The sequence below is a fragment of the Zea mays genome, chromosome 8 (genome assembly GCF_902167145.1).
Source record: "Zea mays cultivar B73 chromosome 8, Zm-B73-REFERENCE-NAM-5.0, whole genome shotgun sequence".
In the NCBI taxonomy this organism is placed as follows: Eukaryota; Viridiplantae; Streptophyta; class Magnoliopsida; order Poales; family Poaceae; genus Zea; species Zea mays.
In genome coordinates this window covers 52406016-52478104 of record NC_050103.1, presented here as the reverse complement: position 1 = coordinate 52478104, position 72089 = coordinate 52406016, and the positions used below count along the sequence as shown (strand labels likewise).

The 72089-nt window shown below is 45.9% G+C and overlaps 1 pseudogene; it reads left to right on the top strand.

Annotated features, from left to right (window-relative positions):
• Window positions 1-52251: 52251 nt before the first annotated feature.
• Window positions 52252-54343, top strand: LOC109939210 (9-cis-epoxycarotenoid dioxygenase 1, chloroplastic-like; annotated as a pseudogene).
• Window positions 54344-72089: the final 17746 nt, after the last annotated feature.

The following is a 72089-nucleotide window of genomic DNA, read 5'->3' as shown; positions in this document are numbered from 1 at the left end:
CCTCGATCTGATACGATCTTCTTCGGTACTCCATGCAGACAAACAATCCTCGACATGTCTAATTTTGCTAATTGGGCTCCCGAGTAAGTTGTCTTCACAGGTATAAAGTGTGCCACTTTAGTCAACCTGCCTACTATGACCCATATTGAATCATAGCCATCCCAAGTACGGGGTAGTCCAACTATGAAATCCATACCGATTTCTTCTCATTTCCTTTCCGGTACCTTGAGAGGTTGTAGTAATCCTGCTGGCCTTTGGTGTTCGGCTTTAACTCGCTGACACACGTCACACAATGCAACATGAGTAGCAACATCTCTTTTCAAACTGTACCACCAATACTTTTCCTTTAGATCCTGGTACATCTTTGTACTTCTAGGGTTAATAGAGTAAGCCGAATCAGGTGGCGTAGGTGTTCGATTCTATTCTCTTTTTAAACCATATTGTGCCTTGATCATCTTCTGTGAAATCTAGGGCTTTACCCAACCCAATCAAAGTTTTAGTTTCCTTAATTTTCTCATCAGATTCCTGTTCTTTATGAATCTCTTGTTCCAACGTAGATTCAACTTCCATAACTGTTGCTTCCATATTATTGAGCATACCAAGGTTGAGTTGCTCCATTTCCTAGCACAATTCTTGTGACATCAAATGAGTAGTGATGTTGTTCACTTGACCTTTACAGCTCAAAGCATCAGCCACTACATTTGCTTTTCCCAGGTGATATTGCCAAATCATAGTCTTTGATCAACTTAAGCCATCTTCTCTGTCTTAGGTTGAGTTTTTTCTGAGTGAATATATATTTCAAGCTTTTGTGATCCGTGAAGATTTTGCACTTGTTTCCAATCATATAGTGTCTCCAAATCTTCAAAGCATGTACTACAGCATCTAGTTCCAAATCATGCGTAGGATAATTCTTCTCATGCTTCCTCAACTGTCTTGAAGCATAGGCTATTACTTTTCCTTCTTGCATTAGCACACATCCAAGTCCAAGGCGTGATGCATCGCAATACACATCAAGTCCCGTGTGAATGTCTGGCATTACCAATATTGGTGCAGTGGTTAACCTTTTCTTGAGTTCCTCAAAACAATTCTGGCATGCTTCATCCCACTTGAACTCTTTACCTTTCTCCAGTAGTGAGGTAAGAGGTTTCACTAACTTGGAAAAACCTTCAATTAATCTTCTGTAGTATCCTACCAATCCAAGAAAACTTCTGATCTTGGACGCATCCTTTGGTTGCTTCCAATTTAGTATCTCACTTATCTTTCCTAGGTCTACTTTAATTCCACCATCAGTAACAATATGTCCGAAGAAAGCAACTTCCTTCAACCAAAAATCACACTTCGAGAACTTTGCATATAATTGGTTGTCACGAAGCTTTTGTAGGACTAGCCTTAGATGATCTTCATGTGTTTCTTCATTCGGAGAGTATATCAATATGTCGTCAATGAATACGACCACAAACTGATCCAGATATTCCATGAATACTTTATTCATCAAGTTCATAAAATATGTCGGTGCATTAGTCAGTCCAAACGACATGACCAAAAACTCATATAATCCATATCTCGTAGTGAAGGCTGTCTTGGGTACATCTTCTGCTCGAATCTTTAACTGATGATATCCCGACCTTAGATCTACCTTCGAGAATATCTTAGCTCCCTTCATCTGATCGAATAAATCTTCAATCTGAGGTAATGGGTAGTTATTCTTGATGGTTACTTCATTCAAACTTCTATAATCAACACACATTCTCCTCGAACCATCTTTCTTCCTCACAAATAGAACTAGGGCTCCCCAAGGGGATGAACTTGGGCGAATGAAACCTTTTTCTAGTAATTCTTATATTTGTTTCTTCAGTTCAACTAAATCTTTAACATCCATTCTATAAGGTATTTTTGAGATAGGTGCAGTTCTAGGTAATAATTCAATAGAAAACTCTATATCGCGGTCAGGTGGCATACCTGGTAATTCATCCAAAAATATGTCTGGGTATTCACACACTACCTTGATATTTTCTAGGGGCTTTTCTTCCAAATGATTCACCATTATCTTTCCTTTTGTATCTGTTGACATGTCTTTGCTAACTTGGATTCTATCACCTTGTGGACTTGTCAACATAATTGTTCCTTTGGCACATTGTATCACTCCATCACAACTTTTCAACCAGTCGCATCCAAGAATCACATCAATACCGTTGGATCCTAAGACCACTAGGTTGACTGGAAACTCTATTCCTTGAATCTTGAGATTAACATGGAGGCATTAGTGTGTGGCCTTCATGTCACCTCCTGGTGAACTAATGTGTAACATCTTCTTAAGAGGGTGCTTTGGTATGTTATGTTTTTCCATGAATGACTCAGTTATAAATTAATGCGATGCTCTAGAGTCAAACAAAACTGATGCAGATATGGAGTTAATAAGAAACATACCATACACTACGTCGGCATCCTCAGGCACTGATTCAGCTGTGACGTGATTGACCCTTCCTCTGTTCTAGTTCTGTGGCGTCCTGTTCTGCGTAGATCCACGAGCGGGGGTGTTCTAGTCATTCCTCTGATTGTTGCTCTTCTGAGGGGTCTGCTGGTTGCGCCTTGGGCAGTTGTTAGCATAATGGCCAAGCTCACCACACTTGAAACAGCTATTGGGTTGGACTGGTGCGTTGTTGCTTCTGGCCTGCGTCTTCATGGCGCCACCATGACGAGTCTGTGAACTCCCACCAGACCTTTGGTTGGTCTGAGAGCTGTTCCTCTACTGGTTCTGACTTTGATTGCTTCTCTGGCCTTGTTGTCCAGAGCATTGCACTTGATAATTATTTCCACCCTGATTTCCAGAGCGGAACTGAGAACCTTGAGCGTTGTTCGGGCGGGTGTTCCTGCTATACTGACCTTGGAATTTCCTTTTGTGGTCAGACGGTTCCCTTCTTTTGCTTTCAAGGCCAATTGCCTTGTTCAACAGAGTCTGGAAGTTAGGGAAGATATGACTCTGTAGTTGATAATTCAGGGGTCCAATCAGTCCTTCCAAGAAACGCTCTTGGCGCTTCTCATCTGTATCCACCTCTTCTGGTGTGTAGAACGAAAGCTGGGTGAAGCGATCACGGTACTCACTGACAACAATATTCCCTTGAGTAAGGGAAAGGAACTCCTTCTTCAGTTTCATAATTCCCGAGGGAATATGATGAGCGTGGAAGTTCACTTGGAACTCCTACCAGGTTATGGTATTTGCATTGGGGTGTGCCGCTGTGAAGGCATCCCACCAATCGGATGTGGAACCCTCGAGTCTTCCCAAGGCGTACAAGACCTTCTCTTGGTCATTGCACTGGGTGATATCCAACTTCTTTCCAATGACCTTGAGCCATTCATCGGCATCCAAAGGATCAACCGCGTGAGAGAAAGTTGGTGGGTGATGGTTCATAAAATCCCGGTGCTTATCTCCAGCCGAGGGTGCATACTACTGTTGCTGCTGGTGTTGTTGATTCTGCTGGTTTTGCTGAATATGCTGCACAGATGCAGTGAGACCCTGCAGAAGCTGCATCTGAGCGGCGATGAACTGTTCCATGTTAGGGTTCGGTGGTGGTGGTATTTATTGAACATGCTGGTTCCTGTTGTTGTTGGGTCCTGAATGAGCGTTCACCATCTGATTGGTTAAAAAGTGAAATTCTTTAGAGGAGTGAGGAGTAATAAAGATTCCAGAGGGGAATAGCTTAAGTTTATGTTTTTTATATGCTCTTATGGCCATCAGACCATTGCACCCAGACAAAAATCCAACTCAAACATAGCAACCAACACCATCACATGGTTGTTATTATTATAAAGGTAACTTTAAATGAGAGTATTCATCGTGTGACGCGAGAACTATGTTATTACAATTGATAACTTAAACTTCAAAGTAGACTAGTGATGGATCTGGGTTCCCCATAGCGAATCCTTTTGCGAGGAGGGGACAACGCCATGGCGGGGACCTGAGCTTCAGGCGGATCCCGTCCTTGAAGTAGGGCTTCCAGGGCTGCAATCCTGGCGTGGGCATCCTCCAATTCCAAATACACCCTAGAGAGATCCAGGGTGGCACTGTCTAGGTCGGTTTTAAGACCGGCCACTACACCAGCTAGGGTGTTGAGGCGATCCTCACCAGCTCCACCTGAAACGATGCTGGTCTGGCTTCCTCCACTCAGACGCAGAGGAAGATGCCTGAACCTCGTGTCATGCAGCTGCTGACGGTAGGTGTGGCTGAGAGACCACAAAGTCCGTCAGGCAGCATCGCTGATCGAAGCAGCGTAGGTGGATAGCGGTGTCAGACTCATGAGCTGATAGAGTCCTCATCCTCTATCCTCTGCATCCATCACCCTGACGTGAATGCGAGTGATGTAGTAGCAAGCCAAGGGAGGCTCGCTCACTCGCCTTATCTCGTACATGGGTTGGACATAGGTTCCCAATGCGTGCAACACGTCTTGCAGCAGGTTGGCGAAGTGTCCCATCTCCAACATTGATGTGTTATGTTCGGTGACAGGCCCAAACCCCATGAAGTAGTCCTGTTGGGCATAGTTGGCCTCCTCGTTGACGTTCTCCTCGTCATCCTCGTCGTCGTCGTCATCCTCATCATCATCCCCAAAGTCATCTGGGTCGTCGCCTTCGGGTGCAGGAGCTTGAACGGTTGGTGCAGGCGGTGTTGAGGTCGATGACCTAGCTACGAAGGCCAGTGACTCTGCCAACGGGGTGGGCGTCGGCAGATGTTCCTCCGAGCTATCTTCCAGGATGACTCCATGCTCCACTCGAATGCGAGGGAGATCCACCGGAACTTCCTCTACTACCACTGGGTAGACAGGAATTTGCCAAGGCGGAGGGGCGTAGCTGGTGTTAACTCGGGTGGTTTGGAGAGTACGAACCATCTACAAGAGAAATGTCAACTCGGTGGAATTTTAAAGAGGTAAGTTTGATAAAATAATTTTATAAGAATGAAATTAGCAAGTTTTGAACAAACTAGGCTTTCTATTTATAACTAGTCTAATGACCTAGGGTCATGTTGGGGGCCTTCGGCTTCCGAAGGTCCTCAAAAACATGATTTGACAATGTTTTCCAAGTGAAATATGTGAACAGGTATCTTCGGAATCGGGTTATGAGTATACAAAAGTATGGTCAGGACGAAGCTTGAGTAAGACGGAAGGCGATTATGACGAAGGATAAGATGATCACGAAGCTATGTGCAGAGAAGCTTCGGCATGGCAGCAGAAAAGGGGAACCGACTTAAAGATGAAAAGGCTATTCAGACCTCAATGGGTTACTATAGAGTCATTAGCAAATGTAAAGGGCATGGGTGTAATTTTACATGGGCTGCGTCCCGTGCCTATAAATAGATGAATAATGCTCCCGTACTGTTCACGCTGACTTGGCATTCGCTTTTTTGCATCACGCCTTGTATCTTTACTTTCCGTCAAACCGAAGGTACATTTATAGCTTGTTATTCTGGATATGATAACGCAAATAAGAATAAATTGATAATGATATTTATATTACTCTTCATATTTTGCATATGAACTCCTCCTTATTATCTATGGTGCTTACGAAGGATTTTTCCTTCATGACCTTCGTCCGAAATACATTATATCTGAAGGGACATAATGTCTTGAAGGACGAAGGACCTTTATATTTAACACATTTTATGTTGCCTTGTTCTTAACTCTTAGCATTTGAGAACAAGTCCCCAACATTGGCGCCCACCTCCGGTGAACTCATGTCCATTTTTTGAGTTTTGAACACCTTCGGCAAGCATCACCTTCGTCATGCCGCCGAAGAAAGCTTCAGCCACAGGGGCTGCCACTCTGCAGCCGCTGGATCCCAATCAGGATGCCCTTTCTCTTAGGGAGGCCCGAAGCCAGAAGAGGAAGGCCACTAGTCCAACGCCTCCGGAGGACGACTTGGATCAAGAAATCCAAAACTTGGAGATGCTCCATCAACAGGTCCAACGGAAGAAGGAAAAGATGGCTCGTCTAGCTGACCTACAAAGGCAGATAGACGAAGCCTCTGAAGAAGTTCGTCATCTTGCTCAAGATGACCAGAACCGAAGGCCTCCGCGCAGAGAGCTTTATCAGGAGGGCTTCTACAACGAGGACGACTGGTATGAAGATTTCCATCATGGAAATTTTGCTTTTGATGATACTTCTCCTCTGTCAACAGAACTGCAGGCTACACCTTGGCCCCAGTCTTACAAGCCACCCTAGCTCCCCATGTACGACGGTCATTCAGACCCAAAGCAATTCTTGATGAGCTATGAAGCAACCATATCTTCGTATGGTGGTAACACTGCAGTCATGGCAAAGTCTTTCGTCATGGCTGTCAAGAGTGTTGCACAAACCTGGTACTCCTCTCTTCGGCCAGGAACAATCACCTCATGGCAAAAGCTGAAGGACATGTTGATAACCAGCTTCCAAGGGTTTCAAACGAAGCCAGTCACTGCTCAAGCTTTATTCCAGTGCACCCAGGACCACAAAGAATACCTTCAGGCATATGTCCGAAGGTTCCTGTGTCTGAGGGCACAGGCACCAACAGTGCCCAATGAAATTGTCATTGAGGCCATGATTAAGGTGCTTCGGCCGGGACCTTCAGCTCAGTACTTTGCCAGGAAGCCTCCTCAAACTTTGGAGAAGCTGCTCCAGAAGATGGACGAGTATATTCGAGCTGATAATGACTTCCGCCAAAGAAGGGAGGAAGCATACAGGTTCTCTGAAATGACCAGGGGCTTCGGAGGAAGATTCCATCCGAGGCACGTCAGGTCAATTCACAACTCTGCTCAGAGTGATGATAGAAGGAGTCAACAACAAAGGCCACAGTACTCCTCGCAAGCTTCAGGGCAGTAGCAAAGCTCTTTCCGGCCGCCAGCTCCAAGGGGCAGAGGCGCCAGGGGCTTCGGAGGAAGATTTGGGGATCAGCCAAGGAAAATTTATTGTCTATTCTGTGGTGAGGACAAGGGCCATACCACCAGGATGTGCCATGTTACCATCCAGTAGCAAAAGGAGATAGCAGAAGCTGCAGCGCAGCAGAATCAGCCGAAGCAAGTCATGCATACTGCTTCATACCATTCACCTTATATTCCAGAATATGTAGGCAACCACCCTGCAGCTTCTGTTGCTTCGGCAAGCCAACCCCAAGCATCTTGGCAACAGCCTCCACCTCCACCACCAATGCAACGAGGCCAGCAGCCAGAAGGGAGTCAGCACACTCACCTTCAACGGGACTTCAGAGAAGAGTCCGAAGCTCGCACAGTCAATAGCACTGTGCCAGAGTCGAAGCACATTTACTGACAGATATCCTACCCCGACATCAGTTTTTCGCATTCAGTATTATTTTCTTTTTAATAAGGAACAATTATGGGAGGCTTAAGTGGTTTTTGTCGTTTTTTAATCTCTTGTAACAGTTTCGCTTTTTACCATAATGAAAATATATCTTCTCCATAGGCTTAAGTTGCCGAAGCATAAGAATTTATGGTGGCAAGAAGGACCTTCGAATTATCAAAAATTTTGTTCTAAGGAACGCAGCGTAATTTCTTTGAAGCAACAAAAGTCGTTCCTAAGGGAGCGCAGTGTAAGTTTTCTGCTCCAAAGTCGTTCCGAAGGGAATGCAGAGCTTACAGCGAAAAATAAACGCTGATTCCGCTGAAAGTAAAAGGCGAAGAAGCTCCTAAGGGAGGCTTACAGCGAAAAATAAACGCTGATTCCGCTGAAAGTAAAAGGCGAAGAAGCTCCTAAGGGAGGCTTACAGCGAAAACTAAACGCTGATTCCGCTGAAGTAAAAGGCGAAGAAGCTCCTAAGGGAGGCTTGCAGTGAAAAAACATCGACCTTCGGCAAATATCATTTTGCATAACATCACATCATTACATCATTTGCATAGCATAACATCATACATCATATTGCATCAACAACGCAAGAAGGGAGTCTCGGTATTGATATTCGAAGATTGTTTTGAAGACATAGTGACAAGGCACAAAAAATAGCTATTAAAGAGTTATACCTTCCTCAAACTCTGAAATGGAAAGATTTATTGATTATTGATTTTACGAGGATTGGTTACTGATTTCATGAGAACACGGATATTATTTACGAAGCATGAAAAGAAGGGAAGGTGTTTTTTTTCGCCGAAGGTTCAAAAACGGTATGTATATGATGTTTCAAGCATCGTAAAGAATAGAACTATAAACAGCTAATATATTACATTCAAAGTTACAAAATATTACACACAGCAAATGTTACATTCTCAATGTTTTTTACAATAACAGCTAATCTTCCCTTAGAACTATCTCTGCAGCTTCGTTCAGTAGTTGATCAACAACTTTATCCATGATGGCTTCAGCCATTTTCCTAATTTCGTCGCCCCCCTTCGCGTGGGGGTCCGTAGATGGCTCGGCAGGTTCTGAGGGAGGAGAAGATACAACTATATTACTATTACAAACTGTGAATATTACAAACCGTGAACAAGTTCGAAATCAAAAAATTACAACAAAGAATCAAAAACCACTAGTCAATACCTATTTGCCCTTCGGGCTCTGCACTTTTTTCAGTAGCCTCGGCTATTTTTCTAGCACCTTGAATGCCTTTTTCGCTTTTTCGAATAATTTCTTGGGCCATTTCCCGGCCACCATTATCCCAGATGTCGGTGAAAAATTTCCCACCGACCAGGCTTGCTTCGGCCGAGGGGTCTTTTATATCTTTGGAGGATAAGGCAGCTTTGGATTGTGCCAAAAATTTCACATGCTCACAGCCTTTCCTCTCCAAAGTGGTAGCAATCCCCCTGGCACCTGAAAAGGCGCATATGTCTCCGTGACTATTCAAAATTTCTTCAAAGGCCTCAGCTTCGTGACTGATCCATTCGATTGGACCTTCGGGGTCACCCCTTATGAATTTCTCTTCACTTGAAAAAGTGCCAACGCTGGCGAAGCTGGTTTTTACTTTTTTAACACATTCCATAGATTTGTCGTAGCATCTTTTCTTAGATGCATGAAGCTCTTCAACATTTTTCTCCAAATGATTTGCCCATTGTTCACTGATTTCTCGTTTTGCTTCTTCAAGTGTGCGCTCCTCTTTAGCTCTGGCTAGTTGCTTTCGAAGATCTTCAATTTCACGCTTCTGAGCCTCAGCTTGAGCATTAAAAGTAGCTTTGCCTTCCTTTATTCTATTTATCAACGAATATAATATTTTATCTTTTTCAAGACCTTCGTTCCTTAGTTCAATAACTTCGGAACGAAGGTTGCTCAGGGCCATAACGCACCCTTCGTCTTCAGCATCTTTCTGGGCCCTGAGGGCGTTGCTAAGTATAAGACCCTGCAAAAAGTTTGGTTTCAATAAGTTAAATAAATGAAAAATTTTGATTTCAAGAAATAATACGAAGACCTCATTTTCGCACCTTTAAGCTATTATACGCCAGGCTATCGGCTAGCTCGTCTTTTGATAATACCGAGAGCCCGTTTTCCAGTGTTGGGAATCCGAAGCTCTTGCTCATCTCCCGACAGACAGAAATCTCCTTGCTGTCAGGGAGACAATACAAAAAGTCTTCTTCCCCACTGCCGTTGAAAATCAACGCCCCCTTCGGATATTTCAATTTTTGGGCGTAAAACTGGGCCTCTTGCTTTTCTTTTTCAGATAATTTTTTCCCCGAAGCATGACGTAAAATATAATCGAAGGCTTCGAAAGGAGCTTCGGGGGCGGCAGTACCAGTTTCTTTAGCCGAAATTTGTTCTGTTATTTCTGTTTCTTCTGCCTCCAAGGATTTCACCTTGGTGGGTTCTGAGGGCCCAGCTTCAGTCTCAGATTGATGTTTTGAAACTTCGGCATCAGGTGCTTCAATATGCACTTCAGAAGATTCAACAGTTTTCTTCGGAGTTGTGCTTGAAGACTTTATTGTCTCCAAAACATCCAGCACGTTAACCATCCTTTTTCTTTTGGGGGTCACTGCTGGCCCCTTTTGGCTTATTGCTGCCCCAATTTCTGCTGAAGGACTTAGAACTTCCAATGTTTTTGGATCTTCAGCCCTCGGTTCTTCTATTTTCTCTGTCACCTGCACTTCGGCCAGCCCTTCAATAGTCGGCAGGGGAGTTGGTTCTTTAGCTTCGGTGGCCGAAGAGGTCTCACTGACAAAATCAGGCACTGTGGCCGGTTCAATATAACGTGGCCGGTGTGTGAGAACCTTTACCCTTTTCCTCTTCGGCATCGGCTCGCTAGGAGCGGCTGAAGCAACTTCCTTCGCAGAAGATGTATTCTTTCTTTTTTGATCCCGCGTTGGATAACGGTAGTCGTTGTAGACAAACCCAATTGCATCAAATACTCGGTTGAGTCTCTTTTTCTTTCGGCCTCCGAAGGCCGCTGATAATGCAGTATCTTCGGCCTTTGAGTATACTCCAAGCAATTCATCACTTATGGCCTCAATGCTTTTTAGCCAGTCGTCATCTGGCTCGACGAATTTATCTCCATATTGGAATGTGTATTTTAGCTTAACTAATCCACCTTCATCAGTTTCTTTAATGGTCTCCTTCGGCATTTCCCACTTTTCTACAAGTGGCCATACTCTGAAGGCAATGTGTTCTTGGACCAAATCCCTTGTCCCAATAAAAGAGCAAACCACGCCGAAGGCTCTTTGGCATTCTTCGGCTGCTTTATTCATTTCCACCTTCGGCCTCCGGAGGCCGAAGCGTTGCCAGATAGGGCGCATAATGATATCTTTAATATCTTCCCGTGTTTTCAAGTCATTCTTCACATAAAACCATTCTGTCATCCAGTCGCCGGGCCACTTCTTTCGAAAGGTTGGCACGGGATAGCTTGACCCAGATCGGGCGCTAAAGCTGTAGCAGCCAAAATTATTGTGATACTGCTCTTTACCCCAGGGTTTCGTCTCGTACAATAGCTCATGTATGTTGCATAAACTTTTTGCATTTGGTTCTAAACCTTGGCTCCTCACGGCCCACACAAAGATGCCCATCCTTATGATTGCTTCCTCAAGCTCCTCTTGCACATCATGGAGCTGGATCTCTAGGATATCAATGGTGTTATCCTGGATCTCCACCTGCTGCTCCAGGTTTGCGATGCGCTGGCTCAACTGTTCCACCTGTAGGTCTTTCTCCACCAATTCCGAAGACAAGTCGACCACGAAGTCCACTCGACTGTCGAGGGTGAGCTTAGTGGTCTGAGCAAGGTTAGTGAGGTGTGCCATGGCGTCGCTCGGTAGGGCCTGTAGGCGGTACAGTGCGCTCATAAACTGAACAGTGATCCACCCAACTTGGTCGGGATGCATGGCCCACACGTCCTTCACGTGGCTCACTTGGTTGCACCACATGGGGTCATCCCTCTTCTCAGCGGGTAAGAGTCCCAGTGGATGCATCACGATCTCCAGGGGATGATATCCGCAGAAGGTGGTCAGGGTCTTCATAGCTGTGGCCTCGGTGGTGTCGTCTGCCCTGAACCCAATAGTCTCGGAGTCAAGGGAACGCCAACCCGGCTGCAGAGGGTGAGCCTCCAGAGTCAGCCAAACCCTACAACGTGTCACCCGGTGCTCCTTGTATAGCTGCACCGTATACAGAGGGGGTTTAGGGTAACCGACGGAGTAGAGCACCTCCCACAAGATGGAGGGGAAACCCTTGTGGGAAAGGTAGTCGGAACTGAAACAAGGGTCTCCTCCATTGATGGGGGTGCTTGAAGTCATCTGTGAAAGAGGGTTAGATGCAAATGTTATGGTGGTAGAAAGAAAAAAGCATGTGCCCGGGTTGTTAATAGGAGGTGGGTTAAATTAGATTCTTTTACCCATTTCGTTATTCCTTATTAACCCTATTTGTTTTGTCCTTACTTAGACGCATTTCTCCATAGTTCCTAATTTCATCATATTTTATAATGCATGCATGCTGGATAGAACGTCTCCTCACCGATCCGAGGGGTGCCAAGCACCCCTACAATTCTAAGGGTGGCCTATGTGGCCTACTTATATAGCCACATGTTTTCCCCAATATTCCTAGGCCTTTCGTCCTAGGTCTAGCGCTCTAGTCCTGAGGATTCCAATACTGGTTTCTAAGCAAATTTTATTTTTTTGAAAAGTTGGTATTAACAACTTATTGATTTCTCTGTGGTGGTATTCGCTCCGATACCAGCTGCGGTGAAACCGCACGAATTATTCCAGCTTAAGTGCCCAAGTCCCGCCTTAGAGGCAGCAACACACTTAAATCGGAATAACCCATCAGTCCCTCAGATTTAGTCTGATAAAGCCACTCACCAAGGATCGAATACCACTAGCTCACTCGAAGGTGAGTCACAGAGAGATTACAATAAACATGGAACCACAATTTAAGGTACTGACGTTATTACATGAATTGGAGTTTCAATAAAAGGGAACAAGTTCATAATTAAAATACAGCGGATAATCGATAATTATGATAAGGAGGACTAGGGCAAGGCCCAGCCCACTACTCCTCCTGGTCCTCTCCTGCCGAGGCAGCATCCCACTCAACTGTCCAACCTGGTGGCAGGGTGGAAGGCCAAGTCACACCGTCAACCATATCCTGTAGCGTACCTGCAAAAATTGTGCCACAAGCAAGGCTGAGTATACTAATACTCAGCTAGACTTACCCGGTGTGAGGAGTCTACTCCTCTACCTCTAGACCATGTAGCTATTTGGCTGAGGGGTTTGGTTTGCCAAAAGCACTAGCTGAGTCTAAAAACAATTTTAGCTTTTCCAGTTCTAGCATGATAATTTAACTAGGTTTTGCTCCTTTCTAAGCATACATGGTAACAATCATTTTAGTACAATCAACATGTTATCTCAAGTAAAACCTCATTTCACTTTTTACTCGATGCAGTACCAGGGGTCAAGCAGTCTCATTAGCTGCGAGAAGCAGACGATTCGAATCGAGTTTTTAATCCTTGCAAGGTAAACCTAAACACGCGACATGTAGGGGCACTCCATCCCCACACATGTCAATCATCCCCATCGATTCCCCATTCGCGGCCAGGGCTCACTGCCTTGGCATACAATGCTCCACTGATTCCGGCTATCGTCGTGCAGTGACCGCACTTGTACCCACCATAGCTGCCATGGGAGAACCAATCTTAGGACAAGTGAGGGATAAAGTCTGTGCCCGGCTTCACTCAGGTACTAGGCTTACCGGTTACCATATTTCCTGACATGTGCTTAGTACTTTCAAACGCTTGACTCAGGTATCCACACATTAATCCTTAATTCCATTTCCGTCTCATAGACAAGGCATCCACCCTGGATCCAAGTCCATAGACCAGCATATATCCCGTTATCAAGATGAATACAATCAATGCCTGACCTCACGCGAGTGCTAGAAAAATCACTCGACTTCTACCGAGATCCCTAATTAGCAAGCAGCTACTCGACCTAGCATACTAGTATCCGTCTCAAAAAGGAATCCTGAGTTCATGCAACTAAGGGTTTCAAGCAACTCCTACACTTAAGTTCACATTACAAACCTATAAACATTAAGTGTAGTAAAGTAGCATATATGAACGGTTATGCATAAAACCGGGGCTTGCCTTCAAAAGCTGGGGCTGCGGGGAGATCCTAAGTGGCAGACTCTGGAGCTGGCTCTTGGACTTCCTTTTGGACAGCTCCTTGCTCGGGAATGAGCGCGTACTCTCCATCAGCTAGGTTGCAATCTAATGAATGCAATGGATAAGATACATGTATGCCATGATAAGCCATTTAGAAATGAGAATGTATGGTGAAATGATTAAGTCAATAAGGTAAAGCTTGAATCTTACTGTTGGAAGTTCTAGTGTTACACTTAGGCAATTAAAGTTAAGTATGATCAAGTATTAGTGGTTAGATTATTTTGGTGTCCCACTGATTTTCTTTTAGTGTCTTAGTGAAAAGTTTATCATGATCCTTGCTGAAATCATTAGGGGTGGGATCTATCACTCTTACCAATTCTCTCTTTTCCCTTTTCTATTATGCTTTTTAAAGTAGGCTTGAACTACAACATAGCCTTAAAAATTTCCAAAAATTCTGTAAAAACTACAGTGGTTTCTCACTGGTGTATAAATTTCAGTCTCAAATATTGAGACTTAAAATGATAAGGGTTTTCTCTATACAAAAATATTAAAATTTAGGGCAGAGGGGGTGCTTTGAACTACACCTCCCTTTTAACAGTAGATTTTTCCTTAAGGTTTATTTTTGCTAGCATTTAGGTGCAATAACAAGACCTTGTACCAAGTTTTAGCCAGTGATACCTATTGGTCATTTTATTGTAATTTTCTAATGTTTTAGGGCCTAGTGGTGCTTTCTACTACTACAATTATACTTGAAAAATGTCAAACAGCAGATTTTTTATTTTTTCTATCTTCTTCTTTGCGCAAGAGCAATCATTCTAGAATGTGGCTATTTTTTCTCAAAGGGAAGGGGTGGTAGAATTTCTTGGTATGTATGGCCTTTTTCAAGGAATAGGAAGTGAGGTGTACTACATCATGTTTTTATCTCAGTTTCATATTTTTCCTTGGTAGCTTACATCATAAGTAATTGGGTAAAAATTGGTTTGCTTACTGTTGCACATTTTTAGGCTTTCTTTTGATTCATTTGAAGTATGGTCCAATTTCAAGTTTTAATTGTTCAACTCACTTACTGTGATGGTTTGGGATGTTTATCATTTTTGTAGTGGTATAGCAGCTCGTGTGGCAGAACCACCCGAATTATTCCAGCTTAAGTGCCTAAGTCACGCCTCAGGGGCCGTAACACACTTAAATCGGAATAACACATCAGTCCCTCAGATCTAGTCTGATAAAGCCACTTAACTAGGATCAAATACCACACACTCACTTGAAGGTGAGTCACAGAAGAAATACAATAAAATAGGAAAACCTCAAATTTAAGTACTGGAGTTATTACATAAATCAGAGTTTTTCAAGTAGCTGATATAAGTTCACAAAATAAATTGCAGCGGATAATCAATATCGTCGATAGCGAGGAATTGGGAAAGGCCTAGCCCACTACTCCTCCTGCTCCTCTCCTGCCGGAGCAGCATCCCACTCGACCGTCCAACCCGGTGGCAGGGTGGTAGGCCAAGTCACACCATCAACCATATCCTGAAGCGTACCTGCAAAAATTATGCCACAAGCAAGGCTGAGTATACTAATACTCAGCTAGACTTACCCGGTGTGAGGACTCTACTCCTCTACCTCTAGACCATGCATCTATTTGGCTGAGGGGTTTGGTATGCCAAAAGCACTAGCTGAGTCTAAAACCAATTTTTAGCTTTTCAATTTCTAGCATCATTATCTTAGCTAAGTTTGCTCCTTCTAAGCATACATGGCAGCAAGCATTTAGTACAATCAACAAGTTATCTCATGTAAAACCTCATTTCACTTCTTACTTAATGTAGTAAAAGGGGTCAAGCAGTCTCATTAGCTGCGAGAAGCAGACGATTTGAATCGAGTGTTAAAACCTTGCAAGGTAAATCTAAACACACGACATGTCAGGGCACTCCATCCCCACACACGTCAATCGTCCCCATCGATTCCCCGTTCGCGGCCAGGCCTCACCGCCTTGGCATACAATGCTCCACTGACCTTGGCTGCCGCCGTGCAGTGGCCGCACTTGTACCCACCATAGCTAGCATGGGAGACCTAGTCTCAGGTCGCGTGAGGGGTAAAGTCCGCGCCCGGCTTCACTCAGGTACTAGGTTTACTGGTTACCATATTTCCCGACATGTGCTTAGTACATTCAAACGCTTGACTCAGGTATCCACACATTAATCCTTAATTCCTTTTTCCGTATCATGGACAAGGCATCCTCCCTGGATCCAAGTCCATAGACCATCATAGATCCTGTTATCAAGATGAATACAATCAATTCCTGACCTCTCGCGATTGCTAGAAAAATCACTCGACTTCTACCAAGATCCTGATTAGCAAAGCAGCTACTCGACCTAGCATACTAGTATCCATCTCAAAAAGGAATCCTGAGTTCATTAAGTGTAGTAAAGTAGCATATATTGATACGGTTATGCATAAAACCGGGGCTTGCCTTCAATAGCTGGGGCTATGGGGAGATCCTCGATGGCAGTCTCGGGAGCTTGCTTCTGGTCTTCCTCGTGAACAACTCCTTGCTCAGGGATGAGCACGTACTCTCCGTCAGCGAGGTTGCAATCTAATGGATGCAATGAGTAAGATACATGCATGGCATGATATGCAATTTAGCAATTAAAATTGATGGGGGAGGATTAATTTAACATGGTAGGGCTTATTCTCACTACTGAAGATTTTTGTGGTACACTTAGCAAATTAGGGTCAAGCTTGGTTAAGCTAATTGGTAAGTCCATTTTGGTGTTCCACTGATTTCTTCTTAATGTCTTAGTGAAGGTTTATTAAGATTTCTAGCTGAATTCATTGGAGTGAGATTTATTATTCTCTCTCTTTCTTTCTATTTCTTTTATGCTTTAAAGGTGGGTTTGAACTACGAGATAACTTAATAAATTTCCAAAAATTCTGCAAAAATTACATTTGCTTCTTACTGGTGTATAATTCTCTGTCTCAAATTTGGGGCATAGAAATTGAGGGGTTCTCTCTGTATAAAATTATCAAATATTAGGTCAGAGGGGGTGTTTTGAACTACAACTCCCTTTTAATAGTGGGTTATTCTCTAAGACATATTTTTGCTGGCATTTAGATGTTATAACATGACTTTGTACAAATTTTTAGCCACTAATACTTATTAGTTATTTTGTTATGATTTTCTAAAGTTTCTAGCCAAAGGGGTGCTTTCTACTACCACTATACTTGAAAAATATCAAACAACAGACTTCTAATTTTTCCTATCTTCTTCTTTGGCAAGAGCAATCATTCTGAAGTTTGGTAACTTTTTGCTTAAGGGAAGGGTGGTAGGGATTTCTTGAACTAAATGGCCTTTTTCATGAAGTAGGGGCAATGGGTATTATTTTGCAGCTTTCAATTGGGTTTTGCATCTTTCTCTGGTGGCCTACTTCATTATTAATTTGGTAAAAAATTATTTGCCCATTATTGCACTCTTTTTGGCTTGCTTAGGATTTAGTTGAACTATGGCTCAATATCAAGTTCTATTTGTTCATCCTACTTAGAATGATGGGCTGGGTGTTTATCATTTTTGTAGTGGTGTCTTAGTAGTTACAAGTCCACTAAATTTTTCTTAACAATTTTGAAATTGTTTTCATAATTCAAATAATTGTCTTTCTAGTTTAGTTAGAGCCTAATAAAACATTTCACCTAGAATTTGCTCTAGACTAGGGTCCCCTTTATTTTTCCTAGGTTCTCTATGACTTAAGTGGACTATGAAAAATATTTACATTCACTGTTCATTATTTTCCAGTGCCTTTCTCATTTTCCTAAGTTTTGGGCAAATATGGCTTTTAATAAGTAACCTTGTTTAAATATTTAATACTGGGGTGCTCACTATTTTTAAATAGTGCCTAAGTGGGGTTCACACTTCTACAAATTTTCTTAAGTTCAGTACAGAAGCATAACTAATTTTCTTTATTTTAATAAGGTTTGGTTAGTTTACTTAATTAATTCCAAACTCTAAAATTTAAAACAGAAAGCACAGAGTTCACTATTTTTATTTGACAGTTCATAATATTCTGAGTCTAGTAAAATTGATTTGACTAGATTTGGCTAAATATTTCTCAAGATATAAATTTTCTAAGTTCTCTACTGAATTTAAAAAGATTAAATAGAAATGGATAAAGGAAAAATGGTTTTGGAGTGGGGTCCCTGGCGCAAGGTTTTAAACATATTACAGACAGGTCCTCGGTTCACTATTCATCTGAGTCTATGACTCTGCAGAAAATCCCTAGGGTTTCATGAAATCGAACCCGCAATCCTTCCCCTAATGGAACAGTGACCGCGACGGAGGAAAAGGGCAGAGGGACTTACCGGTGGCGAGGTTGCTCTGGTGAGGGGTCAGGTGAGGTCCGGGAGTCTCTAGCGATCACACCGAGGTGCGGATCGCCGGTGATGGTGGTCGGAGCAGGTCGGTCCACGTGCGCAGGCGGGGGAGCTCGTCGACGGCGAGCAATCCGGCCTAACCAGGGCGCGATAGATCAATTAAATGGGTCAGGGAGCTTCACCAGAGATCAAGGAAGATGTGAGCACAAGGAATTTGAGAATGGCTCACCGGATTGCTCGGTCTAGGCCCGGCCGCGGGCGACCGAAGTCCAGCGAAGGCGATCTAGGGTCTCCGGTGAGGTTCTGTCGGGTCCGAGAGCATGGAAAGCTTCACGGGCCACTGTCGAAGCTAACCGAGGGACAGGCGCAGCTTGGACGCGGCTGGAGCGAGCTGGCCGCGGTGGCCGAGGCTTGGGAAATGATGGCGGGCGGAGGAGAGCTCGCCGGAGCTAAGGGAGGGGTGTCTAGCCAGTGAGGGTGAGCACGGGGTGAGGTGAGGCGCGCCCCGGGGGGAAGGCGTGGGCGAGTGCATCCGAGGGGAGGCTCTGACAAGCGCTCAAGGCGTGCGCGGGCGAGCGCCAGTGTGCGCTCTGGCATTTGGCACAACTTCGAGCACGAGGCAACACAGAGAGAGGTCGTGTTCAAGCGCGGATTGGCTCCAAATCTTTGAGATTATGGCCATGATCCCGTTGAGAGAACTCTTCCCCTGACATTCCTTTGTCGTTTGTGTGTGGAGGCTTGCAGGTTTCGCTGACTGGATCAAGAGATATGGAGGGGTGAAGTTGGGTTTGTCTCACTGCCCAACATAGAGAGAAGATCCCGGGTTTGACGTGTCCAGAGCACGCGTCGCAATGCCATCTTCTGGTATGGGGTAGATGGGTTAGTTAGACACATTTTTGTCAATGGGAGCTTAGAGTTTTGAGATAGAGATCAAGGTGAACGCGCTCGGTTTTGGTTCAAAGGCTGAAAATTTAGAAATCTGAATTTCAGATTTCCCCATTAAACCTCCACTTGAATGGCTTGCTTGGAGTTTTTAACAAACTATTTTGGCCAAACTTTTATAATCTTTATTGTAGCTTAGTTAGTGTATTTCAATTTCTATAATTGGTCTAAGCCATGATTCTATGTTTTTCATGGTTCTTTTACCCCTTTTCTCCCTTTCTACTTAAGTGGCTTATTTAGGGTTGGTCTAGGGTTTCAACATTTTTCCCTTTTTTGAAATCCTTATTTGTTTTAGACATGATTCTTTAGATATAAACTTAGTGGATCTTTTATTCTTAAGTTGATTTGGTGCCTCTTGTCCAATTTGGTTTACATGAAATGATGGCACTTGAGTTAGTATTGAGAGGAACCCTAGGTGACACTGGGGTGTCACAGCCTTCCCCCCTTAAAGGAATCTTGTCCCGATATTTGAGTCGGAGTCCTCCCGGGGTGAAGCGAAGGGTGAGACTTGCTTGAAGTGGGTGCTTTATTTATTAAGGCAACTGCTCTTCGAATGTCATTTTCTTTGCAACTTCAGAAGGATGTCCTTTTTAACTTTAGTCTTATAATTAACTCATTCTATTTTAAGATCATTTTTCTTATGTTTTGATTCGAAGGGCAGGGGAGGGGTTGGGCATGATTACGTACCAATTTCCGTAGGTAGACAATCGGGAAAGTTGGAACGCAGAAATTCCTCAGTCTCCCAAGTAGCCTCTTCCTTGGAGTGATTACTCCATTGGATCTTATACATCTTGATCGATTTAGCCCGAGTTGATCTTTTTTTGCAATCCAGAACCTTGGATGGGTACTCTTGGTACGATAGATCTGGCTCTATTTCCAATTATGGCTCTGCTATGATCTCAGTCGGCAATCGAACACATTTCTTCAGTTGGGATACATGGAACACATTGTGGATGGCAGACATTTTTGGAGGTAACCTCAATTTGTATGCCATGGGTCCACATGCTTCTATGATCTCATAAGGTCCAATGTAACAAGGGGCTAACTTGCCTTTGATCCTGAATCTCTGCACTCCCCTGGTGGGTGATACCTTCAAATATACGAAATCTCCCACCTTGAACTGGAGAGGTTTCCTTCTCTTATCATGGTAACTCTTCTGCCTGGCTTGAGCAGCTTCTAGATTCTTCCTGATTAGTTTGACTTTCCTTTCGGCTTCAGTCACTAAGTCAGGTCCGAAAACTTCTCTTTCTTGAGGCTGAGACCAATTGAGGGGTGTTCTACACCTTCTCCCATAGAGAGCTTCAAAGGGTGCCATCTTTAGGCTGGATTGATAACTGTTGTTATAAGCAAACTCTGCCAAAGAGAGGTTCTTATCCCAGTTCTTGCCACAATCGATTGCACAAGCCCTCTGCATATCTCCAAGAATTTGATTTACCCTCTCGGTTTGACCATCAGTCTTTGGGTGGTAAGATGAACTTCTGATTAGCTTGGTTCCCAAACACTCTTGCAGTTGTTCCCAAAATATGGCAACAAATTAGGCTCCTCGGTCAGAGACAATGGTCCGGGGCAATCCATGCAAACACACGATTCGGTCAATGTACAACTCTGCATACTTTTGAGCCTTATCAGTGGTTTGCACTAGGAGAAAATGTGCCACTTTCGTCAGTCGGTCCACAATAACCCAAATCGAATCATGATGGCGAGAGGTGTTGGGCAAACCCACAATGAAATCCATGCTGATGTCATCCCATTTCCACGAAGGTATAGATAGGGGTTGCAAAGCTCCAGCTGATTTCAAGTGGATTGCCTTTATCCTCTGACAGGTGTCACATTCTGATACATATTGGGCTATCTCCCTCTTCATTCTGGTCCACCAATACAAGGGCTTCAGATCATGGTACATTTTGGTGCTCCCTGGATGCATGGAGAATTTGGAGAGATGGGCCTCATCCAAGATTTTCTTCTTGAGATCTTTAATTTTAGGAACCACCAATCTGCTTTCAAACCACAATATACCCTTTCCATCTTGGCGAAAACATTTATACTTCTCGGTCTTCTTATGGAGGTTCTCCTTAATAATTTGCACTCCCTTGTCATTGAGCTGGGCCATGATGATCTGGTCTTGCAAAGCTGGCTCAACGGAAATGTGAGACAAAGTACCAGAAGGAATCACTTCAATTTTCATTTTGCCCAACTCATCACACAGGGTGTCAATGCGAGAATCCACCATAACATAGTTGCATTGCAATTTTCGACTTAAGGCATCTACCACTACATTGGCCTTTCCTGGGTGATAATGTACCTCCAGGTCATAGTCCTTGATCAGCTCTAGCCATCTTCTCTGCCTCATGTTGAGATCAGCCTGACTAAAGATATACTTAAGGCTCTTATGATCTGTGAAGATGTTGCAGTGGGTTCCCATTAAATAGTGTCTCCACATTTTCAATGCATGGACCACGGCTGCTAACTCCAAGTCATGAGTGGGATAATTTTGCTCATGAGGCCTGAGTGCTCTTGATGCGTAAGCAATGACTCGGTTGTCTTGCATCAAGACACAACCCAGTCCAGTGCCAGAGGCATCACAGTACACATCAAATGGCTTGCTGCTGTCGGGTTGCGCTAACATCAATGCGATGGTCAGATGTTGCCTCAATGTGTGGAAGGCATCTTTGCACTTCTGACCCCAAACAAACTTGGCTTCTTTCTTCAACAATTCAGTTATGGGCTTCGCAATTCGAGAGAAATCCGGAATGAATCTTCGATAATAACCAGCTTGATGAGGACATCACCTGCAACATGAGTACGACTACACCAGCAGCACCTCCACATCAAGCGCCACTACCTTCATTAGCTGGGCCAATCACTCGGGCCCGTGCCAGAGATCTTAACTTCATCATGCTACTGAAGAATGAGGGCCCAGAAGAATAGATGACTAGCCCAACTGCGGCCCATAGTGGGCGACCTAGGGTTGCGTTTTCTCCCTTTGACCACCACTAGGGGCTGCGCCCCCTCTCTCTATTTATCTAGGAGCTGCGCCTCCTTTGTTCTATGAGTTTTGTTTTACGTTAGCTTTAGCTACTCTCGAACACGCGCAAACCAGCGCTGTCTTCGTGTATTCAGAACTCTACCCTCGAGTAATAAATTAGATTGCTCGCATCTTTTTCTTGTTCGTTCCTCGCATCTTTTTCTTGTGATAAGGCCGATCTCACATCAGCAAGGTCGGTAACCACATGGAGTTGGTTCAGCGATTGCATTGGCGCCTCGGGCTTGCTCGTCGTAGTCGGATCGCGAGGGTCATCTTCCGCCAAATCGGAATTATCTCCACTCACCGAAAGATCGGGCACTTCAACTATATCAAGTGGTATCAGATTTCCAGGTTGATCGGTGAGTTTATCAAGTGTTTTTTTCTCCTACAGTCCACAAAACCAAAATTCTGGTTAGACCTTATCCCAGCACCCTTTTGAGCCTCGCACTTTCTTTCAATAATCTGCATTGTTGAATTTGTGTGCTTTCGTGTCATTTGTTGCTGGTCACATTGTGTTTTTTTCACCATCCTTGTTTCTTCCACCGTTCAAACCCTAGCACGCCGCCACCATCTCCCGTTTGATCACGCCACAAACCAAGTCAATGCCGCTTCCTTGTTTTTCTCCTTCGGTTACGTCAAAAAAAACAGAAACAAAAAAAAAGAAAAAAAGAAAACAAAAGAGAAAGGATAGAACCAGAGAACAAACAAAAAAAAGAAAGGAGAAAGGTTGTCTCATCTCGGTCGTTTTAAACATAACTTAAGGTACCTTCCTTAAACCGGGCATAACTTTTCGCTCGGTTGTTCAAAAAAATCTGAATTTTTAGTGTAGCTCCTATTTTGTTGCTTCTTATGCTGAGAAAAATATCAAAAAAATCATACAAAAAAGAAAAACAAAATCACCTGTGATTCCTACTAGTGCCTTTTTGGCCTCGCTAGTACAATATTTACTGTACTGCCATTCTGCTAGTTCCATCCGTCCTTTGCACTTGTGGCCTGCGATATAGTTTCGTGTTTTGCACTATAATTCAACTTTGCATTATTGTTTGATCGTGCTAATCCTTGACTTGAGTGCAGCCTACCCAGAACTCCACATATTTCTACGACGAGCAGGTTTCTGTTTCTCCAGGCAATCACTCACCCAATCTTTCACCGGTTCCACCTATTGGTTGCAGTTCACCCCGGTGGCTTAGTAAGAGTAACACCCAGATCCTAGGCGACGTGGCGGTGAATCACTGAGGTGGCGCTGCTCGGTTAATCAGCGGCCACCGGACTTTCGCCGTGGCTCTGCCGCGTGGGTAAGCTCGCCAGCGCGGTCACAGCTCGGTGGATCTCATCCATCTCCGGCTGGCCGCCTATAAATTGAGTCTGGGTGCTGCTTCTTCATTGCATCATGCACACAAGCTCTTAGGCAATTGACTCAATTGCACCAGAAGAACTCCCACCGTCCGTAAAAACCATTCCGCCAAGCTCTTCGCGGCCGTGAAAAGCTCTTCCATGGCCAGCGCTCCTCAGGTCAGTAATTCCCAAATTGCATCATGTTCTAGCTAGTTTATAGCTTCTTATTGCTCTCAGTACCAACCAATCGAAGTTCGGCAAAGGACTTTTACTGGAACGCTCATCTGCTCTGTAGAACGCCGCTGTGACACCCCCTCTGTCGACCCGCTCCTTGGTTCGTGTGTACCTAACCTCTGGTGAACCCATGAACCTTTCCCCAGCTTCAATTTGGCTAGCCATGCCTTCGGTTATCCGAAACGCATTGATCCATTTGATCACCCGCACTGTCACCGTGGTCAGAGCAAGATAGACCACCATTAGTGAAATTGATTGGGGGGAAAGGTGCGGAAGGGGTCTAATCTGGTCTCTGCCACACGGGAGCCCCAGCCGTTGCGGTATCCTGCTGGCGTAGGCTTGCCGGAGTTCGACCAGCGCGGTTCCTCGTCGTGGACCATGGTCTGCGAAGAATTAGAACATGGGGGGGGGGGTTTATTGTAAACTGTCAGCGACTCGCAAAATAGTGCAGGAGACCCAGTTCTGGTTATTCCAAAAGGCAGGGTTGTTCTTGCAAATTTTACGCGACGCGTGCGTGCGGGCGCATTTCTGCTGGCAGTGGGCCGACCTGGGCCAGATTCGGTCCAACGCTGTTCATTCCTTTTCTTTTTCTACCAGAGAAAAACAATTCTCGAAAATTGTAGAAAAATCCCTAAAATGTAAAACCAATTTTGCTAGATTCCTAATTTTCCATGGAATTTAATAAAAATAATTTTAGGATTTTTAATCCAAGATGGAAATTATAGAGTATTTAAAACAGCCTAAGACCTTGCTTCTGGATTTTTAGAAAATAAATAATAATTCCAAAAATCCCCAAACTTTTTAGATGACCCTTATATAATATTTAGAAACCTTTGGTATATTTTGGTATGAATTGGACCTTGTTTGATAACTAGAACCCAAAACCCTACCTCCCTGCTCTTTGAACTTCACCGTTGACTCCGGAAACCCTAAGTTCTCGGAGTTCCGTGAAGGAAAGTTGTATTCAAGATTTTAGAAATAAACCTTTACTATTCTTGCACTTTCATGAGCATTACATGGCATTCATTCTTATATATATATGGTTATATTTAGAAAACGAGGAGGAAGTTGAGGTATAAGAAGAGAAGACTTCACCACCACCACCTGCGGAACATCAGGCAGGAAATTGTTTTTACTTTGACATCTGCGGATCTGAGCCTGATTCACCTATAAACGAAGGCAAGCCCCGGTGCATTTGCCACCTCCTTGTGTTTTAAAAATATTTTTCACTTGCTTGATGCATTAGGTGATAGGAGTTGATTGCTAAAACAATTCCTGCATTACCTTCCTTGGATTTGATTACCTTCCTTGAAGTCCCTGTTTTACAAAAAGATTTTGATGCTTAGCCTTGCTTTAGAAAAACAAAATGTTTTGTTTTCACAAAAGATGATATGGCAAAGTGGGTGGGATGTTTTCGAAAATAAAACTTGATGGTGGATCCATCATGGCCGTGATGGGTTCCACATCGGAAAAGATGTACCTCTGCCAGGTACGAAACTTTGGGTTGAAATGATTAAGCTGAGACCGGGCGGGTGACTTACACGAGAAGAGAGTCTCGGTGTAGTGTCTCCGTCTGAGTCGATTAAGGACCGTCTCGATGTAGGTTTGCTGACCGAGGACCCTTTAACTGGTCACATGCCGTGTCATGGGTAAGCTTTGCCTCGGGCAGACTAAGGCCAGAATAAGATAACACGCAATGGGAGTGGAGCGATGGCGAGAGTAGCGTCTACCCTCCGTGGCAAGAGGCTGGACAGTGGTGTATCTGTGCTCTCGGTTGACGTGAACCTGATCTGGTCTTAAGAACCTCGGTGGCGGGTTGACATATGCAAGGTGATGAAGACATCCACACTACTGATGCATCTATACCAATACAAGTACCAATTTCTGGTCCCATTACTCGCGCTCGTGCTCGTCAACTCAACCATCAGGTGATTACACTCTTGAGTTCATGTCCATCATATTTAGACCATGGAGACCCGTGCACTCTTGTTTTGCTTAGGAATCAGGGAGAAGACCGAAAGGGAAAAGGATTTGAACATGCTGGATTCGGACTGCAGAAGAACACCAACTTGTGACGGTCACCACGGTCAGATGCGGGCTCGGATTGGAATGTTCAAGCACAACATGGAAAGCTTATCAAGTCTACTTTCATATGGATCCGGAATTATAGTCATATCTGTTCTGAGGCCGCCGTAATCATTGTTTTCTTACCGAGACATTTCCTGCCTTTTCTGCCCATGGTGCTGCGTCACCCTATTTTGGCCCAATGGGTCGTGTATCAAGTTAGGTCCATTAGGGACGCATCCTAGGGTTGCAGCACGACCCCAATACCCTTGTGGTCGTCCTCCCATGTTTATAAACCCCCTAGCCGCCACCAAGAACAGCGGGTTTTGTTTAGATCAAGTTTAGCTCTCGCTACTTGCTTGCAAGCGCGCGTGCTAGTTCAGCCGCCCGTCTTCTTGTCTTCGGAACCCCACCATATTGTAGTTTGATCTTTAAACCTACATTTAGATCTGGTAATTCAGTACTTGTTCTACTTGTTCTTGCTAGTTCTTCGATTGCTTGCAGGACGAGTGCCCTAGTGGCCAGGGTGTCACGCTCCACAAGATCGTGACAGCCATAGGAGGTGGTGTATCGGTTGCTAAGGCGCAGCGTCTTTGGAAGGCTGTAGTCGGGCCGTGAACGTCGTCTCCTCCCCCAATCGAGTTATTCCACACCCTCTCATCGAAAGATCGGGCAATCACCCAACGGGTGCACATCAGTTGGTATCAGAGGTAGGGCCCATTTTAAGAAGGTGGGAATGATGAGGACATCCTCCACTATTACCCGTTGGCAAAGACGCAATTGGCCCAATTGGCCCAATTGTAGTCGGACGGCGACCGTGTGACCCTCAGAATTATCCCACCTCGCTTAACTTGGGAGGAGGAAGCCACTTTAAAAGGGAGAGCCACCCTTCCCCCATTGGACTAGTCTTTTGGGGCGATTGGGCCTTTCCCTCAGTTGGTGTGCTTAATGAACTGTTGGGCTCCGGGCAACCCTAATTTGTTGGGCCTCGGCCAACCCCACCTGGGCTGGGTGTATCATACAAGACAGTCTATTCTTGGTAATGGGAACTCGTCCTTTGGAGATGCCTTGTTGAGATCTGTGAAATCAATGCACATTCTCCATTTACCATTAGCCTTCTTCACCATAACTAAGAAGTCTCTTCACTTCATTCCGAGCACCTTCAGCTTTGTCTTCAGACATCTTCCGAAGCCTTTGTTTTCTTGGCCTGAAAGATGGATCCACATTGAGTGAATGTTCCATAACATCTCTGTTGACACCACAGAGATCATTAGCTGACCAAACAAAGACATCTTTGTTGTTGAATAAAAATCTTAGCAAAGTCTTCTCTTGCTCATCAGATAACTGAGACCCCAGCAGTACCCTTTGTTCTGCTATATCTTGACATAGAAGCATAGGCTTCGACTGATCCACCGAAGCAGCCTTTTCTCTTTTATATTTATACTGCTGACAGGCTTCAACTCCATCTATGTTATGGATTGCCTTTGAATCTGTCCAGTTCCCTTCAGCCCTTCTGGCAGCTTCTTGACTCCCATGGACAGCAATGGGCCCTTGTTCCGAAGGTATCTTCATGCATAAATATGCTGGATGAAGTATTGCTTCGAAGGCATTAAGTGTCCCTCGACCAATGATTGCATTATAGGGGTACTCCATGTCGACAATGTCAAAGACAACCTGTTCAGTCCTTGTGTTATGGACGTAGCCGAAGGTAACTGACATTGTGATTTTACCAAGTGCGACAATCTGCCTTCCTCCGAAGCCACAGAGAGGGTGTGTAGCATCATGAATCTTGTCCTCTGGCTCTTGCATCTGTCTAAAGGCCTTAGCAAATATGATATCCGCTGCACTGCCTGTGTCAACCAGAATATTATGGACCAGAAATCCCTTGATGACACAAGATATGACCATAGCATCATTGTGAGGGTAATCTTTGAGCTGAAGGTCCTCCTGGGAGAAAGTGATTGGAATGTGGGACCACTTGGACTTGATGAAGGGTCCCTGCACCCCAACATGCTGCACCCTTCTCTGCGCGTCCTTCTTCTGCTTCTTGTTAGCCGGCTCTGAACTTGAACCACTTGTTATTAGGAGCACCAGCTTCGTAACCGAAGGTGCTGCAGCTTGGTTGTTGAACGAAGCCATCGTCTCAACAGTGGAAGTGAGTTCACCGGAGGTGGGCGCCAATGTTGGGGACTTGTTCTCAAATGCTATGAGTTAAGAACAAGACAACACAAAATGTTAATGGTTAAAGACCTTCGTCCTTCGAAGCATTATCTCCCTTAGGATATAATGATCCTTAGACGAAGGTCATGAAGGACTTTTCTTCGCTGTTTTCTTATCTCCTATAGTCCAGAAAAAGCCAAAAAATAGTAGATTAGTTTTACCGCAATCCTATAAACCATTGAGCATTTACTAGTACTACTTAGTTAGGGCTTGTTGAGTTTTTGGTTGCATCGGTTGTGTCGAGTTGCTGGTCTTAGTTTATTCCTTTAGAGTTTTGAGTTCTACCACGTTTTGGTCACCACGAAATCCACCATCACCAAAAACATCTCTGGTTCGTTTTTGCCACCACGGATACATATCATATCCGATTTGGAAGTTTAAATACAATCTGGAAAGCTTATCTTATCTTCTTTCCAACGGATCTGACCTTATCTCAAAATTCGTTCTGAGCGCTCCGCAATCATCGTAGAGATTTCTGGACTTCCTATATTAACAAGATTTGTTAAATCTGATTTAAAGGGGTTGTTAGCAATATCTTTATTGTTTGGGTTGTCATAGTGAAAAAAAAGGGTTTAGGCCCCTGCAAAAAAAAAACAGAAGAAGAAGAAAAAAAAGAATAGAAAAGAAAAAAAAAGGAAAAGAAGAAGAAGGGGGCTGAATCTCTAAATCTGTTGTTTCTCTTTGTGCTGTGCTAGTTGTTCTTTTTCAGTGACTACCTTTGTGCCTAGGCTCACGTCTCTAGCCTGGTTTAGCCTAGGACCAGCACAGTACCACCGTTGAACGATTATTCAGCTTGCTTTTGTAACTAACGTGGTACTAGTGTATTCCTTGCTTCAGCCCACCTACAACTCTACATATTTCGACTACAGTTTGACAGGTCGTGTTGCTGCGGCACCGATACACTTATTCCACGGTTGCAGACTTGTTGGTTGCTGACCCCTCCTGTTGTGCAAGGTAAGAATTGGTAAGAGCTTGTGTGGCAGGTTGAGAGTGAGCGCCTTGCAGTAGCTACATCCTAATAGTTGTAGAGTTTTTATTCCTTCACGTTTTTTTTTCTTGTTGCCTCTGTTCGTCTAACCATGGCAGGATTGGAGGTTGATGATGCTTCTCGTAATATGCCACACTCTCCTCGCACCAAGGGTATCATACAACACTTTGTAAGGCTAGTGAAGACGCACACGGAAGGTCTTGATAATGACATGCAGGTGACGAATGAAAAGATGGGGCAATTGGAGGCCACACAGATCGACACGAACACCAAACTTGCAAATGTGGAAATGACAGTTGCTCATATTGACAAGAGCCTTGTCGCACTCTTGAGGCGGTTTGATGAGATGCATGCTAATATCAATGGTGGGCGTGATGAGGGCGCCGAAGGTAACTGGGATGACTATGTTGCTGATACTGAACAAGATGACCAAGAAGCACCTAATCGCCGGCGACTACGTACTAACCGTAGAGGTATGGGTGGTTTTCACCGACGTGAGGTACATGGTAATGATGATGCTTTTAGTAAGGTTAAATTTAAAATACCTCCTTTTGATGGTAAATATGACCCTGATGCTTACATTACTTGGGAGATTGCGGTTGATCAAAAGTTTGCATGCCATGAATTTCCTGAGAATGCGCGGGTTAGAGCTGCTACTAGTGAGTTTACTGAATTTGCTTCTGTTTGGTGGATAGAACATGGTAAGAAGAATCCTAATAACATGCCACAAACTTGGGATGCGTTGAAACGGGTCATGCGGGCTAGATTTGTTCCTTCTTATTATGCACGTGATATGTTAAACAAGTTGCAACAATTGAGACAGGGTACTAAAAGTGTAGAAGAATATTATCAGGAATTACAAATGGGTATGCTGCGTTGTAACATAGAGGAGGGTGAGGAATCTGCTATGGCTAGATTTTTGGGCGGGTTAAATAGGGAAATTCAGGACATCCTTGCTTATAAAGATTATGCTAATGTAACCCGATTGTTTCATCTTGCTTGCAAAGCTGAAAGGGAAGTGCAGGGACGACGTGCTAGTGCAAGGTCTAATGTTTCTGCAGGAAAATCTACACCATGGCAACAGCGCACGACTACATCCATGACCGGCCGTACACTAGCACCAACTCCCTCGCCAAGTCGACCAGCACCCCCGCCTTCCTCCAGCGACAAACCACGTGCATCTTCCACAAATTCAGCAACCAAATCTGCCCAGAAACCCGCAGGTAGTGCCTCTTCAGTAGCTTCCACAGGTAGAACAAGAGATGTTCTGTGTTATCGATGCAAGGGCTATGGACACGTGCAGCGTTATTGTCCTAATCAGCGTGTTTTGGTGGTAAAAGACGATGGTGGGTATTCCTCTGCTAGTGATTTGGATGAAGCTACACTTGCTTTGCTTGCGGCTGATGATGTAGGCACTAAGGAACCACCCGAAGAACAGATTGGTGCAGATGATGCAGAGCATTATGAGAGCCTCATTGTACAGCGTGTGCTTAGTGCACAAATGGAGAAGGCAGAGCAGAATCAGCGACATACGTTGTTTCAAACAAAGTGTGTCATTAAGGAGCGTTCATGTCGTTTGATCATTGATGGAGGTAGCTGCAACAACTTGGCTAGCAGCGACATGGTGGAGAAGCTTGCACTTACGACCAAACCGCACCCGCATCCATATCACATTCAATGGCTCAACAATAGTGGTAAGGTCAAGGTAACCAAGCTGGTACGAATTAATTTTGCTATTGGTTCATATCGTGATGTTGTTGACTGTGATGTTGTGCCTATGGATGCTTGTAATATTCTGCTAGGTAGACCATGGCAATTTGATTCAGATTGTATGCATCATGGTAGATCAAATCAATATTCTCTCATATACCATGATAAGAAAATTATTTTGCTTCCCATGTCCCCTGAGGCTATTGTGCGTGATGATGTTGCTAAAGCTACCAAAGCTAAAACTGAGAACAACAAGAATATTAAAGTTGTTGGTAATAACAAAGATGGGATAAAATTGAAAGGACATTGCTTGCTTGCAACAAAAACTGATGTTAATGAATTATTTGCTTCCACTACTGTTGCCTACGCCTTGGTATGCAAGGATGCTTTGATTTCAATTCAAGATATGCAGCATTCTTTGCCTCCTGTTATTACTAACATTTTGCAGGAGTATTCTGATGTATTTCCAAGTGAGATACCAGAGGGGCTGCCACCTATACGAGGGATTGAGCACCAAATTGATCTTATTCCTGGTGCATCTTTGCCGAATCGTGCGCCATATAGGACAAATCCAGAGGAAACAAAAGAAATTCAGCGACAAGTGCAAGAACTACTCGACAAAGGTTACGTGCGTGAGTCTCTTAGTCCGTGTGCTGTTCCGGTTATTTTAGTGCCTAAAAAAGATAGAACATGGCGTATGTGTGTTGATTGTAGGGCTATTAATAATATCACGATACGTTATCGACACCCTATTCCACGTTTAGATGATATGCTTGATGAATTGAGTGGTGCCATTGTCTTTTCTAAAGTTGATTTGCGTAGTGGGTACCACCAGATTCGTATGAAATTGGGAGATGAATGGAAAACTGCTTTCAAAACTAAGTTCGGATTGTATGAGTGGTTAGTCATGCCTTTTGGGTTAACTAATGCACCTAGCACTTTCATGAGATTAATGAACGAGGTTTTGCGTGCCTTCATTGGAAAATTTGTGGTAGTATACTTTGATGACATATTAATCTACAGCAAATCTATGGATGAACATGTTGATCACATGCGTGCTGTTTTTAATGCTTTACGAGATGCACATTTATTTGGTAACCTTGAGAAGTGCACATTTTGCACCGATCGAGTTTCGTTTCTTGGTTATGTTGTGACTCCACAGGGAATTGAGGTTGATCAAGCCAAGGTAGAAGCGATACATGGATGGCCTATGCCAAAGACTATCACACAGGTGCGGAGTTTCCTAGGACTTGCTGGCTTCTATCGCCGTTTTGTGAAGGACTTTAGCACCATTGCTGCACCTTTGAATGAGCTTACGAAGAAGGGAGTGCATTTTAGTTGGGGCAAAGTACAAGAGCACGCTTTCAACGTGCTGAAAGATAAGTTGACACATGCACCTCTCCTCCAACTTCCTGATTTTAATAAGACTTTTGAGCTTGAATGTGATGCTAGTGGAATTGGATTGGGTGGTGTTTTGTTACAAGAAGGCAAACCTGTTGCATATTTTAGTGAAAAATTGAGTGGGTCTGTTCTAAATTATTCTACTTATGATAAGGAATTATATGCTCTTGTGCGAACATTAGAAACATGGCAGCATTATTTGTGGCCCAAAGAGTTTGTTATTCATTCTGATCATGAATCTTTGAAACATATTCGTAGTCAAGGAAAACTGAACCGTAGACATGCTAAGTGGGTTGAATTTATCGAATCGTTTCCTTATGTTATTAAGCACAAGAAAGGAAAAGAGAATATCATTGCTGACGCTTTGTCTAGGAGATATACTTTGCTGAATCAACTTGACTACAAAATCTTTGGATTAGAGACGATTAAAGACCAATATGTTCATGATGCTGATTTTAAAGATGTGTTGCTGCATTGTAAAGATGGGAAAGGATGGAACAAATATATCGTTAGTGATGGGTTTGTGTTTAGAGCTAACAAGCTATGCATTCCAGCTAGCTCCGTTCGTTTGTTGTTGTTACAGGAAGCACATGGAGGTGGCTTAATGGGACATTTTGGAGCAAAGAAAACGGAGGACATACTTGCTGGTCATTTCTTTTGGCCCAAGATGAGAAGAGATGTGGTGAGATTGGTTGCTCGTTGCACGACATGCCAAAAGGCGAAGTCACGGTTAAATCCACACGGTTTGTATTTGCCTCTACCCGTTCCTAGTGCTCCTTGGGAAGATATTTCTATGGATTTTGTGCTGGGATTGCCTAGGACTAGGAAGGGACGTGATAGTGTGTTTGTGGTTGTTGATAGATTTTCTAAGATGGCACATTTCATACCATGTCATAAAACTGACGATGCTACTCATATTGCTGATTTGTTCTTTCGTGAAATTGTTCGCTTGCATGGTGTGCCCAACACAATCGTTTCTGATCGTGATGCTAAATTTCTTAGTCATTTTTGGAGGACTTTGTGGGCAAAATTGGGGACTAAGCTTTTATTTTCTACTACATGTCATCCTCAAACTGATGGTCAAACTGAAGTTGTGAATAGAACTTTGTCTACTATGTTAAGGGCAGTTCTAAAGAAGAATATTAAGATGTGGGAGGACTGTTTGCCTCATATTGAATTTGCTTATAATCGATCATTGCATTCTACTACAAAGATGTGCCCATTTCAGATTGTATATGGTTTGTTACCTCGTGCTCCTATTGATTTAATGCCTTTGCCATCTTCTGAAAAACTAAATTTTGATGCTACTAGGCGTGCTGAATTGATGTTAAAACTGCACGAAACTACTAAAGAAAACATAGAGCGTATGAATGCTAGATATAAGTTTGCTAGTGATAAAGGTAGAAAGGAAATAAATTTTGAACCTGGAGATTTAGTTTGGTTGCATTTGAGAAAGGAAAGGTTTCCTGAATTACGAAAATCTAAATTGTTGCCTCGAGCCGATGGACCGTTTAAAGTGCTAGAGAAAATTAACGACAATGCATATAGGCTAGATCTGCCTGCAGACTTTGGGGTTAGCCCCACATTTAACATTGCAGATTTAAAGCCCTACTTGGGAGAGGAAGTTGAGCTTGAGTCGAGGACGACTCAAATGCAAGAAGGGGAGAATGATGAAGACATCCACACTACTGATGCATCTATACCAATACAAGTACCAATTTCTGGTCCCATTACTCGCGCTCGTGCTCGTCAACTCAACCATCAGGTGATTACACTCTTGAGTTCATGTCCATCATATTTAGACCATGGAGACCCGTGCACTCTTGTTTTGCTTAGGAATCAGGGAGAAGACCGAAAGGGAAAAGGATTTGAACATGCTGGATTCGGACTGCAGAAGAACACCAACTTGTGACGGTCACCACGGTCAGATGCGGGCTCGGATTGGAATGTTCAAGCACAACATGGAAAGCTTATCAAGTCTACTTTCATATGGATCCGGAATTATAGTCATATCTGTTCTGAGGCCGCCGTAATCATTGTTTTCTTACCGAGACATTTCCTGCCTTTTCTGCCCATGGTGCTGCGTCACCCTATTTTGGCCCAATGGGTCGTGTATCAAGTTAGGTCCATTAGGGACGCATCCTAGGGTTGCAGCACGACCCCAATACCCTTGTGGTCGTCCTCCCATGTTTATAAACCCCCTAGCCGCCACCAAGAACAGCGGGTTTTGTTTAGATCAAGTTTAGCTCTCGCTACTTGCTTGCAAGCGCGCGTGCTAGTTCAGCCGCCCGTCTTCTTGTCTTCGGAACCCCACCATATTGTAGTTTGATCTTTAAACCTACATTTAGATCTGGTAATTCAGTACTTGTTCTACTTGTTCTTGCTAGTTCTTCGATTGCTTGCAGGACGAGTGCCCTAGTGGCCAGGGTGTCACGCTCCACAAGATCGTGACAGCCATAGGAGGTGGTGTATCGGTTGCTAAGGCGCAGCGTCTTTGGAAGGCTGTAGTCGGGCCGTGAACGTCGTCTCCTCCCCCAATCGAGTTATTCCACACCCTCTCATCGAAAGATCGGGCAATCACCCAACGGGTGCACATCACAAGGGTTAAGTGCTACATATGTCGTGTGGTTGGAGATCCTCAGCTGAGTATAATCGATTCGGATCGCCGTACCTCCGTGGTTATGGAGACTTGGTCACTGACTTATACGTAGAACTCCAGTAAAGATGAAGGGATTGTTAAGAAATTGGCTAGTGCAGGTCAAGTGTTTGAACTAGGGTAGAAAGAACTCTAGTTGCATGTAATCTTACTTAACCTGACAAATTAAAATTGGATTTTTTTAAGGATCCACTTTAGTAAGCATTTCTGCAAAACAGAGTCTTTGATTGTTGAGAAACCTTACCTTGACTCCCTTATAACCAGCATACCATGGAGAGTCTTTCTTTAGTCGGGTAAGACTTGCTGAGTAATTCCATACTCAGGGTTTTATTCCCCGTTGCTTTTAGGTGAGGAAGCAACCAACTTTTGTTGCTTCTGTTCTAAGGTGGTACCGAAGGAAGAACACCAGGAGTAAAGCTGCTGGAGGAAAGAATCCTCCATCAAAACTTTTGTTTGATACTTATCGGGAGGTGTTTTTGCCTCCCTTGGTGTGTAATAATATTACTCTACACTCATAGGTTATATCCTAGTCTGTAATGTATAACTTTGTCTTACTTTTAAAATAAAGGTAAGTTTATGTAATCGCTTCCGCATTCTCGTAACTCCAATGCTTGTAATGTCTGCGTGACAGGTGAAACGCTCTTGGGAAAGGTAAGAAAAATAGATACCGAACTTGTCAAGTGATTCAAGGGCACCTACAGGGTTGTCTGAGGTCTGTTGGACAAGGACAACTGTAGGTGGGCCTAATGACTTGGGAGGTTCCATCACAGCTAGTATCGGAGCGAAGCCCTTCTCTGCAGATATTATGAGGCATCTTCAAAATGATTTTCTAAAGACTTATCTAGAAAATCTCTTCCCTTCTTACCTAAGTAATTCTGAAGAGTTTATCTTAAATACCAGATAGTAAGAGTGCAAAATATAGAAGGTGTCAATCAACTAAGGTTGATTCTGTAATTACACATGCATCATGCTAAGAACTATGCTAATAAAATTTCCCCCCTTAGAAAAATGCCGCCGCGCACGAGGGGAACTGCGCGCAAGCATACTGGCCCAATCGGTGTGCCACGTCATCAACTTGCCCCAAGACATGAGGATAGCAGTAGTGATCCGATCGGGGATCTTGAAGCGAAAGTTAATCAGCTTCAAACAGAACTCCAACGCAGGATTGACATATGGGTCACGGATGGCGACAGAATCAATGAATTGAGAAGCGACGTCCGCCGCCTGCGAGATCAGCTCGCGGATCGAGATTTAGCGCTCGACTGGGCGGTTCACTCTTGTTCGCTTGCCTAGGCTAAGGAGGCAAAAGCTCGAGCCCGAGTAGAAGAGCTTAGCTCAGCCATTGATAACCTGCAGGCTTATTGCAATACTCTACATGAAGAAGTTCATGTACTGTATTCACAATTGCACCCTAGTGTACCTGCGGATCCTATCGGGACAAAAGCCGGACCTTCTCTTGTAGCGGGAGAAGCTTTTGGTGGCGAATTGGACCTTTTCAGGCCCCCTCCCTCTATGAAGTTGGTCGATGAGTGGTCTCCTACACCCGACAGCGAGGCTACCAGGAGCAACAGGAAGAAGGAGTAGTATAGTGTAATAGTAGAAATAGTAGTGATGTATAATAGGTAGTGTAATCCTGTTGTAAAGTTCGAGTCTGTAACATTACTCCTTTTTGGTAATGTAAAATGGGTGGTTTTCTTTGGCATATTATATCGTTTTCAAATGTTTGTTGCCACAGATGCCTTCCCAGACTCGTGCTCAGGATGGGGCTAGTACCTCTCGTGGGAGGGAGGCAACACCAAACCCACCTCCAGTACCCCCGACACTTGCCGAGGCCATCGCTGCCTTGGTGAATGCTACAGCAGACAATACCCGCTTCCTGCGGGAGATGGCGGGTCAACAACTCTAACAACAAGGCAGGCGGGGCTATCCGCAAGGCCCCCGTGAGACATCTTATTTGGACTTCTCCGAGACGCGCCCTCCGTTGTTCGTCAAGGCAGAAGACCCTTTGGAGGCGGACAAATGGATCCACGTCATTGAGCAGAAATTTGGACTTCTTCGGTGTTCCAAAACTCAGAAGCCCCTGTTCGCAGCTCAGCAATTGCGTGGCCCTGCCAGCACCTGGTGGGGAAACTTTGTGGCCATTTAGCCAGCCGATCATCAGATCACTTGGGATGAATTCAAGCTGGCCTTCAGAGAGCATTACATACCTGAAGGACTACTCCACATGAAATAGGAGGAATTCATGAAGTTGAAGCAAGGGGGAGATACTGTCACCCAGTATCTCAATAAATTTAATCACTTATATCAGTATGCAATTGACCAAGTAAACACCGACATAAAGAAGAAGAACTGTTTCATGAAGGGTTTAAATGATTGGATGCAAAGGAAAATGGCTACCTGCATCGACCTCACATAAAGAAGGGCTGTCAGCACAGCGCTGGCAGTTGAATCTAAATATACAAGTTCTGGAAAGTCCAAGGGGAATGGAGGCAACATGCCTACTCAGGGCCCCGAGAAAAGGCAACGGTTAGTTATCTGGCCTTTTAATCAGGGTCGTTCTTCAACACGTCCACCCTCCTTCCCATTCAAACAACCAGTGTTCATTCGTCCCAATGCTGCCCCCACTGCAACAAGTCAGCCGGTTGCCCCTGGCACTCGTCTCCCTGCCCTTCCCAGTTCGTCAACAGGCTGCTTCAATTGCGGAAAATCTGGGCACTTTATTAAGGATTGCCCCTACCCGAAGCAGAATCGCTCAAACAATCAACAAGGTACTGGGAATTCTTCTCAAGCTAAGGGAAATACGGGCAAGAACATAAAGAAGACGGGACAAATTTATTACACCCAAGTGGCCACCACACCGGACGGCGAACCGGTAATGATGGGTACGTTCCTTGTGGCCAATCATCCCACACTTATTCTCTTTGATTCTGATGCTTCGCATACATTCATCAGCAAGAAATTTGTGGAGCAACATTGCATTCCATACCATGAATCAAGGGAAGGCTTTAAAATACATTCGCCTGGGGGACAACTCTTTACCAAAGAAGTGGCTTACCAAGTGCCCGTAACATTGGCTGAACGGGACTTTCCTACTAATATGATTGTTCTGAAAGGCCAAGATATAGATGTGATTTTGGGCATGAATTGGTTGGTCCAACATAAAGCAACCCTCAACACTGATCAGAGAACCATCAGGTTGAGTCATAACCAAGAGGAAATTCTTCTGTCTATCCCCATTCCAACTAAAACTACTAGCAGAATATATGTAGCCATCATACCGGAGATCAAGGATATTCCGGTAGTGTGTGAGTTCCCAGATGTCTTTCCAGAAGATTTGCCTAGATTGCCACCTGAAAGAGATGTAGAGTTTGTAATTGAGCTGAAGCCCGGTATGGCTCCCATTTCTAAAAGATCGTACCGAATGCCTCCAAATGAGTTGGCAGAACTCAAGATTTAATTGCAAGATCTACTTGAGAAAGGATTCATCCGGCCAAGCTCGTCACCATGGGGTTGTCCAGCCATATTCATCAAGAAGAAGGATCAAACATTATGGATATGCGTGGATTATCGACCCCTGAATGAGGTCACTATCAAGAACAAGTACCCTCTTCCACGGATTGACATTTTATTTTATCAACTGACTGGAGCAAGGGTATTCTCCAAGATTGATCTTAGATCGGGCTATCAGCAGATCCGTATTCGGCCCGAGGATATACCAAAGACCGCATTCACTACGTGGTATGGATTATTTGAATACTTGGTAATGTCTTTCGGACTGACGAATGCTCCTGCCCACTTCACTTATCTGATGAACTCGGTATTCATGCCCGAGTTGGACAAGTTTGTGGTGGTCTTCATAGATGATATTTTAATATATTCCAAGAATGAAGAGGAGCATGCTCAACACTTACGGATCGTATTGACACGCTTAAGAGAACATCAATTATATGCCAAGTTCAGTAAATGCGCGTTCTGGCTGAAAGAAATCCAATTTCTGGGGCATGTGTTATCTGCCAAGGGGATTGCGGTGGATCCTAGCAAAGTCAAGGATATTTTGGAGTGGAAACCCCCAACCACTGTTCATCAAGTCCAAAGTTTCCTGGGACTAGCTGGCTATTACCGCCGATTTATACCAGATTTTTCTAGGCTTGTGAAACCAATCACAAGTCTATTGAAGAATGAGACTAAATTCAATTGGTCTTCAAAGTGTAATGAAGCTTTTGAGCACTTGAAGATATTGTTAACCACTGCTCCGGTATTGGCTCAACTGGACATTAATAAGCCATTTGATGCGTATTGTTACGCATCAGGCAGTGGTCTCGGCTACGTATTAATGCAAGAAGGTCGAGTAATAGCATATGCTTCAAGGCAGTTGCGCCAGCATGAGGAGCATTATCCCACTCATGATCTAGAGCTAGCTGCAGTGATTCATGCCCTGAAGATCTGGTGTCATTATCTGCTGGGTAATATCTGTCACATTTATACAGATCATAAAAGCTTGAAGTATATCTTCACCCAGTCAGAGTTGAACATGAGACAAAGGCGATGGCTTGAGCTTATTAAGGACTATGAATTGGAAATTCATTATCACCCGGGCAAGGCCAATGTAGTGGAAGATGCACTTAGTCGTAAGGTTTCCTGTCACTGTCTTACGGTGAAGACCTCTGACAATACACTATGCCAGGAGATGGAGAAGCTAAACCTAGGAATGATCCAACACGGAGCTTTAAGTCAGTTAAAGCTTGAGTCAGTCCTTTTACAAAGGATAATGTATGCTCAAAAGGATAATGAGGGTATGAAAGGGAAATGTGCCCTTGGGCCATTTCTAAGTATTTTGGTGATTGAGTGTCAACACAAGTGCTTCAATGTGAATCAATGCCCTTGGATGAACAAAGTGCAAATCTTCAACAAAGGTATGTTTCTAAGTCTTAGTACATTGGTTTTGTGTACTAATATATTTGTCTAAGTGTTAGAAACAGAAAGAAGAAGAGAAGAGAAGACTTGGCTGTGTGCAGCCAAGGGGCTGTTTCGGTCTGGGGCACCGGACTGTCCGGTGGTGCACCGGACAGTGTCCGGTGGGGCACCGGACAGTGTCCGGTGCGCCAGGTTGCCTCGGCCGAAGAGGCCGCTCTCGGGTTTTTCTCCGGCGACTTCGGCTAAAATTCACCGGACTGTCCGGTGTGCACCGGACTGTCCGGTGAGCCAACGGTCGGCCGGGACAACGGTCGGCCGCGCGATCGGCGCGCGACACGTGGCCGAGCCAACGGTCGGAAAGATACACCGGACTGTCCGGTGTGCACCGGACATGTCCGGTGCGCCAACGGTGCGCAGATCTGACTCTGACAGCAACGGTCGGATGCGCTGTTTAAGGAAACAAATCGGGCACCGGACAGTGTCCGGTGTGCACCGGACTGTCCGGTGCGCCACGAGACAGAAGGCAAAGATGGCCTTCCAGATTTGTTCCCAACGGCTCCTAGCTGCCTTGGGGCTATAAAAGGGACCCCTAGGCGCATGGAGGAGCACACCAAGCATTCCTACAACTCTTCTAAGCACCAAGACATCAATCTCACGCATTCGTTTCATTGTGATAGCATATAGAGCTCTTGTGGAGTTGTGAACTCTTTGTGTTGCGTTGCGAGCTCTTGTTGCGACTTGTGTGCGTGTTGTTGCTCTGATTTTCGAGTCTTGTGTGCGTTGCTCATTCCCACCTTACTCCGTATTTCTTTGTGAACTCAATTGTAAGGGCGAGAGACTCCAAGTTGTGGAGATTCCTCGCAAACGGGAAAAGATCAAAGGAAAGAAAAACACCGTGGTATTCAAGTTGATCATTGGATCACTTGAGAGGAGTTGAGTGCAACTCTCGTCCGTTGGGACGCCACAACGTGGAGTAGGCAAGTTTTGTACTTGGCCGAACCACGGGATAACCACCGTGTCAACTCTGTGATTGCTTTCTTGTGGTTATCGTGTTTTGAGTTCTCTCTAGCCACTTGGCCATACTTGTGCTAACCCTTAACAAGTTTTTGTGGCTTAAGTTTTGAACTTTTACAGGATCACCTATTCACCCCCCCCTCTAGGTGCTCTCAATTGGTATCAGAGCCGTTCTCTTCAAGAAAGGGACTAACCGCCCGAAGAGATGGATCCTAAGGGGAAGGGAATTGTGATCAACGACAAGGAGAAGGAGTCCTTCGTCAATGAGCCAAGGGATGACAAGTCCAATGACTCGGGCTCGGGCCACAAGCGAAAAGATGGGAAGAAGAAGAAGACAAGACGCATCAAGGAGATCGTCTACTACGACAGCGATGAGTCCTCTTCTTCCCAAAAGGACGACGACCACGACAAACAAAAGACGGTTAACTCAAACTTTTCTTTTGATTATTCGCGCATTCCATATAGCTCAAATGCTCATTTGCTCCCCATTCCACTTGGCAAGCCTCCTCACTTTGATGGAGAGGACTACGGATTTTGGAGTCACATAATGCGTACTCACCTATTTTCTCTCCATCCAAGCATTTGGGAGATTGTGGAAAGTGGAATGAAATTTGATAGCTCGGATAGCCCTTCATTCATTAATGAGCAAATCCATAAGAATGCACAAGCTACCACTGTTCTTCTAGCTTCATTGTGCAGGGATGAATATAACAAAGTGAGCGGCTTGGATAACGCCAAGCAGATCTGGGACACCCTCAAGATTTCTCATGAGGGGAATGACGTTACCTTGCTCACCAAAATGGAGTTGGTGGAAGGCGAGCTTGGACGATTCGCGATGATAAGGGGCGAGGAGCCAACTCAGACATACAACCGGCTCAAGACCCTTATCAACAAAATAAGGAGCTACGGAAGCACGCGATGGACGGACCACGACGTCGTCCGACTAATGCTCAGGTCCTTTACCGTTCTTGATCCTCATTTGGTGAATAATATTTGTGAGAATCCCAGGTACACCAAAATGTCGCCCGAAGAAGTCCTAGGAAAATTCGTCAGCGGGCGAATGATGATCAAGGAGGCAAGGTATGTGGACGACGCCTTGAATGGACCGATCAACGAGCCGCAACCTTTTGCTCTCAAAGCCACAAGGAGCAAGGAGGCACTACCCAGCAAGGTGGCGCAAATTGAGGCAGCCGGTCTTAATGATGAAGAAATGGCCCTCATCATCAAGAGATTCAAGACGGTGCTAAAGGGTCGCAATGGACAGCCGAGCAAGACTAAGACCAAGGGGAAGCGATCATGCTTCAAATGCGGTAAGCTTGGTCATTTTATTGCTAACTGTCCTGATAATGAAAGTGACCAGGAAAAGGGGAACAAAAGGGAGAAGAAGAAGCACTACAAGAAAGCCAAGGGCGAGGCGCATCTAGGCAAGGAGTGGGATTCGGATTGCTCCTCCTCTGACTCCGACAATGAGGGACTCGCCGCCACCGCCTTCAACAAATCGGCCCTCTTCCCCAACGAGCGTCACACGTGTCTCATGGCTAAGGAGAAGAAAGTAAGTACTCGAAACTCTACTTATGCTTCTTCTAGTGATAATGATTCTAGTGACGATGATGAAATAGACTATTCTAGTGTATTTAAAGGTCTAGATAGAATTACAATTGGCAAAATTAATGAATTAATTGATGCTTTGAATGAGAAGGATAAACTCTTAGAGAAACAAGAGGATTTATTGTATGAAGAGCATGATAAATTTTTAGAAGCTCAAAAATATCATGCTCTAGAAGTTAAAAGAAATGAGATGCTTACTTGTGAATTATCCTCATGCCATGAAACAATTTCTAAATTAAAGAGCATTAACGATGAGTTGAATGTTAAGATAGAAATAGCTAGTAAATCAACAACTTGTGTAGAAAATGTTGCTATTTGCAATAGATGTAAAGAATTTGATATTGATGCTTGTAGTGAACACATAGCCTCTATTGCAAAGCTAAATAATGAAGTGGCTAGTCTTAATGTCCAACTTAAGACTAGCAAAAGTGAATTTGATAAGTTAAAATTTGCAAGGGATGCCTACACAATAGGAAGACATCCCTCAATTAAGGATGGGCTTGGCTTCAAGAGGGAAGCCAAGAACTTAACAAGCCATAAGGATCCCATTCCCGCCAAGGAGAAAGGGAAGGCCCCTATGGCTACTAGTGCTAAAAGGAACCATGCATTTTTGTATCATGATAGAAGACAAACTAGAAATGTAAGTCATGATGCTTTTGATTCATATGTTTATGATTCTCATGCCATGTTTGCTCCTAGTTCCTCTTATGTGTATGATAGAAATGTTACTAGGAGAAATGTTGTTCCTAAAAGAAATGCTATTCATCATGTGCCTAGAAGGAATGTTATTCATGCTCCTAGGAAAATAGCAAATGAACCTTCTACAATTTATTGTGCTTTGAATGCTTCATTTGCAATTTGTAGAAAGGATAGAAAAGTAATTGCTAGGAAGTTAGGGGCAAAATGCAAAGGTGATAAAACTTGCATTTGGGTCCCTAAGGATATATGTGCTAACCTTGTAGGACCCAACATGAGTTGGGTACCTAAGACCCAAGCCTAAATTTGCCTTGCAGGTTTATGCATCCGGGGGTTCAAGCTGGATTATCGACAGCGGATGCACAAACCATATGACGGGGGAGAAGAAGATGTTCACCTCCTACGTCAAGAATAAAGATTCCCAAGATTCAATTGTATTCGGTGATGGGAATCAAGGCAAGGTAAAAGGTTTAGGTAAAATTGCAATTTCTAATGAGCACTCCATATCTAATGTGTTTTTAGTAGAGTCTCTTGGATATAATCTGCTATCTGTTAGTCAATTATGTCATATGGGGTATAACTGTCTATTTACAAATGTAGATGTGTCTGTCTTTAGAAGAAGTGATGGTTCACTAGCTTTTAAGGGTGTATTAGACGGCAAACTTTATTTAGTTGATTTTGCAAAAGAAGAGGCCGGTCTAGATGCATGCTTAATAGCTAAGACTAGCATGGGCTGGCTGTGGCATCGCCGCTTAGCACATGTGGGGATGAAGAACCTTCAAAAGCTTCTAAAGGGAGAACACGTGATAGGTTTGACTAACGTGCATTTCGAAAAAGATAGACCTTGTGCAGCTTGTCAAGCAGGTAAACAACTGGGAGGAGCGCATCACGGCAAGAACGTGATGACCACTTCAAGACCCCTGGAGCTGCTGCATATGGACCTCTTCGGACCCGTCGCCTATCTAAGCATAGGAGGGAGTAAGTATGGTTTAGTTATTGTTGATGACTTTTCCCGCTTCACTTGGGTGTTCTTTTTGCAGGATAAGTCTGAAACCCAAGGGACCTTCAAGCGCTTCCTCAGGAGAGCTCAAAATGAGTTTGAGCTCAAAGTGAAGAAGATAAGGAGCGACAACGGATCCGAGTTCAAGAACCTTCAAGTGGAGGAGTTCCTTGAAGAGGAAGGGATCAAGCACGAGTTCTCCGCTCCCTACACACCACAGCAAAATGGTGTGGTAGAGAGGAAGAACAGGACGCTCATCGATATGGCGAGGACGATGCTAGGAGAGTTCAAGACCCCCGAGTGCTTTTGGACGGAAGCCGTTAACACTGCTTGCCACGCCATCAACAGGGTCTACCTTCATCGCCTCCTCAAGAGGACGTCGTATGAGCTACTAACCGGTAACAAACCCAATGTATCGTACTTTCGTGTATTTGGGAGTAAATGCTACATTCTAGTGAAGAAGGGTAGAAATTCTAAGTTTGCTCCCAAAGCTGTAGAAGGGTTTTTATTAGGTTATGACTCAAATACAAAGGCGTATAGAGTCTTCAACAAATCATCGGGTTTGGTTGAAGTCTCTAGCGACGTTGTATTTGATGAGACTAATGGCTCTCCAAGAGAGCAAGTGGTTGATTGTGATGATGTAGATGAAGAAGATGTTCCGACAGCCGCTATACGAACCATGGCGATTGGAGAAGTACGGCCACAGGAACAAGATGAGCAAGATCAACCCTCTTCCTCAATTATGGTGCATCCCCCGACTCAAGACGATGAACAGGTTCATCATAAGGAGGCGTGTGATCAAGGGGGAGCACAAGATGATAACGTGATGGAGGAAGAAGCGCTACCGGCACCTCCAACCCAAGTTCGAGCGATGATTCAAAGGGATCATCCCGTCGATCAAATTCTGGGTGACATTAGCAAGGGAGTAACTACTCGATCTCGACTAGTTAATTTCTGTGAGCATTACTCCTTTGTCTCTTCTATTGAGCCTTTCAGGGTAGAGGAGGCCTTGCTAGATCCGGATTGGGTTTTGGCCATGCAAGAGGAGCTCAACAACTTCAAGCGCAATGAAGTTTGGACACTGGTGCCTCGTCCAAAGCAAAATGTTGTGGGAACCAAGTGGGTGTTCCGCAACAAACAGGACGAGCACGGGGTGGTGACGAGGAACAAGGCTCGACTTGTGGCAAAAGGTTATGCCCAAGTCGCAGGTTTGGACTTTGAGGAGACTTTTGCTCCTGTGGCTAGGCTAGAGTCCATTCGCATTTTGCTAGCATATTCCGCTCACCATTCTTTCAGGTTGTATCAAATGGATGTGAAGAGCGCTTTCCTCAACGGGCCAATCAAGGAGGAGGTGTACGTGGAGCAACCCCCTGGCTTCGAGGATGAACGGTACCCCGACCATGTGTGTAAGCTCTCTAAGGCGCTCTATGGACTTAAGCAAGCCCCAAGAGCATGGTATGAATGCCTTAGAGACTTTTTAATTGCTAATGCTTTCAAGGTTGGGAAAGCCGATCCAACTCTTTTTACAAAGACATGTGATGGTGATTTGTTTGTGTGCCAAATTTATGTCGATGACATAATATTTGGTTCTACTAACCAAAAGTCTTGTGAAGAGTTTAGCAGGGTGATGACGCATAAATTCGAGATGTCGATGATGGGCGAGTTGAACTACTTCCTTGGGTTCCAAGTGAAGCAACTCAAGGACGGCACCTTCATCTCCCAAACGAAGTACACGCAAGATCTGCTAAAGCGGTTTGGGATGAAGGACGCCAAGCCCGCCAAGACTCCAATGGGGACCGACGGACACACCGACCTCAACAAAGGAGGTAAGTCCGTTGATCAAAAAGCATACCGGTCAATGATAGGTTCTTTGCTTTATTTATGTGCTAGTAGACCGGACATTATGCTTAGCGTATGCATGTGTGCTAGATTTCAATCCGATCCTAAGGAGTGTCACTTAGTGGCGGTGAAGCGAATTCTTAGATATTTGGTTGCTATGCCTTGCTTCGGGCTCTGGTATCCAAAGGGGTCTACCTTTGACTTAGTTGGATACTCAGACTCCGACTATGCTGGATGTAAGGTCGATAGGAAGAGTACATCGGGGACGTGCCAATTCTTAGGAAGGTCCCTGGTGTCATGGAACTCTAAGAAACAAACCTCCGTTGCCCTATCCACCGCTGAGGCCGAGTATGTTGCCGCAGGACAGTGTTGCGCGCAACTACTTTGGATGAGGCAAACCCTCAGGGACTTTGGCTACAATCTGAGCAAAGTCCCACTCCTATGTGATAATGAGAGTGCTATCCGCATGGCGGAAAATCCTGTTGAGCACAGCCGCACAAAGCACATAGACATCCGGCATCACTTTTTGAGAGATCACCAGCAAAAGGGAGATATCGAAGTGTTTCATGTTAGCACCGAGAACCAGCTAGCCGATATCTTCACTAAGCCTCTAGATGAGAAGACCTTTTGCAGGTTGCGTAGTGAGCTAAATGTCTTAGATTCGCGGAACTTGGATTGAATTGTAGCATACATGTAGTTATGCTTTTGATCATGTTCCTTTTTGCATTATGGTGCTTATTATGGTGCTCAAGTTGTACAAACACTCCCTGGACCTCACAAGTCCGTTGCAAAGTGATGCACATGTTTAGGGGGAGATGTGTTACAACTTGACCCTTTGAGACTAACCATGTGCTTGAGTTTGGTAATTTAGTCTCGAAGGAGGATTGAAAGGGAAAAGGTGGACTTGGACCATGAAAGACTTCCACTGCACTCCGATGAGAGGGTAACTAATTCCAAGTTCATCTCATGAAATCTTATTGCCATTTGCTCTTAATTGAAGACTTTGGTGAGGCAATGGGGTTAGTAGGCCAAGATTAATCCCGTTATGGTGCTTGATGCCAAAGGGGGAGAAAATAAAGGCCAAAGTGATAAATGGATCAGCTACCACTTGAGAGATTTTGAAAATAGTAGAATAGAGTTTTTGTTTTGTCAAAAGCTTTTATTGTCTCTTATTGTCTCTATTGTCAAAAGTTGGCCTTGTGGGGAGAAGTGTTGATTATGGGAAATAGGGGGAATTTTTGAACTCTTTGATCAATCTCTTTTGGAATGACTCTCTTTATGCCTCAACATGTGTGTTTGACATAGAAATAGAGATTTGAGTTTGATTTGCAAAAACAAACCAAGTGGTGGCAAAGGATGATCCATATATGCCAAAATTGAATCAAAACCAATTTGAGTTTTTATTTGAAGTGATTTTGCACTTGTTCTAGTTGCTTTATGTTGTGTTGGCATAAATCACCAAAAAGGGGGAGATTGAAAGGGAAATGTGCCCTTGGGCCATTTCTAAGTATTTTGGTGATTGAGTGTCAACACAAGTGCTTCAATGTGAATCAATGCCCTTGGATGAACAAAGTGCAAATCTTCAACAAAGGTATGTTTCTAAGTCTTAGTACATTGGTTTTGTGTACTAATATATTTGTCTAAGTGTTAGAAACAGAAAGAAGAAGAGAAGAGAAGACTTGGCTGTGTGCAGCCAAGGGGCTGTTTCGGTCTGGGGCACCGGACTGTCCGGTGGTGCACCGGACAGTGTCCGGTGGGGCACCGGACAGTGTCCGGTGCGCCAGGTTGCCTCGGCCGAAGAGGCCGCTCTCGGGTTTTTCTCCGGCGACTTCGGCTAAAATTCACCGGACTGTCCGGTGTGCACCGGACTGTCCGGTGAGCCAACGGTCGGCCGGGCCAACGGTCGGCCGCGCGATCGGCGCGCGACACGTGGCCGAGCCAACGGTCGGAAAGATACACCGGACTGTCCGGTGTGCACCGGACATGTCCGGTGCGCCAACGGTGCGCAGATCTGACTCTGACAGCAACGGTCGGATGCGCTGTTTAAGGAAACAAATCGGGCACCGGACAGTGTCCGGTGTGCACCGGACTGTCCGGTGCGCCACGAGACAGAAGGCAAAGATGGCCTTCCAGATTTGTTCCCAACGGCTCCTAGCTGCCTTGGGGCTATAAAAGGGACCCCTAGGCGCATGGAGGAGCACACCAAGCATTCCTACAACTCTTCTAAGCACCAAGACATCAATCTCACGCATTCGTTTCATTGTGATAGCATATAGAGCTCTTGTGGAGTTGTGAACTCTTTGTGTTGCGTTGCGAGCTCTTGTTGCGACTTGTGTGCGTGTTGTTGCTCTGATTTTCGAGTCTTGTGTGCGTTGCTCATTCCCACCTTACTCCGTATTTCTTTGTGAACTCAATTGTAAGGGCGAGAGACTCCAAGTTGTGGAGATTCCTCGCAAACGGGAAAAGATCAAAGGAAAGAAAAACACCGTGGTATTCAAGTTGATCATTGGATCACTTGAGAGGAGTTGAGTGCAACTCTCGTCCGTTGGGACGCCACAACGTGGAGTAGGCAAGTTTTGTACTTGGCCGAACCACGGGATAACCACCGTGTCAACTCTGTGATTGCTTTCTTGTGGTTATCGTGTTTTGAGTTCTCTCTAGCCACTTGGCCATACTTGTGCTAACCCTTAACAAGTTTTTGTGGTTTAAGTTTTGAACTTTTACAGGATCACCTATTCACCCCCCCCCCTCTAGGTGCTCTCAGGGTATGAAACACATCCATGAGAAAATAGAGGCCAGAAAAGCCAAATGTTTCAGAAAGGATGATCAAGGCATTGTATGGTTCAACAACTGCATAGTTGTGCCGAAGAATGAAGAGCTCCGCCAGCAAATTTTGGATGAAGCACATCTTAGTCGCTATTCTATTCATCCCGGAAGCACTAAGATGTATCAAGATCTAAAACAACATTATTGGTGGACAAAGATGAAAATTGAAATCGCACGCTATGTGGCAAGGTGTGACACCTGCAGACGCGTCAAAGCCATACATATGAGGACTGCAGGTCCATTACAATCTTTACCAATACCAACATGGAAATGGGAAGATATTAGTATGGACTTTATTGTGGGATTACCCAGGACCGCCAAAGGGTATGATACTATCTAGGTTATTGTTGATCGGCTTACGAAAATTGCTCATTTTCTGCCAGTCAAGACAATTCACCCGGTAACTGTCTATGCCCAATTGTACATTGCTCGTTTTCTCAGTTTGCACGGTATTCCGAAGACTATAGTGTCGGATCGTGGACCTCAATTCATATCCAAATTCTGGGAAGAACTTCATAAATCCCTGGGTACCAAATTGCTCCACAGTTCGGCCTATCATCCTCAGACCAGCGGACAGACTGAGAGAGTCAAACAGATACTTGAAGATATGTTACGGGCTTGTGCTTTGGAATTTCCCCAAAAATGGGATGATTGTTTACCATTTGCGGAATTTTCATATAATAATAGCTATCAAAAAAGTATCAAGATGGCACCCTTTGAAGCTTTGTATGGACGACGATGTCGTACTTCGCTAAATTGGTCTGAACCTGGTGAAAGGTACTTCTTCAGGCCTGATATGGTGAAAGAGACCGAAGAAAAAGTTCAGCGAATAATTCATAATTTGAAGAAAGCTCAAGCTCGCCAAAAGAGTTACGCAGACACACACCGGATACTCTTATACTTTCCAGTTGGAGATTATGTCTATCTGAAGGTCTCCCTAATGAATGGTGTAACACGTTTCGGGGTAAAAGAGAAGCTCGCACCTCGATACATTGGTCCTTTCCTTATTCTTGAAAGATATGGGCCAGTGGCGTATCGACTTTAGTTACCCGAAACCTTATCTGCAGTACATAATTTGTTCCATGTGTCATAATTAATGAAGTGTCTTCGGGTTCCACATCGAACCATTGAAGTGACAGATGTTGTCCTTGAACCAGACTTGACATATTCCGAACATCCCATTCGAGTCTTGGATCAAAAGGACAGGATTACCCGAAAGAAAACTCTCAAGTTTTACAAGATACAGTGGAACCAACATTCCGAAGATGAGGCTACATGGGAAACTCAAGACTTTTTAGACAAGAATTTCACAGGCTTTTTAGCCTCATGTAATTTGTAAAGTGTGTATAGTTGCTGTAATAAAGGAGTAAATCCCCAAAACCACCCCTACTTTGTACTAGAAATAAAGAAATAAAACTATGACGTGTTTCCTTTTCCATTACTTATCCTAGGACTTTTAATCTCGGGACGAGATTCTTTTATGGGGGGAAGGATGTAACACCCCTGGTGTTACTATCACTAAAACTTGAGCATAACATCATAAGCATTGTCATTGCATATGTTTGACACACCTAGAGTGCATTCACTAGGCAAAAAATTCAAACAAGTTGTATTGATATGGCATTTTGCAAATAAGACCCTAGTGTAGGGTACTTAACCTCAAAATATGGTCCTGAAGGGTAAACAAGAGCCAAATAGAGAAAACCCTAAAGTTTAAGAGAAATAGTCATAAAATATTCTTAAGAATGGACCTACATCACATTCACACCCCTGGGATATCAAAAATTCTAATTGGAACCATAGAAAGTCCTAAACCTAAACCCTAGGGGGCTAAGTGCAAATTTAGTGCACTTTTGGACTAAAGTGAAAAACCATGTAGTTTAGGTGTATTAAGTCATATGGTTCACAAATATGTGAATTTGCAAATAAAACCTTGAGATTTGGACTTATTTGCAAAAGAGCCATACTTAAGCTCTTTTGACCAAGTCTGAATTTCAGTGTAATGGCTCAACTTTGGGGCTCTGTAACTTTCAAATTATTGAGGATTTGCCCTAGGTCACCACATCAACTATGTAGATCTATTAAAGGAGAACAACTTTGTTTAAGAGGTTAAGCATTGTTGTTATGAAGAATTGGGAGATAATTAAGCCCAAAGTTGGACTTTCAGGCTGTTTGAAGTCTGAAATTGGATTACCAGTGGGTTTGAGTCATCTTTGGAGCTCTACAGATCATGATCTTCAAAGAATTTTCCCGGGATCACTATAACAAAGTTGTAGAGCTATTATAGAGGAATAGCTTTGCTGCAGATATTAAGTCTTGGTACCATATGAAAATTGGAGTTACTTTGATCTAAAGATGGGCTGTCAGACGCAGTTTTACTGAATCCAAGCACTGGAATTACCAAATCAACCTCGTCGGTGATAATAACGCCACCGTGGCTTGGGATGGGTCGTCAGCGTCCGTGGTAAAGATCCTAGGCGATGTGGCGGTGAATCACTGAGGTGGCGCTGCCCGGTTAATCGGCGGCCACCGGACTTTCGTCGTGGCTCTGCCGCGCGGGTAAGCTCACCAGCGCGGTCACAGCTCGGTGGATCTCATCCATCTCCTGCTGGCCGCCTATAAATTGAGTCCGGGTGCTGCTTCTTCATTGCATCACGCACACAAGCTCTTAGGCAATTGACTCAATTGCACCGGAAGAACTCCCACCGTTCGTAAAAATCATTCCGCCCAGCTCTTCGCGGCCGTGAAAAGCTCTTCCGTGGCCAGCGCTCCTCGGTTCAGTAATTCCCAAATTGCATCCCGTTCTAGCTAGTTTATAGCTTCTTATTGCTCTCAGTACCAACCAATCGGAGTTCGGCAAAGGCCTTTCACCAGAACGCTCATCTGCTCCGTAGAACGCCGACATGACACCCCCTCTGTCGACCCGCTCCTTGGTTCTTAGTCTGCCCGAATCAAAGTGTGTACCTAACCTCTGGTGAACCCATGAACCTTTCCCCAACTTCAATTTGGCTAGTCATGCCTTCGGTTATCCGGATCGCATTGATCCATTTGATCACCCGCACTGTCACCGTGGTTAGTGAAATTGATTGGGGGGAAAGGTGCGAAAGGGGTCTAATCTGGTCTCTGCCGCACGGGAGCCCCATCCGTTGCGGTATCCTGCTGGCGTAGGCTCGCCGGAGTTCGACCAGCGCGGTTCCTCGTCGTGGACCTTGGTCTCCGAAGAATTAGAACGTGGGGGGGTTTATTGTAAAATGTTAGCGACTCGCAAAATAGTGCAGGAGACCCAGTTCTGGTTATTCCAAAAGGTAGGGTTGTTCTTGCAAAGTTTACGCGACGCGCGCGCGCGGGCGCATTTCTGCTGGCAGTGGGCCGACCTAGGCCAGATTCAGTCCAACGCTGTTCATTCCTTTTCCTTTTCTTTTTCTACCAGACCAAAAACAATTCTAGAAAACTGTAGAAAAATCCCAAAAATGTAAAACCAATTTTGCTAGATTCCTAATTTTCCATAGAATTTAATAAAAATAATTTTAGGAATTTTAATCCAAGATGGAAATTATAGAGTATTTAAAATAGCCTAAGACCTTGCTTCTAGATTTTTAGAAAATAAATAATAATTCCAAAAATCCCCAAACTTTTTAGATGACCCTTATATAATATTTAGAAACCTTGGGTATAGTTTGGTATGAATTGGACCTTGTTTGATAACTAGAACCCAAAACCCTACCCCCTGCTCTTTGAACTTCACTGTTGACTCCGGAAACCCTAAGTTCTCGGAGTTCCGTGAAGGAAAGTTGTATTCAAGATTTTAGAAATAAACCTTTACTATTCTTGCACTTTCATGAACATTACATGGCATTCATTCTTATCTCTACTACTCCTTAAGTCTCTATTGTAGGCGTCCACACAGCACCGGTTCTGCCCGTCGTTTCAACACCCGCGCTCCCTACCGCCGCCGCAATCAACGCCCACGCATGGATCCTCCCCACGATCCCCACGCCGCACACCCCCACCCTTCCATCGCCGGGCCTCTGCCGCAAACCCCGCACGCGTCGCCTCCGCCGCAATCAGCTGCTTTCCTCTTCACGCCAGAAGTCGCTATCCCCTCCGATGGCGCGAGGTCGCGAACAGGAATAGCCTTGGTCTCTCCTCCAACGGGGCAACGACTCACCGGCTATCCAACCTACGAACGGGATCCCGATGCCCATGGCGGCCTCGGTTCTTCTCGCCGCACCGGCTCCTCTTCTCGCCGCGTCACATCCACGGCCCACGGGCGAACCCGCCGCCTCCCGCACCGTGCCTGCGAGCGCCCGCTTCTCCTCTCCGGGTCTCCTCTGTTCTCCGCGATTCCTCCGCCGCCCCGGCAATAACCCACTTGATCCTGCAGAAACCCCTCACGCGATCCACGCCAATTTTCAGCCACCGCCGATGTAGGGTCTCGCCCCGCCCACCTCTATCTCCATACACCGGCACCTGTCGGTCGGGTCCAGGCCCGGGCCTCCAACTCCGTCAGGTTCTCGCTCCATGCCGCAGAGTGCCTCCAGGCGTCGTTCCACGCCGACCTGCCGGCGCCGTCCAAGAAGCCCACCACCATTGCCGTCCCTAGGCACGCTGCGGCGCCGCGCAAGTCTGGCGGCGGCGGCAAGAAGCAGCTCAACCTGTTCCAGCGCGCGGCGGCGACCGCGATAGACGCGTTCGAGGAGGGGTTCGTGGCCAACGTCATCGAGCGGCCCCACGGGCAACCCAGCACGGCCGACCCGGCCGTGCAGATCGCCGGCAACTTCGCGCCCATCGGGGAGAGGCCGCCCGTGCGCGGGCTCCCCGTCTCCGGCCGCATCCCGCCCTCCATCAGCGGCATCTACGCGCGCAACGGCGTGAACCCCTGCTTTGACCCCGTCGCTGGGCACCACCTCTTCGACGGCTCTGCCTCAAAGTTGCAGCCCGCTACACTGGAGCTCTGTTCAGTCGCACCCCTCGGGCCCCAACCACGGCAGCGAAGCCGTCCTCACCGGTCCCCTCCTCCTTCCCCTCCCGCAGTCCAGCAAGCAGCAGCATGACCCTCTCCCTGGCGTCTCCAACTACCTTGGGCATCGCCATCGCCCTCAACGGTGAACCCGCCCAATGAGGCATGGCCGCCGGATCAGGTGCGGCCCGACCACCGGCTAATCAGCTGCCCTTCCGCGATGGCAACGCCCGGTACCATCGCCCTCGACGGCGAGCCCGCCCAGCTAGGAGTGGCCTCCAGATCAGGTGCGACTCGGTCGTTGGAGAAAGTAATGTTATTTGATACAGGTTTACTCACCGCCACAGACCCATACTCGCCCCTAAGAGCAGGAAGTGACTTGTTACGAGGCAAACACTTGAGACCTATCACTGCAAATAGTGCAAGCAGTGTACCAGCAGATATAATCTTCAAGGCGTCATTTCTGGAATCATGGATAGCGTCGCAACACTTCCTTGGGCGAGTTTTTCAAGAGATTTCTCAAGATCATCACTTGGGGTATCCTTGCCTTACATGTCTAGCTGTTCTATCAATGGGAAAACCTTACTGAAAGCTTGAAGAGCACTTGATTTTACAGTACCAAGCGCATCAGCCACGACCCCTTGATTTCTAGCTGTTCTATCAATGGGCAAACACTTGATTTCTGAAGAGCACTCGATCTGTGGGGCATGGCACATTGGAGCACAACATTGAAATGCTTTGAAACAATGATGGTCCTTCAGAAATAACTAGCAGTGTTGGGGCCTGTTTGTCTACAGTTCCATGTTGTCTTGGGGCTTGTTTGGATCAGCCACGGCCTAACAATTAGCCCTTGGTATCCAAACATGTCCTTAGTCAAAAGAAATAACTACCAGTGTGTTATGAATCATATGCAAAATGAATACCGATGGTATTAAAGAGTTATCCCTGGACCTTTCATTTGCAGCAATCAAGTTTTCAGGAACACTATAAGTTACAACTGATGGTGTTCCGTTCTATATCTTTCTTCAGGTCTTAAGCAAAAAAACAAATGCCTTAATTTCTTTTGTTGATTTAACCCTTTTGTTCCAAAACAATGTGATCAATCATCACATTTAAATGCTTAAAAAGAACAGATGACCCATGGAAAAAGAAACTCACAGAGAACAGCAAGTGCAATCAGTACTGTTGTCACTAAACGGATTTGAGGATGATTATGATATGTAAAATAATCAGATCTACATAATCTCCTCTTAATTACTTCAGGCCAGAAATGCTGCATAGATATTATGCATTGATTTTCGATTTTGTGAAGTCCACTGCATTTTCAAATAATGTATCATCTTCATGAGTGGTGTTGGTTATTATGCTTTGGAAAATAAAGATGATCTTTACATGTTTTTAGTAGTTGTATATTGGTGAGTTATTTGGTTCATTCAAAGTACTTAGTCAAACAGTTTGTGCTGCTCAAGCTATTCGTGCAATTAAACCTCTCTATTTGGTAGACACTGAAATTTTCTCATTCGGTCATTCCTCGACTGGAATTCATTGTTCCACTAATTGTTTGGTTGGTTGAGAGAACTCTCTATTGGATCCAATCCGTGTGCTGATTGTGAACTCAACAAGGCTACACAAAAATGTGTCTTAACAGTATAACACATGTGCTCCATAATGATTGTGTGTGTGTAATCATGATTTACCCAAATAGTGTGAATCGGATGTCAGCGGCTCAGTGCCTTTAAAAATATTGTCATTTAAGGACTTTCTTTAATAGTACCATCAACCGACAATGCAAAGCTTTTAACAATGTTATGTCGTATGAATAATTTATTACCATATTGCTCTCACCGAAAGAGTAGTACCATTCGGTAACAGGATCTTTCGGTAACAATGTTAGTATAGTATATGATGTTACTATATTGAGTTCTCTGCTCTGCACTGTCATGGCACTTGTTATGATAGGCGTTTTCTAAACCTTCCGTAGGCGTCAAGGTGGCAAAGTATCCCAGGTGCAGCCATCCAGAGCTTGTGATGGGTCTCAGGGAGCACACTAACGCTGGGAGGATCATACTTCTATTTCAAGATGAACTGATCCTAGGTCTGGAGTTTCTGAAAGACGGTAGGTGGATGGCAGTACCTCCAACACAAGGCAACAGGATCTTTGTAAACCTTGGAGATCAGATTGAAGTGATAACCAATGGAACCTACAAGAGCATTATGCCACCGGGTCCTTCCCAACAAGAACGGGAGCCGCCTATCCATTGCAACATTCTATAACCCTGGTGCCGACGCCATAATCTGCCCAGCTTCAAAGCTCACATATCCTAGCCAATATCGTTTCCAAGACTACCTTGATTTCTATTCTACTACCAAGTTTACTGATAAGGTATTTAGGTTCAGACTACAAAGGCAATATTGAAGTGAATAATCACAGCAGAAGCCTGGAGAAAAGAAGTGTCTGACTTGTTCTGCAATACTGCATCAGTGCATAGATGTGCTTGTATTTACTGCTAGCTCCTAAGGAACAGTGAGGTGTTAAAATATATATTTTTACTTTCAGTGGTTTTCTGTTTGAAGACTAAACAGCCTGCACTACTTGTACTTAATGTAATATATTACATGTGGGTTCCTTCAGACAGTGATATGACATGTTAATTATGAAGGTGCCAATGATACTACTTGTACTTAATGTAATATAGATCTGAACTGTTGTAGTAATCCAGACATCCAATTATGAGTGGGTTCCTTCAGATTGTAGTAAACTTGTCTAGCCTTTTTCAACTAAATGTTTCTTTCAGCGGAGTGTTAAACCACACTATAAGTATTGGCTCAAAGCAGAGTGATACTGAGTGGCATGTTAGATATGCCGAGCTTGCATACTCATTTGTTGGAATGCATTGCATCTTTGACAACTACAAGGCCTCAGTTTTTTTATCTTATGAACCCATGATCATGTCTTGTGTTTTGTCTCTTTTAGCGATCAAGTATTTTTATCTAATTGATTTGGTTAGTTTACCGATTTTCTCATTATTGACTGATTTTATTATTGGCAGTTACTATGTTGAAATTTGGCCGCGCAAGTTCTGATCTGCTTGCATATGGTGCGGCAGATGGTAGCTTGACGGTCTGCTAGGTTTCTGAGCCACCATCTGTTCTTCAAAACATAATGGGCATTCTAAAAATAGCATAGGTTAGACCACACAACTATGTCACATGAAAATACCTTTTTGTGTAGTCCATAATATTACCTTTTGGCGCCCTCTGTACTCGCCAGCTCCAAAGCCCTCGCCCTCCTGCAACTGTCACCTCCACCTCGAGCTCGCACGCCCCATGCCTGCGGCCTCCGTGTGGTTCGGCAGCGCCGCGCGCGTGGCGCCCAGTGGCCTCCTGGTGCTCACCAACGTCACGGTGGCCATGATGGACCATGCGCTGCACCTGATTCCGCTCCCATTCTGTGAGTCGGCGTCCAACAGCACGGTGTGGTCCTTCTCCGTGTTGTTTTTGTTCACCATTGTCGGACAGTCCTTCCACCTAAGCAGTCACGAGCTAGCCTTCTTCATCTCGCGCACCCGGAGCCTCTCCACCACGATGTCGATCCAGTACCGAGGCCTCCTCAACATCACCGATGGTGCCGAGGCCACCAGCAACCACATCTTGGTGGTGGGGTTCGACACAGTGCTCAACTATGAGTTCGGCGACATCAACCACAATCACGTCGACATTGACAGCCTCTGGTCCGTCATCTAGGTAGTTTTGCAAGTTCTTGGAATTAATTAAAATCTCCTAAATGTTCTTTTTTGGTTATTTATTCATGAAGTGTTTTTCTTCTTTTTTGGTGAGAATGTTTTTAACAACTGGCTATCTTGTTATACCAACCGCAACTTTCTGTTGGACTGTCTAAAGTCCCCTTATCCATCATGATGTCCTTGTCGTCGGTGGCTAGCGGGTCGGGGATCCCGGAGGTCAAGGACTCAAGGCCTACCTCAATGGGGTCGATACACTAAACATCTTCTCATTGTGGAGCGCGGACCCTCGCTGTCAAGGTGTGTCGTGCATATCCCGTTCCTATCCTCCTGCCCTCGTCGTCGCTTAAGCTAAATAAAGATTAACAACAATGCTAGATGCACTAGAGACTCCCAAGAAACATCTTTGAATACGTCTAGGGGCTGGGGAATCTTTTATGAATAAATCCATGACTAATCTAACCCTGTGTTGATCATTGCTTCTTTTGCTAGAACATTTATTTTGTTGCCAACGCCGCTCAGATCAGTCACTGCTCACCTACATAGGCCGACCCCTTCCATGAAAGACGAATGGACGCAGGTGCGATTTTGTTAGTGGTGAGATATGAGATTCTCTCTCCTACTTTCTTGCTCCATGTGTCCATTTTCATCATGTCTCTATCTCCTTATTCATAGTTGCCTACCAATTTTATTAGGATAAACGCTATTATTCTTATTGTTCTTTTACACTAGAGCTATTTGTTCGTTTGCTCTTCTTAAATTCGTTTGCTATCCTAGATCATTGATCATACACTATCGAAACAAACCACATGGCATCACTGCCTGCTACTGCCAGTGGTGGTAGGGGACGACTAAGATAAGAACCAGAGAAGCATCTTGCCCAGCAATCAATCAGGCATTCAAGCCTATGTCCTAGCAACTATAAGCAACAACATTAAATCGTTGTACACTAATATTTATTGAATAATTTGTACGCCGTCGCAACGCACGGGCACACAACTAGTATATATATATGGTTATATTTAGAAAACGAGGAAGAAGTTGAGGTAGAAGAAGAGAAGACTTCACCACCACCACCACCTGTGGAACATTAGGCAGGAAATTGTTTTTACTTTGACATCTGCGGATCCGAGCCTGATTCACCTATAAACGAAGGCAAGCCCCGGTGCATTTGCCACCTCCTTGTGTTTTAAAAATCTTTTTCACTTGCTTGATGCATTAGGTGATAGGAGTTGATTGCTAAAACAATTCATGCATTACCTTCCTTGGATTTGATTACCTTCCTTGAAGTCCCTGTTTTACAAAAAGATTTTGATGCTTAGCCTTGCTTTAGAAAAACAAAATGTTTTGTTTTCACAAAAGATGATATGGCAAAGTGGGTGGGATGTTTTCGAAAATAAAACTTGATGATGGATCCATCATGGCCGTGATGGGTTCAACATCGGAAAAGATGTACCTCTGCCAGGTACCAAACTTTGGGTTGAAATGATTAAGCTGAGACCGGGCGGGTGACTTGCACGAGAAGAGAGTCTCGGTGTAGTGTCTCTGTCTGAGTCGATTAAGGACCATCTCGATGTAGGTTTGCTGACCGAGGACCCTCTAACTGGTCACATGCCTCGTCATGGGTAAGCTTTGCCTCGGGCAGACTAAGGCCAGAATAAGATAACACACAATGGGAGTGGAGCGATGGCGAGAGTAGCGTGTACCCTCTGTGGCAAGAGGCTGGACGGTGGTGTACCTGTGCTCTCGGTTGACGTGAACCTGATCTGGTCTTAAGAACCCCGGTGGCGGGTTGACATATGCAAGGGTTAAGTGCTACATATGTCATGTGATTGGAGATCCTCAGCTGAGTATAATCGATTCGGATCGCCATACCTCCGCGGTTATGGAGACTTGGTCACTGACTTATACGTAGAAATCTAGTAAAGATGAAGGGATTGTTAAGAAATTGGCTAGTGCAGGTCAAGTGTTTGAACTAGGGTAGAAAGAACTCTAGTTGCAGGTAATCTTACTTAACCTGACAAATTAAAATTGGATTTTTTTTAAGGATCCAATTTAGTAAGCATTTATGCAAAACAGAGTCTTTGATTGTTGAGAAACCTTACGTTGACTCCCTTATAACCAGCATACCCTTGAGAGTCTTTTCTTTAGTCGGTTAAGACTTGCTGAGTAATTCCATACTCAGGGTTTTATTCCCCGTTGTTTTTAGGTGAGGAAGCAACCAACTTTTGTTGCTTCTGTTCTAAGGTGGTACCGAAGGAAGAACACCAGGAGTAAAGCTGCGGGAGGAAAGAATCCTCCATAAAAACTTTTGTCTGATACTTATCGGGAGGGGTTTTTGCCTCCCATGGTGTGTAATAATATTACTCTGCACTCATAGGTTATATCCTAGTATGTAATATATAACTTTGTCTTACTTTTAAAATAAAGGTAAGTTTATGTAATCGCTTCATCATTCTCGTAACTCTAATGCTTGTAATGTCTGCGTGACGGGTGAAACGCTCTTGGGAAAGGTAAGAAAAGCAGATACCGAACTTGTCAAGTGATTCAGGGGCACCTACAGGGTTGTCTGAGGTCCGTTGGACAAGGACAACTGTAGGTGGGCCTAATGACTTGGGAGGTTCCGTCACAGTAAGAACGGATAAGAACTTGATAACAGCATTCCATTGAGCGAGTTGTCACCACCATTCCCCTGTTGTCGTTGGTTTTTCTGCTTTTGGTGTTTTGGTGTTTGCGCTAACTATGGCAGGAGCACACGAGACGATGGATGTCCAGTTGCAGGAAGTAAGGGGACAAGTTGATGGACTTGCTGCTGACATTAGGACGATGCATGAATGGCTTGATTCAACGGTCACTTCGACGACCGCGCGTTTCAACTAGCTTGACCTTGCTCAAACGGCGACTCGCACCACACTCGACACCATCCTAGCACGCCTTGATGCGTTGACCACAAAGATGGAGCAGGACTACGGCGGTGACACTGAGCAGGACGATGGAGATCGTCGTGGTCGTGCACGCCATGTGGTTCGTCATCCCCCTAATGACTTATTTGCTAAGATTAAATTTAAAATTCCATCTTTTAATGGTAAATATGATCTTGCTGCATATCTTGATTGGGAATTGGAGGTAGAACAAAAAATTTCATGCCATGATATTCCTGCTAATAGCCAAGTGAAGGCTGTCATTAGTGAATTTACCGATTTTGCTTTAATTTGGTGGCGTGAGTATAAACAAAAACTTCCCATTAACAGTGTCACTACTTGGACCCAATTAAAAACGGCCATGCGCCACAGATTTGTTCCTTCCTATTATACCTGTGATTTGCTTAACAAAATGCAGCGTTTTCAACAAGGTTCACAATCTGTTGAGGAATATCACCAGGAGTTACAAAAGGGTATGCTTCGTTGTGGTTTGGTTGAGTCGGATGACGCTGCTATGGCGCGTTTTCGTGGTGGTTTGAACAGGGAAATTCAGGATATACTTGATTATAAGGATTATTTTGATATAACCACATTGTTTGAATATGCTTGCAAAGCTGAACATGAAGTGCAGGGACGACGATCAAAGACATATACTAACTCTTTTGCAGGCCGGGGTTCGACACACAACTCAACTCCTTCCAGCCCTGCACCTTCTACGCCTAGCACTACACCGCGCACGGGGACGACCAAGCCAGCGGCGCCCCCTGCCAAAGGCGCCATTTCTTCCAAAGGACGTACACGGGATATTCAGTGCCATCGTTGCAGAGGGTTTGGGCACATGATTCAGGACTACCCAAACAAGCGTACCTTGCTTATACGTGACAATGGTGAGTACTCTTCAGCCAGTGATTCTGAGGAAACTAGTCATGCTATGATTGCCACTAACCATGCAGAAAATGAGGAAGTCCACGTTGATCCCATCGACGCCGATAGGTATGAAAGTCTTGTTGTGCAGCGTGTTCTCAGCACACAGGTTGCCCAGGCCGAAAAAAATCAGCGACACACTCTATTCCATACCAAGGGCGTTGTGCACGAATGGTCGATTCGCATCATCATCGATAGTGGCAGCTGCAACAATTTGGCAAGTACAGTTTTGGTAGAGAAATTATCCTTGCCCACTCGCGCATACCCACATCTGTATCACATTCAATGGCTTAATGATGGTGGTAAAATAAAGGTAACACGTTCGGTACGTGTCCTCTTTTCGCTGGGTTCTTATTCTGATTATGCTGATTGCGATGTTATTCCTATGGAAGCATGCTCTTTGTTATTGGGTCGACCTTGGCAATATGATACTGATAGTTTACATCATGGTCGTTCAAATCATTATTCTTTCATGTTTAAAGGCCAGAAATTAATTATACATCCAATGAGACCTGACCAAATTTTGAAAGATCATCTTACTAGGGCTGCTAAAACTGCACAACAAGTCAAATCGCCATCAGCCGCACCTATTAAATCTGAAATCAAGTTGCACTCTCCTGTTTTTCTTGCTACACGTGCTGATTTTGATGATCTCCATGAAGCTCATATGCCCTGTTATGCACTTGTATGCTCGCGCATGCTTGTTCTGCTTGATGATGCACCGTCTTTGGATATACCCCCTGCTGTTGTTAACCTTTTGCAGGAGTATGCTGATGTTTTTCCTATGGACTTTCCACCGGGTCTTCCTCCGCTCCGTGGCATTGAGCATCAGATCGATCTAATTGTGGCGGAACCGCCCGAATTATTCCAACTTAAGTGCCTAAGTCCCGCCTTAGAGGCTAGACCACACTTAAATAGGAATAAACCGTCAGTCCCTCGGATCTAGTCTGATAAAGCCACTTAACCAGGATCGAATACCACTAGCTCACTCGAAGGTGAGGCACAGAGAAATACAATAAAACATAATACCACAAATTTAATAAGTACCATTAGTGATTACATTATCGGAGTTTTAGAAATAATAACCATAAATTTAATGCAGCGGAAATAACTAACGGAGAAAACCGAGTAACATGGCGAAGCCTGGCCACGCTACTCCTCCTGGTCCTCTCCTGCGGAAGCAATAACCCTCTCGACCATCTATCCCGGTGGCAGGGATGAAGGTCAAGTCACACCATCAACCATAACAAGGAGGTACCTGCAAAAATTATGCCACAAGCAAGGCTGAGTATACTAATACTCAGCTAGACTTACCCGGTGTGAGGAGTCTACTCCTCTACCTCTAGACATGCAGCTGTTTGGCTGAGGGGTTTGGTTTGCCAAAAGCACTAGCTGAGTCTAAAAACAAGTTTTAGCTTTTCAAGTTTTAGTAGAATCCTTTTAGACTAGATGTGTACCTAGCTAATCATACATGGTATCAAACATTTTTACAAATCAACATCTTTTGCCAGTCACCTCATTTCCACTTATTACTCAATGTAGCAGCATGGATCAAGCAGTCTCATTAGCTGCGAGAAGCAGACGATTTGAATCGAGTTTTTAAACCTTGCAAGGTAAACCTAAACACACGACATGCAGGGGCACTCCGTCCCCACACACATCAACCGTCCCCATCGATTCCCCGTCAGCAGAGAGGGGCTCACCGCCTTGGCGTACAATGCCTCACTGACCCCGACTGCCGTCGTGCAGTGACCGCACTTGTACCCACCATAACTGGAATGGGAGACCTCGTCTCAGGTCGCGTGAGGAGGGCAATCTGCTGCCAGGTTCAATCAGGTACTAGGCTTACCGATTTACCATATTTCTCGGCATATGTTTAGTACGTTCAAACGCTTGACTCACGGTACCACACCATAATCCTTATTCAAATTTTCATCCCGTAGACAACCAATCCCCATGGATTGTTGCCCACAAACCAACATCAGTATGATATGAAAGTGGGTACAATCAATGTCCTGACCTCGCGCGAGTGCTAGAAAAATCACTCGACTTCTACCGAGATCCCTAATTAGTAAAGCAGCTACTCGACCTAGCATACTAGTATTCATCTCAACAGGATTCCTGAGATCATGCAACTAGGGTTTCACACAACTCCTACACTTAAGTGCACATTCAATCCTACAATCAATAAGTGTAGTAAAATAGCATAAATAACAGGTTATGCATAAAACCGGGGCTTGCCTTTAATTTAACACTTAGACAGTGTTTGCTGGGGGAGGGTACTCGCTTGGCGAGTATCCACTGGTTATGTCCATCCTTCCTTGGGTCGTCCACCGATTGCATCTTGTGGGTGGCACCACATCACTTGCACGATCGTCATCACTCGGTCCTAAATGAGGTGCAAGATGCATATGTATGAATATAATGAAAGTAGCACAAAAATAGCACAAGGTATATCAAGACACAGTGGCGAACTAAACATTAATTAGTAAGACACTGCAACGACTACACGCAAGCGCTAGCTATTCGTACGTCATCAACGTTCATCATTAACACCATTAACAAGACGACCACATTTTGTATATTTACACAACCCAACTACGACATCACAAGTACGCGCATTTTATTTATTTGGATACGGCTTTTCATTAGTTCTTCTAGTGATCATACAAAAGCATCCCAAACACAGGTTTAACAGAGGACACAGCAAGCAAGCACATAAATCATGGAACACATGTTAACTTAAGTTTAGACATTACAAGTCTAAGTACGTTAAGTGCTAACTAAGCATTTTTAGCCAAAAGGGTGAACTAACAATCAAATAAGCACTAGCAGAATTTTTAGACAGCAATACAGCAGTCACTTGTTTTAATCATAACTCTTTAATTATTAGTCCAAAAATATCAAACTAGGATTTTCTGGAAAGCTTAAAAAGTGCTCTACAACTTTGGTATTTTCATTACAACATGATTCAGCACTTAGCAAGGTCAAAACATGCCAATACTACAGTGCTGTTCAAATTTGGACAGATTCAGACTTGCAACTTCAAAAATCCACAACTGAAGATTCAAACATCCAAACAAAGTGATTTTAGACTTTCTGGAAATAAAGTTAAATGTTCTACAAATTATTTATAAACATCATTGGCTAGTTTAATATGTATCAAGGGTAAAATACACTATGAAGGTTGTGCTGTCCAGAACTGGACAGATTCAGTCTTCAGACTTTAAACATCCATAACTTAATCTTCAGACCACCAAAAATAGTGATCCAAGACTTTTTGGAAAGCTTGGCAATTGTACTACATAACTTTTATAATCACCAAGAAGTGATTCCAGGTTTAACTAAATCAAATATTACAGTTTTCGAAATCCGTTCTGACGGTGGACAGAACACAACAACCAGTCTGTAAAATTCATAACTCTTAAACCGTCAGGCCTATAGTTATGAAATTTTAACACAAGCAAGATAAGAAAAGCCTCTACAACTTTCTTATAATTGACAAGGACTGATTCTAACATTAACTTAAGCAAACAATGCAGTTTCTGAAATCTGTACAGAATTTGGACAGATTCAGTTACTGAATTTGTAAAAAGCACAACTCCTAAACTGTCAGTCCTATGGCTGTCAAATTTTAACACAAGTAAGATAATAAAGTTATCTACCACTTTTCTATAGAAAACACAATTTAGTTCATCAAACATACAGCACAACTAAAACAGTGCGTGCAGCCCAAAACAGAAATTAATAAATTTCAGCTCCTATACAATTCAAGAATTGCCATGTTTTAGAGACTTAAATCATTCTAACACTTTGACAATTGTTAGAGTTAAAATAACTAAGTGAGAACTAACATGTAGACTTACTAATTTTTATACAAGTTATTTTGCGCACTAAAAGTACCATACTCAATTAACAATACATTATCTATAACAATCAATATCGAAGCGCTTTTCACCAATAGTTTGCATTTTAATTTAGACATCACCTAAGCACTACTACTTTTCATTCGCAACCATAACCATACACATTTAGACCACAACAAGCAATTCATCGCGACTACAAACTTAACCAAAGCCATCTAACAAGTCGGCTAGCCAGAGAAACAATATAGGCCGCTATACATCACACGCGTCGGCTAGTCTATTATTATCGAAATCTGAGACACAACATGTATATGACAATCACTTAACAAAATCGACTCCTACTTAACATGAGTTGGTTAATTGCAGTATTGGACTTAGCGAACCATTTTAGATATCACAACTCAAAAACATGGGTTGGAGCAGATTAATCAGCTTTTCCTAATCATTGCTCAACTTAAAGTTGTTACTACACAGGTCACTTGAAATGGCACATTTTTGGGATCTAACATAGAGGCAATTACACATGGCGTAAAACTCCATAAGACTACATTTGCTACTGAAGGACCTAAAGCACTTATGTGCATATCTTAACGGATTGTTCTTCAATTTTAACAAGGACCGACTTATGAACGCTACTCGCCTCCAATAATTATTGGGCTGCGATAACGCTCGTATAAGACCTCTAATCGATCAACAAGACATTTATTTATCCAAAGGGGCATGGAATGTGATAATTGACAAAGCAAAGCATCACATTGCCATACAACAAAAATCATGAGAACACCGATAGATACTATCCACTAATCGTTTGAAAAATTAAACTTACTTCTCGCTTGCCACTACATCACTCCTTAATCACACAACCATCATGAGCATCCTTCACACGATCATATAATAGCGATCTAAGCGTCGTGTCACAATACATACATCTTTCCTCGTTGCGAGTATAACCACATCGCGGCATATACCCGCACACCTCAAACAAACATCTCACGCCACCACTACTATATCACACCACAGCACTCACACACCTACGTGCACTAATTAAATCCTCGCATCCCACGTATTTCCAATTTACTCATCACATTAAACAACACACCATGTTTGCTTACCAAAACGTGAAGGCAACCTTGCTACGGCCTATAACTGTCGGCGTCTCGAGACCGGGGGGTCCCTAAGCCGACGAGTGAGTGTGCCGCGTGCCCCAGCCCAGATGGGTCGAGCGTGTGGGCGAGCGCGAAGGGGGGAAGCGAGGTGGCCGGAGACGGGCGTGAGAGAGGTGGAAATCCCGCGGCCTTCGTGTTCGTCCCGCGCCCAGGTCGGGTGCGCTTGCAGTAGGGGGTTACAAGCGTCCACGCGGGTGAGGGAAGCGAGCGGCCCCAAGAGAGCGCCTGTCCCGTCCTCGTCCCCGCGCGGCCAACCTTCTCTAAGAAGGCCCTGGTCCTTCCTTTTATAGGCGTAAGGACAGGATCCAGGTGTACAATGGGGATGTTGCAGAGTGCTACGTGTCTAGCGGGGGGAGAGCTAGCGCCCTAAGTACATGCCAATGTGGCAGCCGGAGAGATCTTGGCACCCTGCTGGTGTGATGTCGTGGCTGTCGGAGGAGCAACGGAGCCTGGCGGAGGGACAGCTGTCGGAGCGGTTGAGTCCTTGCTGACGCCCCCCTGCTTCCGTAAGGGAGCTGAGAGCCGCCGTCGTCACAGGGCTAGCGGGGTGCCATCATTGCCTATCTGGCGGAGCTAGCCAGATGGGACACCGGTCTTGTTCTCTGCGGCCCGAGTCGGCTCGGGGTAGGGTGATGATGGCGCTTCCTGTTGACGTGGCTGGCCTGTGCCCTAGGTCGGGCGACGTGGAGGCTCCTCCGAAGCCGAGGTCGAGTCTGTCTTCCATGGCCGAGGCCGAGCCCGAGCCCCTGGGTCGGGCGAGGCGGAGGTTGTTCGGCAGAGGCCAGGGCGGAGTCTGAGCCCTGGGGTCGGGCGAAGCGGAGTTCGTCGTCTTCTGGGGCTGAGCCCGAGTCTGAGCCCTGGGTCGGGCGGAGCGGAGTTCGCCGTCTTCTGGGGCTTAGCCTGAGTCCGAGCCCTGGGTCGGGCGGAGCGGAGTTCGCCGTCTTCCGGGGCTTAGCCCGAGTCCGAGCCCTGGGTCGGGCGGAGCGGAGTTCGCCGTCTTCTGAGGCCTAGCCCGAGTCCGAGCCCTGGGTCGGGCGGAGCGGAGTTCGCCGTCTTCCGGGGCTTAGCCCGAGTCCGAGCCCTGGGTCAGGCGGAGCGGAGTTCGCCGTCTTCCGGGGCTTAGCCCGAGTCCGAGCCCTGGGTCGGGCGGAGCGGAGTTCGCCGTCTTCCGGGGCTTAGCCCGAGTCCGAGCCCTGGGTCGGGCGGAGCGGAGTTCGGCGTCTTCCAGGGCCTAGCCCGAGTCCGAGCCCTAGGTCGGGCGGAGCGGAGTTCGCCGTCTTCCGGGGCCTAGCCCGAGTCCGAGCCCTGGGTCGAGCGGAGCGGAGTTTCCTATGGCGCCTTTGGCAGGGCCTGACTGCCTGTCAGTCTCACTCTGTCAAGTGGCACTGCAGTCGGAGTGGCGCAGGCGGCGCTGTCCTTCTGTCAGACCGGTCAGTGGAGCGGCGAAGTGACGGCGGTCACTTCGGCTCTGCCGGGGGGCGCGCGTCAGGATAAAGGTGTCAGGCTACCTTTGCGTTAAATGCTCCTGCAACTCGGTCGGTCGGCGCGGCGATTTAGTCAGGGTTGCTTCTTAGCGAAGGCAAGGCCTCGGGCGAGCCGGAGATGTGTCCGTCGTTAAAGGGGGGCCTCGGGCGAGACGGAAATCCCTCGGGGTCGGCTGCCCTTGCCCGAGGCTAGGCTCGGGCGAGGCGTGATCGAGTCGCTCGTATGGACTGATCCCTGACTTAATCGCACCCATCAGGCCTCTGCAGCTTTATGCTGATGGGGGTTACCAGCTAAGAATTAGGCGTCTTGAGGGTACCCCTAATTATGGTCCCCGACAGTAGCCCCCGAGCCTCGAAGGGAGTGTTAGCACTCGCTTGGAGGCTTTCGTCGCACTTTTTTGCAAGGGGACCAGCCTTTCTCGGTTGCATTTTGTTCCGGTGGGTGCGCGCGAGCGCACCCGCCGGGTGTAGCCCCCGAGGCCTCGGAGGAGTGGTTTCACTCCCCCGAGGTCTTAATGCCTTGCGTAACGCTTCGGCTGGTCTGGTTGTTCCCTCATGCGAACTGGTCGTAGCCCGGGTGCACGATCGGGGCCCAAGTTCTCGGGCTGGTATGTTGACGCTGTCAACGGTTCGGCCGGAGCCAGGTTTGCGAGAGCAGCCCCCGAGCCTCCGCACAGGGCGAGAGGGCGATCAGGGACAGACTCGGCTTTTTTACATACGCCCCTACGTCGCCTTTCCGCAAGGAGTAGGGGGGAGAGCGCCATGTTACCCTCGATGGGCACCGAACATGGTGTCTCCGGTGAGCTGCAAGCGGGTAATCCGAGTGGACGTCCGTGCCCCGTTCGTTTGGGGTCGGCTAGGGGCCCAGAGGCACGCCCAAAAGTACCTGCAGGTGATCTGCCGGACCCGGTCCCCTGGCGACGGGGTCCGAGGGCTCGATGCCTCCCTCCGATGGGATTCCGTTACAAGATCGCTCCCGCTGGTCTCGGAAATGTCCTAGGGTACCTCGGGAGCGCAGCCCGAGCCTTGGTTATGTATCGAACGTACCCCTGGTCATCCCTCGCTCGGCGTCTGAGGCGACTGTGAACCCTTCGGGGGCCAGCCTTCGAACCCCTGATCAGTAATGGGCGCGGAGCCCGAGTAGCCTGAGGCGGCCGTGGAGCCCTTCGGGGGCCGGCCTTCGAACCTCTGACTAGTAGTGGGTGTAGGGCCCACGCGATCTGAGGCGACTGTTGAACCCCTCGGAGGGCCAGCCTTCGAACCTCTGATCAGTAGGGGGGGCTCGGAGCCTGGTTCCTTCACAGGGAAGGATCCTTTTCGGGGTATCCCCCTTTCCCGGTCCCTGTTGCAAGAGATAGAGAAAGAGGAAAAAAGGAAAAGGATACGAAATCGAACCACGTGGCGTACCTTTTTTGGCGCGGTTATTACGGCGAAGGCGAAGCGTCGCCCGCTTCTCCTGCCAGAAGCGCCGCCTGTCCCGCCGCGGAGTTAATGCGACGGGGTGAGTTGTTGGCAGGGCGGTCGTTGCGCGTGCGCGAGCCATTCGAGGAACGGATCACGGGCGCCCTGTCTTCACGCCGTGAGAGGGGGTTCTCTTGCTGCCCCCGGACGGGACGTGAGTCTGGCCGACGACGTGACCGCTGCTCCCGCCCGCCTGCCACCGTCATTACTGTCGGCCCACTTTCGGCCGTATTTACCGTCGCGCCAGGCTGGCGCTGCTGGGTCGTGCGCTAAGCCGCCTCGAGTCGCGGTATTGGTTCCGCAACCGAAGAGGCGCGGTGGCGGCGCAAGTGGCGGTGCAGTTGCTTGCATGCAGCATCTGACGCGCCGGTTGCGTGACGCGTGGGCCTGGGCCTCCATGCTGGCGTGTTGGGAGTCGGAGAAGCGCGTCCACCTGGCACGATTGCATGCCGCCTGCATGGCTGCCCGCCCCTTCTGCCCGTTGGTCTGGGCAAAAGTGGGGGGTCGCTTGTAACTGCTGGGCGGTTGTGTGCACCCCGCGCGGCGGTTTGGCTTCTTCTGCTCTGAGCCGGTTTGCATGACACGCGGGACCCAGCCCCCACGCCGCAGGGGAGGGCCTTGGAGCGTGTTGGAGAAGACTCAGCCCGTGACGTTTGGGGGCGCACGTAGGGAGAGTTGCCTTTTAAAAGGAGGGCGACCCCTTTCGGGAGGCGACCATGTCTTCTCGCTCCCTTATGCATCGCGTCTTTCCAACTTCCAAGCCCTCGGATGGGGGGTACCCGCCGTCTTTTCGCTTCATCGTTGGAGGAACGCAACTCCGTGGGAGTTGGTACCTTTCAGCCATCGTTCGGCTTCAAGGATTTTCATCACACAGCCCGGTTGCTCCCCTCCGCTGGTGGTCACCCAAGACGGTGACCTCCAGCCCCTGGATGGGGAGAGGCAAGCCGGGCTATGATCCCGCCCTCAACATCGGGGGTGTTCGTCATCCTCGCTGGGGCGGGGAGCGAGGCGAGCCGGGGCTCTACCTCCTGCGCGGGTCGGCGGACCACCTCTTCTTCCAGCTTCTGGTGGTGGCAATCGTCCTCCCGCGCTGCGACGGAGACGTCCTCCAGCCATGCCGGGGAAGGGGAACTGTTGCTGCCCAGCTAGGATGCAACATTTCGTCCTCTCCCTCGCATTCGCGGCGAGGACGGCAGCGAGGATCTGCCGGTGCACTTGGGAGCGGCCCGCTCTTTGGCTTTAATAGCTGGTTCGCGTCCCTTGAGCGGGACCGCGAATGAGAGCCCTCCGGTGGCCGCGTCCACCCGGGACCATGGCTGCTGCTGCAGAGGTCGCTGGCAAGCCTCCCGATGTCCGTCGCCCCGCAGGCTCGAGGTTGCTCATACCCGCAGGGACGGAACCAGAGTTCCGTTTATAAGGGCACTTTGAATGCTAGTGTCTTTGTTCATTATGGTTGTCGAGGCCTGAACATGTATGTAATTTTGGCACGGAGCCGTGTTTTTTCCTCATTTTCGAGCACTAAGACTCGCCTGTTGATTATCTGAACCGCTTCACCAAGCATGAGTCGCCCCGTGTCAAGGTGACGAGTGAGGTATCCGTATCCCGGAGGCGTAGGAGTCCCTCGGCTCGATTGGCCTTGTTGTCTGAGGCTCCTCTAGCTTAGTTAAAGAGACCCCTTGGCCGCTCTTCGATGAGCCGAGGCCAGGGGTAGCGATATCAGCACGAACAGAGGCGGAGTTGGCTCGAAAATGAAAACCTGGTTGGCCGGAGCCTAGCCGGGTTGTCCGTCAGCGGGACCGATGCCGGAGTTGATCAGCCGAGGCCTCGGACCGGGCTGGCGCCCTTAGAAGATGGTTGGCCGAGGCCCCTGGGGTAACCGGCCGAGCCGCCTGCTCGGGCCGGATTCCCGGAGAAGTCCCTGGACCGCGTCGCCGTCCGAGGCTGGGTCGGACCTCGCTGAAGGTGTTGTCGATGCCGATGGTGCTACAGCCCCCTTCCAGCGTGAAGACCCGAGCCTGCAGGATCAGATTGTCTTGTAGCGTGTGCCTTCTGCGGCCGCTGAGGCCAGAAAACACACCCTCGCTGCGTTGTAAAGCTGCGTCTCCCTTCCTCTTATTTCGAGCATCTGGACTTTTTTGTCGGTAACAGGGATGTTTGTGCGAGCGAGGGTTGCTTCTCGCGGAAGGTGATGAGTGAGGTATCCGTATCCCGAAGGCGTGGGAGTCCCTCGGCTCAGTCGGCCTTGCCGCTTACGCGTACTTTCACCCGTCCATGAGGCCCTATCACCGATTCAGTCGGGAAGGCTCAAAGGACCGCTTCGGCAGAAGAGCTTCCGAACGTAAAGACTTGTTCGGTCCGTGGAATCACTTTATCCGAACGCGAGTTACTTATCGCAGAAGGTGATGAGTGAGGTATCCGTATCCCGGAGGCGTAGGAGTCCCTCGGCTCGGTCAGCCTTGGCTGCTTACGTGTACTCCGTCGTTTTCAGAATCCGCTTTTCAAAGTAGTCAAAAAGCACGAAAGATATTCTGCTAAAAGGGACCTTTTTTCGAGGAAAATTTCGACGCAGAGGGGGTCCCCCCCTTTTAGCCCCCGAGGGAGGGTCGGGCTTTGCCGAGGCGAGGCCGACCCTTCCTTGATGACTAAACTTTGCGTGGGTGCGAGGTATATGAACAACTTGAAAACATCTTAAGGGTAGAAGCGACGTAGCTGTTGGATGTTCCAAGCGTTGCCGTAGATCTCGCCTTGATTGTTGGCCAGCTTGTATGTTCCGGGCTTCAGAACTTTGGCGATGACGAATGGCCCCTCCCAGGGGGGCATGAGCTTGTGCCTCCCTCGGGCGTCTTGCCGCAGCCGAAGCACCAGGTCGCCCACCTGGAGGTCTCGGGGCCAGACCCCTCGGGCGTGGTAGCGTTGCAGGGACTGCTGGTACCGCGTCGAGTGTAGTAAGGCCTTGTCCCGAGCCTCCTCCAGCTGGTCCAGCGATTCTTCTCGGCTAGCTTGGTTGCTTTGATCGTTGTAGGCCCTCGTCCTCGGGGAGCCGTATTCCAGGTCAGTGGGCAAGATGGCCTCGGCCCCGTAGACCAGGAAGAATGGCGTGAAACCCGTGGCTCGGCTCGGCGTTGTCCTCAGGCTCCAGACCACCGAGGGGAGTTCCTTCATCCATCGCTTGCCGAACTTGTTGAGGTCGTTGTAAATCC